General features: G+C 34.3%; 2 protein-coding genes across 2 annotated transcripts; one reads left to right on the forward strand and one right to left on the reverse strand.

Annotated features, from left to right (window-relative positions):
- Positions 1–20586: 20586 nt before the first annotated feature.
- LOC132033060 (protein FAR1-RELATED SEQUENCE 7-like) lies at positions 20587–21465 on the reverse strand. The gene is made up of 2 exons (XM_059422915.1): positions 21087–21465; positions 20587–20993 (listed from the first exon to the last, which is right to left on the reverse strand). Exons 1-2 carry the CDS (start codon positions 21247–21249, stop codon positions 20587–20589), a joined length of 570 nt encoding a protein of 189 aa, XP_059278898.1. The 5' UTR covers positions 21250–21465.
- An 8258-nt stretch (positions 21466–29723) lies between these two features.
- LOC132034255 (protein PELPK1-like) lies at positions 29724–55755 on the forward strand. Its single transcript, XM_059424543.1, has 3 exons — positions 29724–30316; positions 38967–39332; positions 55052–55755. Exons 1-3 carry the CDS (start codon positions 29819–29821, stop codon positions 55442–55444), a joined length of 1257 nt encoding a protein of 418 aa, XP_059280526.1. The 5' UTR covers positions 29724–29818; the 3' UTR covers positions 55445–55755.
- Positions 55756–72089: the final 16334 nt, after the last annotated feature.

Genomic DNA, 72089 nt, shown 5'->3' on the forward strand with positions numbered 1-72089 from the left:
AAGAACTCATAAATAAAAGTGTATTTTTACTACATTACCCTTATCTCTCTCCAATTAATTGCACTCTAATCAATATTGGTTACTTTAAAAAACAATTAATGTTAAGGGCAAAGTAGGAAAAACTTAATTAATTCTATCTTGATTTTGTAAATGGACAAGTATTTTGGGACGGATACTTATAGTAACGTGGCCAACTAATATGGGACGTTTTAGTACTTTTTGTAACTTTATATGTTCTCTTGATGGACTTTCCTTGTCTTCCGGTTCATTCATTGCTATAAATATATATACTGCAAATAATTCTGTTTCGGCTGTTGAAAAAACAAAATATGTAAATCTTATCTTTTTTTTTCCCCCTTTCTTTTAAGTGTGAACTTTGCCAATTTTCTTAATATATGAATGTTACAATCCAATACTCCATAATATTTTGCTTCAACCATCTTCATTTCTAGAGTTGGTGTATTTGGCATTTTAATATTAAAATAATACTCCCTCCGTCCCAAAATAAGTATCATCTTAGCTAAAAAAATTTGTCCCAAAATAAGTGTAATCTTAGGAATTCAACACACAAATTGACATGTGTTTCCAACTATGCCTTAGCCCTTAAGCATTAAAGAAGTAGTCCTCTTTAATATTGCTCAATTCTCAAAAAACATCTAATAAATATGGATGGTTTAGTACTCCACAATGTATTTATTGATATTTTTTAATGGACATGAGTAGAGCCGTCAAAATGGGCTTGGCCCTTGAAACATCAACCCAACCCGCTTACCAGTGTGGGGTAGTTGAGGTGAGATTTTTAAGCCCATTTAAACTAAGGCTTATAAGCCTAGCCCAAGTCAACTACGCCGACCTCGAGGCTCCCACGAGGTCGTCCGTGGGCCAAAAGGCTACTTAGATTAATTAAAACCTTAAAAGAAGATTGTGAAAAATGAAGTAAAATCTAGAAATAGTGATTACCAAATAAGCCTCGATGCTCTCTTACATTACTTTACTCATGTAACGTTAAATCCTAATCACCAAGTATAGAAGTTGTATTCATGATTGAAATTTAAAAGAAAATTGTGAAAAAAGAAGTAAAAAAATAAGAATAGTTATTATCGAATTAGTCTTAGTATCTTATATATTTTTCTTATTTAGCGTTAAATCCCTAATACTAAATTCCTAATTGCCAAGTACGCCTACTAAAATTTCTAATCACCAAGCATAAAAGTTTCATCATGAAATTGTCAAAAACTTGTTGTTACTCGAAATTAGTTGCAGAGCTTTTACTAATTTCAAAATAGTAATATTTTAAGCGAATTTAACTATTAAGTATTAGTTTCTAAAATCTAGTTATTTGATAATGCTTAACTAATTAAATTTGCATATGAATGTAGACTAAGATGGAGATGTTAATTAAGGCACCTTTATCACAAACGGATTCAAATGTGCTCGACGATGTATAGTGTGTTTATTTTATATAAGTTGTCGTAAAATTATGTACTTCCATATAATTGTGTGTTAGAAATATAACAAATTGGTATACATAGAGGTTCAAATTTAGATTGAAAACAAATTTTCTTATTAAAAAGATTAGAAAAAAATGAAGGTACCCGCCGCCCAAAATTTCACGGTACTTAAGTAGCGGCCATTTTAAGGCTTACAAGTAAGACCGGCCCGCCCATTATTAAATTCCTTTCCGCGAGGCTTGGGCTGGGCTGGGTTGGGCTTGCCCATTTTGACAGCTCTAGACATGACTTTTGCTAAGATATCACTTATTTTGGAACAGAGAGAGTAATATATCATGATCGTTTATTAATACTAGTTTTCGGGAGCGTGCCTTGCACATTTGTCCCCTACCAATTTTATAATTATAAAATTTATATATACATTAAAAATTTTGAGTTATAAAACAGGAATATTACCGACATGTAAAGTTTTAACTGCTAACAAAAAATTTCTCTATAACGCATCGTTATATTCGTATCTAAGTTCAATTATATGTTTTTATCTTTAAGATTGTTATTCCCTTCTCGTTCACGAAAGACAAATTTAATGTTGTTCATATTTAAGTATTAGATTCTATATCATTTATATTAGAGATAAAGGTCAAAAACACACCCTAACTATCACTTGTTTTTGAGTTTCATACCTAAACTATCATAAGGTTGAGAAAACTACTTAAATTATCACTATCTAGTTTGTAAAACACACCTGAAATAAATGTGTGAACTCACTCTTTAAAAGGCAAGTGAAGCTGAAATTTTCTCAAAAAAATTGTGCACATGACATAAGTAATGCTATGGTGGCACCTACATGAAAATTAAGAAAAAAAAAAAACTGTATTATTTTTTTAAAAAAAATGAAAATAATAATAATTTTTGTAAAAAATATCAAAAAATTTAGAAAATCAAAAAAAAAAATGATTTAAAAAATGGAGAAGTTGATTTTTTTTTTTTTAAAATGCGAAAACTAAATAATCAGTTTTCTTATGTTTTTTTTTTTTTTAAAAAAATAAGTTTTCCAATTTTTAAACTATTTTTTTATTTTCTATAATTTTTGATATTTTTTCACAAATATTATTTTTCAGTTTATTTTTTAAAACAAATAGTTTTTTTTTTTTCAATTTCCATGTAGGTGCCATTATGACATTATTTATCCACGTGGACAACACTTGACAACATTTTTATATAAAATGGTGAGTGTAGATCACATGCCATTCAAGAATAATTTGAGGTGTGTTTTGCAAACTAGATAGTGATAGTTTAGGTATTTTTCTCAATCTTCTAATAGTTTAGGTAAACTTAAAAAAAAGTGATAGTCGGGCGTGTTTTTGACCCTTCTCTTTATATTACTTTCAAGCATCTTATTTTCAGTGATAAACAAATTTACTTTCAATTTGAGAAATATTCTTCAATTTTAGATGCTTAAAGTATACATCCGCCATTGACCATTCAATTTAATTAGTATTCTAATGAATGCCTACTTTTACAATGGTACTTTGAAATTTATCTCTTGATATATTTGTGGAGAAGATGATCTTGTAAGTTGCTAGGCACACGCAACATTGCATGTGTATCCCATGCTAATTTGAATAGACGTTAATAAGTGTGCTTGCATAAAAATCGAAGGAAAAAAATGCAGATTCAAACTGGTAAATCTATTTGATTGATATTTATTGTCAATGCGAAGCATAATTATAATGGAAATTTGCTATCAAACGAATCTGAAAAGTACTGTCCGAACAACTTCAATTATGAAAGTGACAATTCGGATGTGTTTTTTACCATTAACTCAAAATAATGTTACTCTCCCCTTTCTTTTTACTGGCACTCTTTCTTTTTAATTTATTTCAAAAACAGAATACTATTACCCTTGATGATCATATTTTATAGTAACAAAATATCATGATATACTTATGACCATAAATTTTAAAATTTCTATTCTTTAAAACGAAAATTATGTCTAGTCATATACTCATATACATTCACAACATGACACAGTATAATAGTTTTTTTTTTTCGCTTACAGATAATATAATAGTTGAATGCAAAGGCATTAGGGAAAATGTTGGTTTTCTTTTATTTATTTACTTTTTGATTTGATGTCATACTTGAAAATGTGCTCAAGAGTATCCAATCCACGATCAAGGAAACAAAATCTTTTCTAGCTAATCTAGACTATCGAAAGGAGCTCAAAAATTCACCAAAATCAGAAAGCCAGAATCATTCAAATTTGTGTAAAAAATATATTTTACATGTAAAATATTTTATTTTGATCAATCATCTGAATCATTTTATAGTGCTGGGATTGTTCACAGAAAAAGCATATCATCTTTAGTAATATAAATCATTATATTAATGCTAATTTGCACTCTAATTTTGTGGTATTCAGTCATAATAAAACTCATAAACTAAAGATCTACTAAACCTAAATAAAAATGAAGAGGATTGAAATTTTACAACATAGCTAAATAGAAGCAGGTGTACTCAACTTGAAAGTAATTCCATTGTTATATGTCAACAACACATAATTAATATAAAAACTGAAGCCACCTTTTTATAATTGCATACATATCAAGAATTTGTTGTTGAATGAAAGTAGGATTTATAGAAGTTGTACAAAAATTCGATCAATTTATCCCTTTCTTAGAGTGTAATGTATAGTAGATTCAATTTCATTGTGTGCACCTACATATAAATTTTAGTTATTTGTGATGGAGATAATAATTGCTGAAATTGATATATATATATATATATATATACGGTCAAACCTCTCTATAGTGGCGTTTGTCCTGAAATTTCATTCTTGCTATAGATGAGGTGTTGTTATGCATGTATACTAGCATTCAATATTTAGATCTCATTTAGGCGTTATAAATAAAAATGTCAAATAATTAACTTTTTGTACTTTTTATATTATAAACGAAAACAATATACTTGTAAATTTAAAATCTCACCGATTTTCATATCTCATAAATTAAAAATTGAAAAGACTAATAAATTACTACTAAATTCATAACTAGTTGTACCACACAGATGAATTAAAATATATGGAACATATGCATTTTAAATTAATTGAGAATTTAAATATTTCAAGTTTTACGCAAGAAACTACTGCAAGTGCCGTTTTTTAAATTAAAATGATACTAACTTAGCGATAATATAGCAGCGACGCGTTAATTTTTTCTCTAAACTTTCGACAAAGAAATTCAATAGCTTTCCCTTCAAGATTGTCAGGTGCTTAACGGTTACCTCTCTTTCTATCTCCAAGTAGCGAGGGTTGAAACTCTTCATCGACACTTTTGTTGTCACATATTTCTTATAAAATATTATTACACGCCATTTGAGTATGGCTGTTATAGAGAGGTAATTTTACAAAGAGTGCACCGCTATAATGGATGTCATTGCTATTATAGAGAAGTACGTGCATATAGTAAAAATATAACATGAAAAATCGGTTCCGAGAAAAAAAATCAAAATTATATAAATAAAATGTCATTATAACGAATGACAATTATAGAGAGGTTTGACTGTATATATAAATCACACTTACATGTTAATGTACCCTTTGTCTGATTTGAGATTATGAATACTTGCATCTGTGAATTTGGCCAAAAAAAAAAATAGTTAAATAATATAAATAAAAGTGTTTTATAAAAAATAGCACTTGCTGGTTATGGCCATAAGAGAATTTAAAATGGTGATACAGACCCTTCAAAGAGTTTAAAGACAATCACAAAACATAAGATAAAATTGACACAAAAAATACTCAAAAAAAAAAAAAAAAAGGATTAACCCACGTAAAATTTCAGAAACTATAAATATACCTCTAACCAACTATGAACAGAGAAAAGGAAGGCAAGTATATTTGCCTCATCTATGGTAATCTGAATTATGGAGTTAAAACCCCACAATTACTTCATTCAACTTTAACCTTAATCCTTTGTTGTGGATCTCTGGTTCATCGAAGCCTTATAATACAACGAATTAGGGAGTGGAAATAAACAATTTCACATTAATTAGGGAGTGAAAAAGTCACCAAAGTGACTATTAGATTTCTTCACTATTAAATGCCAAATGGTATATACATTTTAGAAGCTAACAGATACATTGTACATTAATATAATGATAATAAACTCTGCGGTCAAGAAAAGTTAATCAAAGGACTGTAACTAACAAAAACAAATGCCTAAATTTAATGCATACCATGATTCTATGAACGTGATGTAGCCCTGTAATGGTAACTTTAAAGTGTATATTTAAAGCTGGTGTTTCGTCTTTGAAGTGTATATTCACATTTTTGTACAAAATATTAAAAGAGTAGTTTTTGATTGAAGGACAAAAATGTCATTCAATTTTTATGAACATTTTTGTAATCTAACTTTTCATTTAAGTTCTTCCCACTTTTATAATAATATGATATGATATGATGATCTATTATCCCATGATCTAAAGTGGTCGTCATAATTTCATTTAACCATTCTCCTATGTTCTACCACTTTTTATTTTAAACACTAAATTTTCCACCAACCCATGTTCTCACGTATCGTTAATCAACTTTATTACCTTACTAACTCCTAATTTATTCCAGGGGAGGTTCCTCACGCCTGTTAATATGTGTCAGTGTACCTTGTAAGTTGTAATGATGAGTGAAAATATGGTCGAGTGCATGAAAAATTGAGGTTAGTTTTGCGGAAAGGGAGAATTTTATTTTGTTGAAGATGTTTTTTTGTGGTGGAGCTTTGTACCAAAAACTAGTCCAGAGTTGATATGGTAGGGACGTTGAATTTAAAAGCGAATGTGTTTAAGAAAGTATTATCATTTTGATGAAGATTAAACATGAGTTCTTGAATCTACTGTAAAGTAATGGTATATCCACTTCTCACTTTAAAAGTTATTTATTTTCCGAACACAACCGTCTTTGTTTTACGTGGCTCTGTATCAATATCAAAGCTATATGCAATGCAACTGTCCTTTTATCTTTATTTCTTGGAAAATTGTATAAACCGTAAAAGTGTGTCACTTGCAATATTCCACCATTTTATGTGGAATAGCAGAGGATAATGTATTCCAAGTTAAAGCCATCATCGTTAGTTTATGCTTCTGTAAACTCGGGCAAGTCAATTGTCTGTTTTTGATTCGCCAGACTTGAAGTGTCACTCTCTTGCACACCTCTGATTTTATATGTAAAGAAAATAACGGGGATAAACAATTAAGGCGATGAAACAACACCTTAAGAAATGGTGAAACCAGTAAAACGTTACTCCTATAAAAACGAAAATTCTATAAATAACCTTTGTTTAGACATTTTCGGTAAAATGTGAATCCAGGACTTTTCTCTTTTCAAGCAGGTTGCCAGCATAACCTATATGTTTGTGACAGATTTAGAATATTATGTAATTAGGTCATCCAGATTGACTTTTGTGCAATGAACGTGTAAGCTAAGTGGCTGAGAAGTTCAACTACACAGGTCCTTACTTAACAAACAAAATCCTGAAGTCCTTGTTGCATGCGGTCGTAAAACATATATATATATATATAGACTTAAAGACAATCCCTCATCCGAATCACATAGACAATCCCTCATCCGAATCACATTGACCTCTTTATATATTTTCTTTAATCTTCTAAGATCTGGAGAAAAATGGCTCAGCGTTACCACTTATCCTCCCTCTTAGTACTTGCATTTCTCAATTTATTTGCCATTCATGGAAGCATAACTGGTGCCACTGCACGCCACCTTCTAGAGACTCCCCTCCCTGAGATTCCTAAACCAGAACTTCCGAAAGTTCCAACCTTGCCAAAGCCCGAGCTACCAATTGTCCCAAAACCCGAGTTACCAGCTTTGCCAAAGCCTGAGCTACCAGCTGCCCCAAAGCCCAAGTTACCGACATTGCCAAAGCCTGAAATGCCAACTGTACCAAAACCCGAGCTTCCTGCTATGCCGAAGCCTGAGATTCCAAAGAATGCCGAAACCCGAGTTTCCTCCCTTGAAAAAGCCGAAGATTCCAGCATACGAAGACCGAGGTTCCACCAACTATGAAAAAAAGCTCGAAGTTCCGGGCTCGTGCCAAAGCCCGAGATTCGACTATACCAAAGCAAGAAATTCAGAACTACCAAAGCCAAAAGTCCCGCAGCTTCCAAAGGTAGAAGCCCGGTTGTCCCAAAGCTCGAGATCCCGCCGTGCCAAAGCCGAGATTCCAGAACTACCAAAGCCAAAAGTCCCAGAGCCAAAAGAAGTCCCACTCGTGCAAAGCTTGAGATCCCGGCTATGCCAAAGCCGGAAATTCTAGAATTACCAAAGCCAAAAGTCCCAGAGCTTCCAAAGCTAGAAGTCCCAGTTGTGCCAAAGCCTAAGATCCCAGCTATGCCAAAGCCAGAAATTCCAGAATTATCAAAGCCAAAAGTGCCAGAGCTTCCAAAGCCAGAAGTCCCCACTATGCCAAAGCCTGAAATCCCGGAACTACCCAAACCAACTTTTCCTTCATTTTCTCCACCACACAAACCCTCTACTCCTTGAGTAAATTATATGCTACTGTCTCTCCATTACAAAGTACCCAACTGATGTTTTGGAATTTCCATCTCAGTCTATGAAGTTTGCAGCATATGGGCCATGACATGGAGATGTTTGGCAGAACACATTGGATACTTTCTTGTAGGAGTAGAAATTGTAATTCTTTTATAGTATTTGAATTGGATGTACCATGTTTGACTTTTTATTATGGTATGTGAGTGTTTTATATGCTTTCTATATATACAGTGTAATAAAGCTAATGATCTATACTACTTTGCTTTAGTTTCTATCATTAGCCATCTCTGTTTGTCCACTCTTTTCCTCTCCGTTTTTCTTTCCTAATTTATAGTAACCAATTTCACATCACATTTGTCCACTCATGTTGTTATCTCTCTACAGAATTACTGATTATTTAAGCTTTGGCAATAATAATAGCTTTATTTCTGATTATTTGGGAAGAATAATACTTTGTCCACTGGTATTGCTGATCTTGCTCTAGGCGTGGAAACAGAGCTGGGGCTTCGGTATTTTTCTATATGGTTGAATGGCTGAAAGCAAGTAACTGGAGCAATTTCTTACATCACATTCCTACATAGAGCTCACTCATGTTGACCTTATCTCAGTTCAGGACATTAGTATCCAGTCACAAGTTTTGATAAGTGTGAAAGGTCCATGCAATAAATAATTATCTGTTCTTTATTGTTCAAAGATTTTAAGTTCAAAGAAACCTTTGATTTGGGAAGAACAATACATTGAGTCAGGATCAAAGATAAGAAAATCTAATGGTATTGCTGATCTTGCTCTAGAAAGTGGAAACAAAAAAAAGGCTTCGAAAATTTTTCTATATGATGAATTGAATGGAATTAATAACAATTGTAGAACTGAGCACTAATTTCTCTTTCTTTTATTTGATTCTCTTGAGAGATAATCTTACATAGAGCTCAAGGAAAAAGACCCTAATGTCAGTTCAGGACATTAGTATCCAGTCACAAGTTTTGATAAGTGTGAAAGGTCCATCTGTATTTCAGGAAATAATATATTTGGGTTATCTGTTCCTTTTTATCCAATGAAGCTATCATGGAATGCAATAGAGAGAGAGAGAGCGAGAGAGAGTGAAAGAGTAGTTATTCAAAGATTTTAAGTTCAAAGAGCTATCAATTGGGAAGGAACTAATGAAGTTCTTGATATAGTCGCGACATAGTTTGTCTTGAGCAACTCGGTGACTCTTTCAACTCCAAGCCTGCTTTAAGCACATATTTGTACTAAAAATCAGTATAAATTTTAAAAACGCACCCCCATAGGGAGCAGTAGCACGTACAAGGTGAAATAGATCTGGATTCGCAATCCACCAACTTCATCTTTTTTTTTTTTTTTAGTTCCTTTCTTGCCACCGTCATCAAAAATAAAAAAGGGAAAAAAAAAAAAAGGGGGGAAATAAAAAAACGAAAGAGAAATTTATAAGATTTCCCTAGTGTTGAACTGGTAGATGAATTTCTTATTCCTATCAATAAAAATTGTAGCGATAATTGTCAAAAAGCACGTTTATTGATCAAACAAAAACATCCTACTGATGTTTAATGGCCTCAAAGTGACCTGAAAAGACTTTCCAAGAAGTTAGGATTCAAATTTGGCTTCATCATTGCCAGACTTCAATAAACAAGCTTGATGCCGGAGCTTGGTGCTCCGCCCCTTGTATCATATATGTACTCTTTGTCTCTTTCTCCTCTCTTCCTCCTTTTTTTTTATTTGTTTGCCTATGATGTGATAATTTATTCAGATCCCTCTTGACTATTAGAAGTCTTAATTACAACCCCCACCCCCAAAATCTCCGAAAAAGCCGACAGATATTGGCTATTTTTAATGATATATATTTTTTCTTCTTAAAATATGATACCATACAAACTAAGGATAGTTTTTTAAAATATTCTGCCTATTATTAAAAGATGACAACTGGCATTGTTGATAATGCTTGGTTTATCATCAACAACCTTCCTTTTCCACATTGCAGGTGCTTCCATCAATTGGGAAGGAACTAATTGAAGTTCTTGATATAGTCGCGACATAGTTTGTCTTGAGGTTCTGCAAATCAAACACTAATGCCTGTTAATGGTTTATTTTTATATATGCCTATTCTTTTTTAACAGTTCATTTTCTTAATGAGATCATGTTAGGTTTTATGTTCGTTTGATTCTCTTACTGAACCTCATTTCAGTACTTCACTGCCATTTTCCAGCATAATTGCTTGGTCAAGAAGGTACATGTCCAATGAGTTGCTTTACTTAAAATCATGATGATGTTCTTTATGCTTGTTATTTGATGTTCATAGATCTGTATTAACTTTCCTTTCCTAACTCCAAAATATTGCTCTTCCTTTTCTGATTTCTCGCGACATATGTAATTCTGGTTCTTGTTATTATAGTACTTATCTTTTAGAAGAAATGTGCATATTATGTTCATATTTGCCTGTGAATAGGGGAAACTGCCTTTTCCTGATATGCTTTTGCCTTTAGATATGGCTGAACCTTGGATTTGTTAAAAGAAACTATGCACTAGGCAAGTGGTTTTTATGGTAGTCTTGGTATGTTTAACTGTTACTGATACAATATTCACACACAGACGTGGACTCTCCCCACACCTCCAACAACCCCCCCCCCCCCCCCCAACACACACACAAAACCAAACTTTATTACTCCCTCCCAATATATGCGGGATCTTTCGGAAATCGAGTCAAATCTGTTAATTTTGCCATATAATTTTTAACTTTGTGAAAATAAAATTTACATATTTGGAAACTACGTCAAAAATACTCTAAGTCACAATGATTGAAAACTCAAAATATTTAAAGGCATAAAAAATTATGGTCAAAGAAAAGTTAGTTTGAATATTGATTTCCGAAATGTGCCACATAAATTGGGATAAATTAGGACATAGGGAGTACCTTTTTCTTCACCTAGGACTTTTCATTTATTATGTCTTCCATTTACTTTATTAAGGGCCTGTTTGGAAAGCCACCTGTAAGACTGAATTGTGTAATTATGGTTTAATTACACAAAGCATTTGTTTGCGTAATTGTTACGACTAGCAGAATGGGGTGGGTGTAATTGAGAGGTGTAATTACACTCTCCATTCTCGGGGGGGGGGGGGGGGGGGCATGTAATTACGGTTACTTTTTAGTTTTATTTCTTTTTAATTTATTTTAATTTCTTTTTTTTTTAATTTATTTTTTATTTCTCATATTTAATTTCTTATTTTGTTTTATTTTAATTTCTTTTCTTTTCTAATTTATTTTTATTTCTATTATTTAATTTTTTTATTTTTACTTTTTAATTATTTGTATTTTTTAATATTTTTTTTTTATAGAATTTATATTTCATTTCCTTCTTCTCATTCCCAACCTTTACTTCTTCGTGGTTCCATGTAATCGCGCGTATTTTTTTAGTTTTTTTATTTTATTCATTTAGCATAACCGTGTTAATATTTCAATTTTTGAAACTACATCTCTTAATATTAGAAAGAATGAGTCATTAACAAACTTGGCATATAATAAGTGACGTTATTAAAGTAGTATTTCGTTGTGAATGAGGTTATAGACTTATATTTTCCCTCTCTTTTGAATTATAGGAGTATTTGCTTATGTTACCTTGAAACGTACTTATGTAACGTTGGAATTTGACATAAGAGTATTATGTTAAAAAAAATTCTTTTGGATTTTTAATTTAGGTTATATTTTCAATTTAAAAATATTTGCTTTAGTACTATTGACTTGTTATTTCACTTTGCATGTTATTTATTTTTCACTTACAAATGATAGAATTATTGTCAAACATTTGAATAAATAAGTTATGGCATTATATTTATAAATATTCCCTTTTGTCAAACATCTAATCCTATGATGTTCTCACAAAAAAAGGTATGCTTTTAAGTTTTATAATCAATTAAAATTTAACTATTATTAATTTGAAATTATATATCAATTATTTTTACAATATTAGTTACAAATGTATGATTATTAATTAACATATTTTCAAGAAACAATGTATTATTAGATAACTAATTTAATATCATTTATAAAGGCACATATTTTTTAAATATTAATTTTAATTTTTTTATAATGAAATTTTATTTTTAAATTAAACTAATCGTGTAATTACACTTGTGCAACCAAATGAATGCTTGTAATTACACTGTAATTACATTATGTCAAACAAACAGGCCGTTATAATTACAATACTGTGTAATTACTAGGCTGTGTAATTACTAGGGTAGTAATTACACCAATTCCAATTACCAGGTGGCTTTCCAAACAGGCTCTAAATAAATGGGAAAGGGGTAAAAAATGCCCATAATGTATTAGATATGACTACAAAATGTCTTCCTTCCACTTATTCGATCAAATTTTCCCCTAATGTTATATTTAAGCTTAAAACTGCCCAATCATTAATGGAATAATTATATGGCATTTAGTAAAATATTAATTTAAATGACCTCAACGTATTGATCCACATAAATTTTTAAGGGAAATCTACATGGTGTAGATAACATTAGGCCTTATTTATATCTAGTAGCTATACTTTAAATTAATTACATCCCATAACTAAAAGGTGTATATCAATTACTGTACATAACTAAAACATTTAAACACGGTTAAAATAAAAAACCAACCGCAACATAAGGCTTGTATTCATATTTTTCCCCTCATCAACCCATTTTCTCTCTCATTGTCTCTCAATCTCTTCCGATTTTTTCTCCATTATATCTATACACGATCCTCCACCGATTCCATTACCTAAATTCTTGCTGCGCATTTCTAGGTAAGTTATTTAGGAGTTTTTTTACAAATTTTTGTTTATTTTGTTAAATATATTCTTCCAATTATTTGATTTTACGCCATTGTTAGGGTTTCCGCCATTGTTAGGGTTTCTACTACATGTTGCTTTGATTTTTTTGGTGTAATGGCGGAGAAAAGCACTCCATGCAGTTACTAGAGGTATACACAATTATGTGCACCATTATGATGATGGTCCATCTTTTGATTTGTGTATCACTCAAAATGATGAAGAAATTGCGGCTCGTTGCTAGAATGGATGCCGAGAGTAGTATTAAGAGGCGCCATGACCCGTAAGTATGGAAACAATGGTAGATGAAGGTTCAAAATCTACCAAACGAAAAGATGTCATTGATTCATCGATATCCAAGCATCCCTACCAAGTATTGAAAAGCGGAGAAAAGTTATCGATGGTTCTTCAAATAGTGAAAAAAATGTTGTTGAAGATGTTCCTTCAAAAAACGGGGAGGTATTGTATTTATTTCATATTTATGAATACAATGTTTATTTGTTATTAGTTTTTAATTTTGATACACTTTGTGATTGCACATTTTAGTGTTGAATACAATATATATTGTTGTATGTATTCTATATTTAATCTCGTATATCGGTCTACTTGTGTATACTGTATACATTTTTGTAGAATTGAATACAATTTGTCATTTGTCTTGGTAAGTATTGAATACAATTTGTAGAATTGAATACATTGTAGAATTGAATACTATGTATACACAAAATGCAATGTATACATAACTACCGTTCGAGATACATTGTTTCTTTGGATACATTTAGAATGAATTTGTATTTTGTTGACTGTAGTATAGTTAAATAGATACATTATTTTTCTTTCGGATACAATTAGTGTATTTAAATTTGTCATTGCTGCATAATGAGTTTTTGTCTGTTGTTGAACTGAATAATGCAAGTAAGTTTTTTACGAAAGATCCTCCTACTCATTCAAAGGCATGAGTTGTTACACCAATGTTGAAGTATTTAAAGATCTCAAGGACAAACTAACCGATAAGCGGACAAAATATTTGGGGAAACTTGCTTTGGTGTATTCGCAAAAAATGCAACACTGTGATGTTCAAGCACAAATGTTGAGGTGCTGCATGGTGAAAGAACTTATTGGAAGTACTCTTGATGCTTTTTTGATTGATATAAATGGTAATGAATTGCGGTTTTCTATTAGAGAATTTGCAATAATAACTGGTTTGAAGTGTGTTGGTGATGAAGATGCTTTTAAAGTTAACCGCAAGGGTAAAATCAGGATTTTGGACACATATTTTGGTGGTTCTAAGAAAATGCCTTCAAAGGCAGATTTGATTGAATGCTTCACAGATAAAAATTGGGGCCTCAATGATGTTGATGCCGTTAAGATTGCTGTCCTCTATTTCATTCATACCTATATCTTGTCCAATGAGAAGAATGCGTAAAAATACCAAGGCTACACTTTGATTTGGTAGAGTCCGGAAGATACGTGGATTACCCATGGGGGTAAGAAAGCATTCAATGAGTTGATTAAAAGTATGACTCACAAGATGACTTCCGAGAAAAAGTTTTATATAGGCTCCATGGAATGCCACTTGCTATGCAAGTTTGGCTTTATGATTGTTGTTCATTTGTTGACGCCACTCTTTGCAGTCAAGACGGGCAACAACATTCCCAGAATGCTGAATTGACGACCATTGAAAGTCAACCAAGCTTTAAGAACCGATGGACGGCATGTTTAAAGAAGATAACACCCCGTAAAATGCCGTACTCAACATTGTTATATAAGTTCCCTTCATGTATTTAAATTTTCGTTTCTTTATTTTATATTTTGATAAATGCATTATATTTTCTTCTTGTAATCATAAATATGGAACTACTGTTTTTAATATTTATTTTGATACAATGCGATCAAAGACACAAGTATCAACTTTATACTTCAATCGTAGTCTATGTTGCATTTTCTTGATGTATTCATAAATACGCGTACAATTCTTGGATACAATGTCATTTTGACTATAGTATATACTTGATACTGCTTGTTTTTTATATTTATTTTGATACAATGCGAATCAAAGACACAAAGTGTATCAACTTTATACTTCACCGTAGTCTATGTTGCATTTTCTTGATGTATTCATAAATGTTAAAGACAATTCTTGGATACAATGTCATTTTGACTATAGTATATACTTGATACATTGTTTCGATATTATTTTGATACAATGCGATCAAAGACACGAGTGTATCAACTTTATATTTCACCGTAGTATATGTTGCTTTTTCTTGTTGTATTCATAAATTTGCGGTACAAATTCTTGTATACACTGGCATTTTGACTGTAGCATATAATTCATACACTGTATACTTGACTACTTATATGTTGTATTTTGATACAAGTTCTGACAGTATTAAAATGTTGATTAGGAAATGCGTATTTTTGCCAACATAGTCCCGACGGTCAATGAGCTTGCTTGTCTTCAATTGCCCCCACTCTGTCAATGGTGTACCGTAAAGTACCCTTTGTCCCCGTCCTTGATGATGATGATTTTGCTTCTACACCACCCCGCAACGACACACAAAAGGAGTTGTTCAATCGAATCTCCACCGTCTAAGAAACGTAGGCAGATGTCTGTTGACTTCATCATCAAAGAAAGCGGATCCGCAACCCGAAACAATTCCAATTTCCAACATTGCTCCCCGTAGAAGACGCCTATTGTACAAACAACAAAGTCGGCTTCTCCGATTGGAATGAACAAGTGCATGTAAATACCCCATCTCATCCCGGTCCCGACATCTGCCAAACAAGACGAGTTGTGTCTCATGAGGCAAGAAATTGATGAATTTAAGAAGTCGGTGAGTGTAATTTATAGCTTTTAGTTGAAGGATGAGTTCAAGGATTAATGTGTCTCTCCTATATTTGATTTTCTTCAATATTTTTAGGTGAAGGATGAGTTCAATGTTCTCCACAAATTGATCAATGACAACTTGACAACGATTCTTCAAGCTATTGAAGCAATTAAAGGGAATAAGGATCCTGAAAAGGTAAAACAAAAACAATTTGAATATTTTCAATTGAAATAATCTTTACATAAATCATCTTTTTTTCTTTAAGGGAGCTGCTAGAGAATCTACATTTCAGCAACATGATAATGGAATACACAATAAATCACCGATACAAAACGAGAGTTATACGGCTCATTTTCCAACACGGGTATCGATGAGTTTTCGTATCAATCTATTTCGTATTCAAAATACTTGACCGTATCTTTTTTTCGTATCCAAAATACTTGACTATATCCAAAATACTTGATCGTATCCAAACATGTATGCATGTTTTCAATTATATTCGGACTTTCATTTTTATGATACTGATTAAGTGATTGCATTCATATTTTAACATATTGTATTCATAAACATAACATTGTATTTATGTTTAAACTTATCTTCATACTTCCATTTTTTATGATACGGTTAAGTGATTGTATTCATATTTATCGTTTTCGTATTCATAAATATAAACGATCGTATTCATATCTCGGTTCGGATACGGATACTTGAAAGTCTTATATACACATACGAGCGTGTTGTGTAATGCTTGTTCATTACTAAATTTATTGATTTTTGCCTTTCCATTTTAGGGCCTAGTGGGAGATGTTGGTGTGAACGAGGTTAATTCTCTTGGTGATACATTAAGGGATTCAACACAGAAATTCGGGGACCGGGTGACATTTTGGGAGATTATGTCGAACCGAGGTACTACATTTAATAGTTTATTCAACTCTTCGTTGAAATTTTGTTATATGATAAATACATTTTGATTACGATTAAAATTTGTCATATGTTTGTTTATAGCCTTTTGGATCACAAATCCCTATCAAGACAGCTGATGTTATCGTTGTTACTCCTGCTGCCATACCTATCAACGAAGGAAGCAACATATTAGTTCATAATAATATTGTGCAAGGTGTATCTTCTTCTTCATTTTGTGCCGGTACTGATGATTCTAATCAAGTGACGCCGCACAATGTCGTTGTTGAGTTTGAGGGTATTCATGTTGGTAAGGAAGGCGGAGCTCATCCCTCAGTATGAGCGGATGAATTCCTTCCAACACAGAATACTATAACAAAAATTGTCATGACTTTGCGTAAAGAGAGGCGTCCTGGACCTTTGCAAATGTCTCCTTACATGACAAATTTTGGGTCGACTTTCGGTAAGCATTATGACTTTTTTTTTTTTTTTTTTTAGATTGTATTCCACTCTGCTTGTAGTTAATGTGATTAAAGATTGTATTCAACTCTGTTCGTATTCAACCAGGTAGTTCAGTTAAGTTGACAGAGATATTTGACAAAAAACACCCATTTGATAATAATTGCATCACGGGGCGACATGATGCCAAGCTGTTCGGTGAATTCTCAAAATGGGTAAAAGAGGGGCTGCTTGTTAGGCATAATAGCAGGTAAGTTAGTTGATCTATCGTATGTACTTGTTGTATAGACATAGTTTCAATAATGTTTTGATATATATTTTGTGTGTATTTTATAGAAAGAACAAAGAGGACCACTACAAAAAAGGGTAAGGCAACACCGCCAACATCCATGGATTGTGTATTAAGAAAATCGGCGACAAAAATTGGTTCTACCTTTTATCAATGAAGGGTCATATGTGGAATGACGAGGTGTGATTTACCTTCTTTTTTTCACATACATTATATTGCTTTGTGATTTAAATATTAAATGTTTTTGTTCGTTTTTATTGCAGCATCTTGATGTCATGTTTTACTACTTCCGGAAAAAAGCCAAATATGATACAAATAGCACATACAAGTTTACCACTGTAGACTGTGTTTTCAATACCAAAATTGATGCTATTCACAAAGGCTATGCTGACCCGGATGGTGCCATAAGTGTTGGAAAACAAGAAGATGTTTTATGTGACTACGTTAAAGGCCACCTAAGCATACATTGCAGACTCGTCCCGTGGCATTTGGTTGACTATGTATTCATCCCAGTCAACATTAAAGAAAAAAACCATTGGCTGTTGGCAGTCCTTTCATTCCTTGACAGACGTCTATATATATATGACTCGTACCGAGCGGCTGGTCATGATGCAACTGTTAGATCTGAAATAGACAAACTCGCCAATCTATTGCCCTTGTATTTACATTTAACAGACTTCTACCAGTCCAAGCGAGGGAGTTGATTGGAATTATAACCACGCGTACAAAGACAAAGCACCGCCGACAAATTTGACGTCGTGTTTGTTGACAATTTGCCACACGAGTCCCGGAAGCATGTACGTCAAATTTTGGATTTTTAAAACTGACATATATGAGGATAATACATCATTTAAATACAATTTTTGTTTCTTTCTTTCGTGCGGGGATTGTGGAATGTATGTTGCCGCATATGCGGAGTATTTGAGTCAAGGAGAAGGTATTCCACATGGAGACCTTGATGCGAATTACTTCGTACGAGATATGGTGCTCTTTTGTGGGATTACGCTAAAAGGAAGATGGAAGCAAATGCGAAAGCGATAATGAGGCACCTCCGAAGCCAGTTAGACCAAAGATAGATTTTGATCAAGTTGAAAAAATCACAGTTAATTAGTTTGTAGTTGTGTGGTTCAAAATGAGATTATGATGTTTCTAGGGAAAACATTATCTTTATGTTTTTGTAAGGAGTTTTTGCTGTCAAAATGGCAGTTGTTAGTATGAATTCACAATATACGCTTTATTTTTTTGATGAATACAATTAAATGTTCTTACATTGTTGAGTTAATCATTATGGGATGCCATTGTTTTACATTTGTCGATTCAATCATTGGCCATTTGCCGTATATAGAGATGTTAAAATAATAATCAAAGATAATACGAGTTGTACTTAGAATTGTTACGGATGGAATTAGTTTTTTTACATTGTTGAGTTATTCACTTATGGGATGCCATCATTTACGGTTTTTGTTAAAATTTGGCCATTGCTGTATCCAGATATTTGAATGTATACAGAATTAACTTTTTTAAACTTGAATACATATCTGTATTCAGAAATATAACACTAATGTATACATAATTAAAACATAACTGTATATCAGCCAGCAATGCATACAGTTATTCTCTATCTCTGATTACTTGTCTCTGAATTCTGAATTTGATGAACTGAACATGATGCAATTGGTTTCTGATTTTGGAAACAGACACATACATAAAATACAAAGTATACCGGTCACGTATACATCCAATATAATACAGCGGAAATATTGCAAGTTATTCATAGAGAGTTCCTTTATTTTCAATGGGCAATTCGCAGAATTGCCCTTCGTTTGGGGTGGTCTTTAAATTTTGCCCCTCATATTTGAAATCTTTAAATTTTGCCCTTCGCATAAACCCATAGGTTCCAGGTTCGAACCCACGCGCAGTCAAAATTTTAAAAAAAATTCGCAAGGCAAGTTTAAATTTCGCTATGCCCCCAACGGCATACACTTGTGAAGGAATTACCAAAGTTATGCGGACCGGCATACTTATGCCTTATGGGTAGACTTGGCATAAGTATGCCGGGTCCGGCATAACTTTGATAATTCATTCAAAAGTTTATGCTTAGGATCCGCATAAAAGTTTGCCCATTAAAAGTATGCCCCCACCGGCATAACTTTGTGAAGGAATTACCAAAGTTATGCCGGACCCGACATACTTATGCCTTATGGGCAGACTTGGCATAAGTATGCCGGGTCCGGCATAACTTTGATAATTCCTTCACAAAGTTATGCCGGATCCGGCATAAAAGTTTGCCCACCCCAAAAGAAGGGCACTCCGCGCAAAAAAATGATTTTCAATCATCCAATATCAACAAAAAAGAACAGAATCATTCATCAAAAACCAGCTAATAAGAACAGCAAATATCATGACGCTTTAAAGTCGACGTGGTTCAATATAGAAACCGGAAAAACGAACAAATTACTAAGCAAACAACAACTACTTTCTTTTAGGCTCATTCCCGCAAGAGCGCCTATTGTGTCCCGTATGTCCACATCTATCGCACGAGTTTGTACGTGTATTTGAAAACCATTCGATAAAGACTTATCACGCTTCTTTTTTGGCCTTCCAGCGGTCTTTTGTACCTCGGTGGCAACACTACTTCTTCGAAATGTATACAGATATTCCACTCACTCGATCCGGTAACGGATAAATTGGGACATCATAAGTCTTCATCACATTTTCTCGGTTTGTACAAGTTTGAGCGAGGTCGTCGACGGAGATTTTTCATCTTAAGAACAAAATTTCAAGCATGGGGCGGGGCATCTCATCGACTTGGAACATTTTGCAACCGCAAGTTTTCTTTTCAATACACACAATGAAACTCCTCCCTTCATCAATTACGGTGTGTAAGTATTCGTTGATGGAATTACCTATGCAACAATATACAAACAGATTCACATCAAGTTTTTATTACAAACATAATACGCCATGTCAATATATAATTTTTTTGTAAGAAATATACTTATGTATAAGAATCGTAAAGATGAAATATAAGCAATTGAAAAAAATACGTATACAGATGCACGAAAACAAACCTTCATGCGCGTAGATTTATGCTCATTAATGGTCGCAATTCTTGAAATTTTTTCCCAAGCGTTGTGAATGTATACGAACCATTTTGTCGGTTTGTGCAATTCCATCGTCCATACATCAACCTAACTTCCTCCTTAAAATCATATATTGGTAATTCTCTAGCAGATACGAGTGCCGCATTAATGGACTCAAAGAATATTTGATGTTAATGTCCATGCTCGGTTAATGGACAATAAAGCCTAGCCCACTTTGCCCTTCCCACTGAATCCAAGTACTCCTTCACCCGAATATCCTCTTTCTCAACTTTTCCCATTAGCATATCAAAGTCATTCTGTGTGTATGCTTTTGCCATTTTATAGTATACACCACTCAACACTTCATGACTCTTCCTATAGTTATTATAAACATTTTTCCAAAGATGCCATATGCATGCTAAATGCGGAATAGTAGGATAAATTCTAGCAACAGCCTTGATGATGCTTTCATGTCTATCAGATACAATACACATGTTATCCCTTACCCCATATGCTTCCTTGAACCGTTGAAAGAACCATGACCAAGACTTATCGTTCTCAGAATCGATCACGCCATATGCTAGAGGCAGTATATTACCTACAAATTCAATTGAGAAAAGCAAAAGGTTACTGATTTTTACTCCACTGTATTCATTGTATGCAAAAAATAGTACATTTGTATACGAATTACCTGCACCATCCAAAGTGCTCGCTGAAACAAAGGTGCCATTGTATTCTTGTTTTAGGTGGCTCCCGTCTACAACCACTATTGGTCGACAATAGTCGAACCCTTTTATAAAGGCATATAATGCTATAAACAGATATAAGAACTCATTTTCAGGGGATTTTTGCATTCTTATATGAGAACCTGGATACGTTTTATCCAAGATGTATACATATCCAGGTAACTTCTTGTAAGAATCTCTGCTGGCTCTCCCCTCAACTCGATCATAGCCTTTTCTTTAGCACGATAAGCCTTCATGTAATTCACATCCACACCAATTTCATTTTTCACATCATCTACTATATCCTTTGGCGTATACTTCCTCTTGTGATTTGTTAACTTTGGTTTAATAATGCCTCGCTATAAAACCACTACTTGCTTGAATACAAGAATACACCTTATCCTTTAATGGACATGTATGTTTGTCCACAAACTCTCTAACTTTGAACATTGCAGATTTGTTAATGCTTGAAGCTTTCATTTTCCAATCACATTGTTCTGATATACATACAATGGTGTAGCCGCAAATCCGCAATTGTATACTTATACATTCGATTGCCGACACATATCAAATCATTAAGCAAAAAATTGAATACAATTTCATATACCAATTTAAACTAGATAGTCGATATATGTAAGAAATATCAACTTGTTAAATACACATCACTTAATGAAAAAATATACAATTTTATTGTTATATACAAATAAATAATAAACAGTTTAACAAGCATACCTTATAGAATTTGATCTCTCTGTACGGAACTGAAACCTATTGTCAATTGCATATTTTTTCATCACAAACCTTCAAAGTATCCTTGTCATTGTATACCGATTTACCATGATCTCCTTGTGATTATGATTTGAAATGATCAAATCATTATACACAACTATTTGCTGACCGAAGTTGACGATGCCATTTCGTCGCATCATCCGTATTCATAACTTGTAATTGGCGATTGTATTCTAATTGCGGTATGTCACCTTCAACTACACTTTCACTAGACACATTGTATTCACTCAACTTATCGTTGTGGTAATACACAAAGGATACATCCCAAATCGCCTACTATCTTTCTTCGGTTCAACATACACCCCTGACACTCATGTCGTTGTGTATTTCAAGCGGCATAGAATCACCTTCGATCATGTATTTGATATTAATTGTTTTGTTACTTGTATCTATTCCTACCTGTTTCGCTATTACATCAACTACATTCTCATACGAGGCATAATCTTTGAAAACTATTGCATCGATTGTGTAATTCACAAAACGATTCTCATCGTTCCAAATCCCGGAATGTCGAATTACTGCCGGTATGGTAGACATTTTTTTTTTAATTCAGTAATGCTAATGATTATCAACAACTTCAATGCAAAACTACTCGTTGTATCATGAACATCAACTGAACTATTATTTACCTTCGAAATTCAGAATTAGTCCAAAGCAATTTACGATAGAACAACTCCAAAAAAGCCGTAGAAACTCATACGAACAACGACGATTCGATTGCGACAATCTAAATTAAAATCGCAATTGATTTTTGAGATTGTATTCTGAACGTATTCTAGATGTTTGAATTGAATTTCTTGTTAGGAGGTTAAGCTCGTTTTTTTTCCGTTTTTGAATATTATTTTTTGAATTTGAATTTGAGTAATTGTAATCGAAAAGAATCGTGTGATATTTTGGAAGCCGAGGTCATTGAGAGTGATTCTAGGAAGATTTTACTTAGTTTGCCTTGTTTAGGAGATTTCATCCCACGATTTTAGCAAAATTTAATAACTGTATTCATGAATACAGTGACACTTAATAACGAATACAACATGAAACAAGCGCTTAGTTTAGCTATATGTTTGCCACGAAAAGTAAATAGCTAAACTGTAGCTATGCGGAAAAAAAAACCCCCAAATAGTAGTCATTTATGAAATTTTCCCAATTTTTAACCCAGTCCAAAAGGATCCAACCCATCCATAAGGTCTAATCCGAACCCAAAATAAGATGGTCCTTCTTACACTCCTTATAACAAGCCGAACACTTGTGTCGGACATCACATACAGAACATAAGTAAACGAAGCTTGGCAAATGAAATCAAATTCTACACCCCCACGTAGAACATATTAGTTTAGTTGTTGCAAGATTATGTTTTTACTCCTTAAAAAGAACCTTGAATTATTTTATCATTTAACTATTTTACCTTTTTTAAAGTTTAAGGTATGATTTAATTATTGCTACCTACTTACGATTTTCGAAGGTCAGACATTTTCTCTATTTTGTCAACTAATTTATTTCAAAAAGTAGTTACCAAAAAAGTGGTAGTCAAGTAATTTATATAAGTAGAACTCATGGCATTGAAATTATGCGGCTCTTATTACATAATCCTAGACAGAAAAAATTGATGAGATTATATACTGACCCTGTTTTGGGAGAAGTAAGAAAAAAAGCTCTTAAAATGTCAATACTAATCCAAACTCCTTAGAGTTGATATTCAAAGAACCGACCGTTTGTAATTGGGATCACATTGCGAATCATTGTTTCAAACACACATTGATGAAGTGCGTGCCTTCACATGTGAAGCAATAATCCATTGCTTCAAATAGCTTCATCCCTTTAAGTGATGCAGTGATATCTTTTAATACACTGGATGACCAAATGCTCCTTTAGCAGAAATACTATGTTAATCCTTGGATATTATAGATGTTACTACTTTCTTACTATATTTATCTGAGTTCATACATGCGATATTCGAGCTAATGAAAATTTTACTTTGTCATGATTTACAATCCAACAGAACATTCTAACAACTATTAAGACATTTTATTATGGTTACTCTTAATAACAGCATGATAAAAGCTTTAATAGGCAACTCAGTGCCTTCTTTTTGTTATAACCATCTAGTATTCAGAACCTTTTAGCTCGATTAGTTTAGATTCATGCTGCATAGGTCCATTTAAGGGGAAACTCTCTTTATCAAGAATTTCTCCACTCCCAAGGCGTGAAGCCGAGATCTCTGAGGAGCTCATCCATCCCATTACACCAGTGGTGACATCCAATTAATTATCTATAGAAAAATAATATCTATTTAATAATAATACAAAAAAACATAAGCTTTATAATCTTATCATTTCTTCTGTCTAGGATTATGTAATAAGGGTCACATAAATAAGGGTCACATAATCTCAATGCCATGAGTTTTATTGGTATAAATTACTTGACTACCACTTTTTGGTGACTGCTTTTTAAAATTAATTAGTTGATAAAATAGAAAAAATATTTGACCTTTGAAAATCGTAAGTAGGTAGCGATCAATAAATCATATCCAAATTAGATCATACCTTCTAAACTTAAAAAAAGGTAAAATAGTTTAAAGATTAAAAGAAATCACGGTTCTTTATTCTCTCTTGTACCATTGTTATTTTTACCTATATAATTGGGACCACCATTTCATTTTGCTCTCTTCTCTATTTAAATCCAACGTTTTGCTCTTTTTTTTTTTTTTCGCTCCAATGTTTTGCTCTTTTTTTTTTTCGCACACTTTTGCATGATACGTTCATTTGCTACTTCTCTTCAAACTACTTAGAAACCACTTACAGAGTTTTCAACTTTTATTTTCACCACCTTCCATCAATTCAATTCCGTCATTCTCTTACTTCAACTCTCTTTTTCATTTCTCTTTCTCTACATTCTTATCCATGTCTAATACAAGGATTTGGTTCTTGAGACTCTTTCTTCATTTTTCCTTGTTGATCTTGGTCAAATCTTCTTCTCTACACTTTTATGTACACTTTATTTTTTGTGAGTATGGTCAGTTCAGAGGCTAGATACTCGTTGATGTTGATGTGCTCATCAGTTATGTTATTGAAAAACTACTACACTTCAGTTATTTTATAGCTCTATTTTTAATGATTGATACTCTTGAGAAATTGTGCTTGTCCACTATTCTTTTGATATGGGTGTATATGATTATTTGCTTTGGTTGACTATTTTTAGTCATGGTTTTTTTTTATTTGTTTGTGTTTTTCAGACTTGAATTTTTCATTCTTGATTACATGGCTAAAAGAGATTTCTATCGAACAGTCGAGGTATTCGCCGGTGAAATTATTGCTAATCAAAATCATGTTGGTAAGTATCTGCTTTTAGTCACAGTGACTGAGCTTCAGGCACATATTCTGAACTTCAACCACTGTGTATAAAAAGAGATCTTACCAACAGGATTTAGATTAGCAATAGTTTCTCCGGCGAATACCTTGACTGTTCGATGGAAATCTCTTTTAGCCATGTAATCAAGAATGAAAAATTCAAGTCTGAAAACCACAAACAAATAAATAAATAAAAAAGAAAACCATGACTAAAAACAGTTAACCAAATGAAAAAATCATATACACCTATATCAAAAGTGGACAAGCACAATTTATCAGGAGTAACGTTAAAAATAAAAGTATAAAATAATTGAAGCGCAGTAGTTTCTCAATAAAATAACCGGTGACACATCAAAATCTACGAGTATCTAGCCTCCAAGCTAACCATACTCATAAAAATTAAGTGTTTCGTAACCACAAAAAAGAGAAGAGAAGAAGATTTGACCAAGAATGACGAGGAAAAATGAAGAAAGAATATCAAGAACGAGATTCCACTTGGATTACAAACAGAAGAATGTAGAAAGAGAGATTAAGTGAGTGAGAGAATTAAATTGATGTAAGGCAGTGGAAATGAAAGCAGAAAACTTTGTAAGGGGTTCCTAAGTTAGCTTGAAGAGAAGTTGCAAGTGATAGTAACATACAAAAAGTGTATGCAAGTGAGAGTAACATACGAAAGTGTAAGGGAAAAAAAATGAGCTAAACATTAAATTTAAATAGAGAAGAGAAATGGTGGTCCCTAGTGTACCTATAAAAATGATACAGTCAGAGAAAACAGGACCTTGAATTTTTTATTTTTTTATTTTTTTTATCATTTAACTATTTTACCTTTTTAAAGTTTAAAAGGTATGATCTAATTTAGATTTTAGATATGACTTAATTGTTGCTACCTACTTATGATTTTTGAAGGTCAAACATTTTTTCTATTTTGACTAATTAATTTTAAAAAGTAGTTATCAAAAAATGGTAGTCAAGTAACTTTTATCAATAGAACTCATGGCATTGAGATCATGAGATCCTTGTTATGTTATCCAAGACAGAAAAAATTGATAACATTATATAACTTAAGTAAGACTGTAAATTCTTATTGAATAGATACTATTTTTTCAGTAATTGGATGACACCACCTGTGTAATGAGATGGATGAGATCATTCTACAATTAAATAGATATCTCGGATTCGCGTTTTGGGAACAGAGAAATTCTTGGTAAAGAGAGCTTCTCCCTAAAGTGGACCCGGGACGTGAATCTAGATTAGTCAAACTAATAGGTTTCGTATACCAGATGGTTATACTAAAAAGAAAGCATTGGATTAATTGCCTATTAAAATTTATCATGTGGTATTAAGAGTAACCATAATGAAATGTCTTAATAGTTGTTAGAATGTTCTGTTGGATTGCAAATTACAATAAAGGAAGATTTTCCTTAGCTCCAATGTTGCATGTATGAACTCAGATGAATATTGTCAGTTGGTAGTAACATCTATATATTATGTAAGGACTAACATAGCATTTTTGTTAAAGGAGCATTCAATCATCCAGTGTATTAAAAGATATCACTTCATCTCTTAAAAGGGATGAAACTATGTGAAGCAATGGTTTATTGCTTCATATGTGAAGCCACGCACTTTATACAATGTGCGCTTGAAAAAATGATTTGCAAAGTCGTCCCAATAATAAACGGTTGATTCTTTGAATCTCAATTATAAGGAGTTTGGATTAGTATTGACATTGAAGAGCCTTTTTTTTTTCTTACTTCTCTCAAACCAGGGTCTCAGAGAGTATATGACCTTATCAATTTTTTCTATCTAGGATTACGTAATAAGGATTGGATAGTCCCAATGCCATGAGTTCTATTGATATAAATTACTTAACTATCACGTTTTGGCAACTATCTTTTTAAATCAATTAGTTGACAAAATAGAAAAAAATTGTTTAACCTTCGAAAAAGATAAATAAATAGCAATAGTTAAATCATATCTAAATTAGATCATACATTTTAAACTTCAAAAAGGTAATACAGTAAAATGATAAAAAAAAAAAACCCAAAGTTCTTTTTAAGGAGTAAAACTTAATCTTGTAATACTAATTAAGGTGTTTGAGGTGTGTTATTTTGATTTCATTTGCCATATTTCACTTGCTTATGTGATGTCAGGCAAAAGTGTTCAGCTTGTTATAAGCAGTATAAGAAGGAGCGTCTTATTTTGGGTTCGGATTAGACCATGGATGAGTAGAGTACTTTTGATTGGGTCAAAATTCTATGTGGACCAATACGTTGAGGACATGTGTTTAATTAGAATTTAATTAAATGTCATATGATCAAGCCATTAATGGAGGGGCAATTTTAAACTCAAAAATAACCATCTTAAGGGAGAATTTGATTCAATAGATGGAAGGATGATATTTTTAAGTCATTTCTAATACATCATACATTAAAGATATTTTTTACCTTTTCGGTTTATTTAACAATGTACATAGAAGACATAATAAATGAAAAGTATAAGGTGAAGAAAAAGGTAATAGATCTTGTGGGGGTGGGCGAATGAAGGAAAACGGTGAAAACAGTATGCTGTTTTATGTTTTTACTATTTTAAGTGTTATTTATTTAATGAAGTAAATAGAAAACATATAAGAAATATTAATAAAAACTAAATCTAGGCCTTTGAAATATTAACTACACACTTGACATTCATCCAAGTAATCATTGAGAATTACTAGATATTGCCTTACTGGAGTGGGCCTCTCATCGTGTTGAATGCTCTCCACATTTTGGGCATTTTGAGGGACATAAAAAAAAACTGAAATATAATACTAGAGGAACATAAAATGCAATTGAGGGGTGGAAAATAAAGGGGAATAAAAGAAGGATTTTTATAGTTGGTGTGAGGTATTTTTGCAAGATAAAATTTGGTAATCTCGTAAATAGTCTTCTATATATATTGACTTATATTAGATTTGATCAGAAGACAAAATTAGACCAAAATCTATCGAGCTTAAAAACTTTCAAAAAATATTAACTTAGTAAGAAAATCAATATGATAGAATGGGTAACTAAATTATTATTATTATTATTATTATTATTATTATTATTATTATTATTATTATTATTATTATTATTATTATTATTATTATTATCTCTCCATTTTTACGTATTGAATTGGTGGTTTGTGAAGGGCATAAATGTCCATGAACATTATAAGGACATTTTGGTAATTTTAACATTTCAACTTGAAGCTTTTAACTTTTATAATAAATATAAAATATTATTCTGATGAATGTTACAATTCAATTATAATTTGCTTCAGCCATCTTCGTTTCTAGTGTTGGTGTATTTGGAATTTTAAAATAATAATATATCATGATCGTTTATTAATATCCCTTATCCCATGATCTAACTTGGTCGTCACATTCATTTAACCATTCTCCCATTCAACCACTTTCTTCCCAACAACTCAAACACTAAATTATCCACCAACCCATGTTCGCACATATTGTTCATCAATTTTATTCCCTTACTAACACCTGATTTATTCTATGGGAGGTTCTTCACGCCTGTAAATATGTGTCATTCTACCTTGTAATGATGTGTGAAAAATATAGTGGAGTGCATGATTTAGTGAGGTTAGTTAAAAGGGAGAATTTTATTTTGTTGAGGTGGAGCTTTGTACCAAAAATTAGTTCAGAGTTGATATGGTAGGGACGTTGTGTCCTAAAGGGAACAAGTCAAGAGTATTACTGCTGGATCGGTGAAGATTCGACACATTAAGCTTGAATCTACTTAAAGAAAGCGAGATATCCACTTCTCAGCTTAAAAAAGTTATTTATTTTCCGAACACAACCGTCTTATTGTGTTATTTTACGTGGCTCTGTATCAATATCAAAGCTATATGCAATGTAACTGTCCTTTTATCTTAGATTCGATATGCTATTCTTTCAGCTATTGAATTGTTTTATTTCTTGGAAAATTGTATAAACCGTAAAAGTGTGTCACTTGCAATATTCCACCATTTTATGTGGAATAGCAGAGGATAATGTATTCCAAGTTAAAGCCATCATCGTTAGTTTATGCTTCTGTAAACTCGGGCACGTCAATTGTCTGTTTTTGATTCGCCAGACTTGAAGTGTCACTCTCTTGCACACCTCTGTTTTTATATGTAAAGAAAATAACAGGGATGAAACAATTAAGAGAAAATAATTCATGCGAAAATAATCTTTTTGTTTAGACATTTTCTGTAAAATGTGAATCCAGGACTTTTCTCTTTTCAAGAAAATGAAATCAGCCAAGTAAAGGATTATTAGCAGGTTGCCAGCATAACCTATATGTTTGTGACAGATTTAGAATATTATGTAATTAGGTCATCCAGATTGACTTTTGTGCAATGAAAGTGTAAGCTAAGTGGATGAGAAGTTCAACTACACAGGTCCTTACTTAACAAACAAAATCCTGAAGTCCTTGTCGCATGCGGTCGTAAAACATATATATATAGCAATAGACTTAAAGACAATCCCTCATCCGAATCACATTGAACTCTTTATATATTTTCTTTAATCTTCTAAGATCTGGAGAAAAATGGCTCAGCGTTACCACTTATCCTCCCTCTTAGTACTTGCATTTCTCAATTTATTTGCCATTCATGGAAGCATAACTGGTGCCACTGCACGCCACCTTCTAGAGACTCCCCTCCCTGAGATTCCTAAACGACTTCCGAAAGTTCCAACCTTGCCAAAGCCCGAGCTACCAATTGTCCCAAAACCCGAGTTACCAGCTTTGCCAAAGCCTGAGCTACCAGCTGCCCCAAAGCCCAAGTTACCGACATTGCCAAAGCCTGAAATGCCAACTGTACCAAAACCCGAGCTTCCTGCTATGCCGAAGCCTGAGATTCCAGCAATGCCGAAACCCGAGTTTCCTCCCTTGAAAAAGCCAGAAATTCCAGCAGTGCCGAAGACTGAGGTTCCACCAACTATGAAAAAGCCTGAAGTTCCAGCTGTGCCAAAGCCTGAGATTCCGACTATACCAAAGCCAGAAATTCCAGAACTACCAAAGCCAAAAGTCCCAGAGCTTCCAAAGGTAGAAGCCCCGTTGTCCCAAAGCTTCGAGATCCCGCCGTGCCAAAGCCGAGATTCCGAACTACCAAAGCCAAAAGTCCCGCAGCTTCCAAAGCTAGAAGTCCCAGTGTGCCAAAAGCTCGGGATCCCGGCTATGCCAAAGCGGAAATTCCAGACTACCAAAGCCGAAAGTCCCGCAGCTTCCGAAGCTAGAAGTCCCGGGCCAAAGCACGAGATCCCGGCTATACCAAAGCCGTAAATTCCAGACCACTAAAGCCAAAAGTCCCAGCTTCCAAAGCCGAAGTCCCCTCGTGTACAAAGCCCGAAATCCCGAACTACCCAAACCAACTTTTCCTTCATTTTCTCCACCACACAAACCCTCTACTCCTTGAGTAAAGTATATGCTACTGTCTCTCCATTACAAAGTACCCAACTGATGTTTTGGAATTTCCGTCTCAGTCTATGAAGTTTGCAGCATATGGGCCATGACATGGAGATGTTTGGCAGAACACATTGGATACTCTCTTCTAGGAGTAGAAATTGTAATTCTTTTATAGTATTTGAATTGGATGTACCATGTTTGACTTTTTATTATGGTATATGAGTGTTTTATATGCTTTCTATAGATACAGTGTAATAAAGCTAATGATCTATACTACTTTGCTTTAGTTTCTATCATTAGCCATCTCTGTTATTCCACTCTTTTCCTCTCCGTTTTTCTTTCCTAATTTATAGTAACCAATTTCTTACATCACATTTGTCCACTCATGTTGTTATCTCTCTACAGAATTACTGATTATTTAAGCTTTGGTTTACGTGATTGCAATAATAATTAGCTTTATTTCTGATCAGAAACCTTTGATTTGGGAAGAACAATACATTGAGTCAGGATCAAAGATAAGAAAATCTAATGGTATTGCTGATCTTGCTCTAGGCGTGGAAACAGAACTGGGGCTTCGTATTTTTCTATATGGTTGAATGGCTGAAAGCAAGAAAGAACTGGAGCACTAATTTCTCTTTCTTTTATTTGATTCTCTTGAGAGATAATCTTACATAGAGCTCAAGGTCAAACATTTTCTCTATTTTGTCAACTAATTTATTTCAAAAAGTAGTTACCAAAAAAGTGGTAGTCAAGTAATTTATATCAGTAGAACTCATGGCATTGAAATTATGCGGCTCTTATTACATAATCCTAGACAGAAAAAATTGATGAGATTATATACTGACGCTGTTTTGGGAGAAGTAAGAAAAAAAAGCTCTTAAAATGTCAATACTAATCCAAGCTCCTTAAAGTTGATATTCAAAGAACCGACTGTTTGTAATTGGTATCACATTGCGATCATTGTTTGAAGCACACATTGTATGAAGTGTGTGCCTTCACATGTGAAGCAATAATCCATTGCTTCCAATAGCTTCATCCCTTTAAGTAATGAAGTGATATCTTTTAATAAACTCGATGAGCGAATGCGCCTTTAGCAGAAATACTATGTTAATCCTTGGATAATATATAGATGTTACTACTTTCTTCTATTTTATTTGAGTTCATACATGCGATATTCGAGCTAGTGAAAATTTTACTTTGTCGTGATTTGCAATCCAACAGAACATTCTAACAACTATTAAGACATTTTATTATGGTTAACTCTTATAAACCACATGATAAAAGCTTTAATAGGCAACTCAGTGCCTTCTTTTTATTATAACCATCTAGTATTCAGAACTTTTTAGCTCGATTAATTTAGATTCATGCTGCATAGGTCCATTTAAGGGGGAAGCTCTCTTCATCAAGAATTTCTCCACTCCCAAGGCGCAAACTTGAGATCTCTGAGGATCTCATCCTTCCTATTACACCGTGGTGTCATCCAATTATCTATAGAAAAATAATATCTATTTAACAATAATACAAAATATCTTACATAAGCTTTATGATCTTATCATTTTTTCTGTCTAGGATTATGTAATAAGGGTCACATAATCTAAATGCCATGAGTTTTATTGATACAAATTACTTGACTACCACTTTTTGGTGACTGCTTTTTAAAATTAATTAGTTGATAAAATAGAAAAAATATTTCACCTTTGAAAATCGTAAGGAGGTAGCGATCATTAAATCATACCTTCTAAACTTAAAAAAAGGTAAAATAGTTTAAAGATTAAAAAAAATCATGGTTCTTTATTCTCTCTTGTATCATTGTCATTTTTACCTATATAATAGGGACCACCATTTCATTTTGCTCTCTTCTCTATTTAAATCCAAAGTTTTGCTCATTTTTTTCGCACACTTTTGCATGATACGTTCATTTGCTACTTCTCTTCAAACTACTTAGAAACCACTTACAGAGTTTTCAACTTTTATTTTCACCACCTTCCATCAATTCAATTCCCTCATTCTCTTACTTCAACTCTCTTTTTCATCTCTCTTTCTCTACATTCTTCTGTCTTTAATACAAGTGGGATTTGGTTCTTGAGACTCTTTCTTCATTTTTCCTCGTTGATCTTGGTCAAATCTTCTTCTCTACTCTTTTCTGTGGTTATGAAACACTTTATTTTTTGTGAGTATGGTCAGTTCAGAGGCTAGATACTCGTAGATGTTGATGTGCTCACCAGTTATGTTATTGAAAAACTACTACGCTTCAACTATTTTATACTTCTATTTTTAATGATTGATACTCTTTGAGAAATTGTGCTTGTCCACTATTCTTTTGATATGGGTGTATATGATTTTTTGCTTTGGTTGACTATTTTTAGTCATGGTTTTCTTTTATTTTTTTGTGTTTTTCAGATTTGAATTTGTCATTCTTAATTACATGGTTAAAAGAGGTTTCCATCGAACATGTGAGGTATTTCCCGAAGAAATTATTGCTAATCAAAATCATGTTGGTAAGTATCTGCTTTTAGTCACAGTGACTGAACTTCAGGCACATATTCTGAACTTCAACCACTGTGTCTAAAAAGAGATCTTACCAACAAGATTTAGATTAGCAATAATTTCTTCGGCGAATACCTCGACGATTCGATGGAAATCTCTTTTAGCCATGTTATCAAGAATGACAAATTCAAGTCTGAAAAACACAAACAAATAAATAAATAAAAAAACCATGACTAAAAACAGTTAACCAAATGAAAAAATCATATACACCTAGATCAAAAAGTGGACAAGCACAATTTATTTATAATTTCTTTTGTTTATTACTCCCTCTAGTCTATGTTTACTTGTCTAGTAACGTTAAAAAAAATAAAAGTATAAAATAATTGAAAATATGCGAAATTTGTAATTTCTCAATAAAATAACCAAAATGACACATCAAAATCTATGAGTAACTAGCCTCCTATGATTTATTTTTGAGAACCTTGTAACTAATTCATACTCACAAAAAATAAAGTGTTTCATGTTATTTTGTTATGCAACCATAAAAAAAAATGAGAAGAGAAGAAGATTTGACCAAGAATGAAGAGGAAAAATGAAGAAAGAGTCTCAAGAACTAGATGTATATTGAAGAAAATTATAAATAGCCTCCACTTAGATTACAAACAGAAGAATGTAGAAAGAGAGATTAAGTGAGTGAGAGAATTAAATTGATGTAAGGCTGTGGAAATGAAAGCAGAAAACTTTGTAAGGGGTTCCTAAGTTAGCTTGAAGAGAAGTTGCAAGTGATAGTAACATACAAAAGTGTAAGGAAAAAAAAAAAAAAAAAAAAAAAGGGCAAAACATTAAATTTAAATAGAGAAGAGAAATGGTGGTCTCTAGTGTACCTACAAAAATGATACAGTCAGAGAAAACAGGACCTTGATTTTTTTTTTTTTAAATTTTATTATTTAACTATTTACTTTTTTAAAGTTTAAAAGGTATTATCTAATTTAGATATGATTTAATTGTGTCTACCTACTTATGATTTTCGAAGGTCAAACATTTTTTCTATTATGACTAATTAATTTTAAAAAGTAGTTATCAAAAAATAGTAGTCAAGTAACTTTTATCAATAGAACTCATGGCATTGAGATTATGAGATCCTTGTTATGTTATCCAAGACAGAAAAAATTGATAACATTATATAACTTAAGTAAGACTGTAAATTCTTGTTAAATAGATACTATTTTTTAAGTAATTGGATGACACCACCTGTGTAATGGGATGGATGAGATCATTCTACAATTAAATAGAGACCTCGGATTCGCGTTTTGGGAACAAAGAAATTCTTGGTAAAGAGAGCTTCTCCCTAAAATGGACCCATGGGACGTGAATCTAGATTAGTCGAACTAATAGGTTTCGTATACTAGATGGTTATACTAAAAAGAAAGCATTGGATTAATTGCCTATTAAAATTTATCATGTGGTATTAAGAGTAACCATAATGAAATGTCTTAATAGTCATTAGAATGTTCTGTTGGATTGCAGATTACAATAAAGGAAGGTTTTCATTAGCTCCAATATTGCATGTATGAACTCAGATAAATATTGTCAGTTGGTAGTAACATCTATATATTATGTAAGGACTAACATAGCATTTTTGTTAGAGGAGCATTCAATCATCCAGTGTATTAAAAGATATCACTTCATCTCTTAAAAGGGATGAAACTATGTGAAGCAATGGTTTATTGCTTCATATGTGAAGCCATGCACTTTATACAATGTGCGCTTGAAAAAATGATTTGCAAAGTGGTCCCAATAATAAACGGTTGATTCTTTGAATCTCAATTATAAGGAGTTTGGATTAGTATTGACATTGAAGAGCCTTTTTTTTTCTTTTTTCTTTCTTACTTCTCTCAAACCAGGTTCTCAGAGAGTATATGACCTTATCAATTTTTTCAATCCAGGATTACATGATAAGGATCGGATAGTCCCAATGCCATGAATTGTATTGATATAAATTACTTAACTATCACTTTTTGGCAACTATCTTTTTAAATCAATTAGTTGACAAAATAGAAAAAATTGTTTAACCTTCGAAAAAGATAAATAAATAGCAATAGTTAAATCATATCTAAATTAGATCATACATTTTAAACTTCAAAAAGGTAATACAGTAAAATGATTAAAAAAAATAAATCCCAAAGTTCTTTTTAAGGAGCAAAACTTAATCTTGTAACTCTAATTAAGGTGTTTGAGGTGTGTAATTTTGATTTCATTTGCCATATTTCACTTGCTTGTGTGATGTCGGGCAAAGTATTATGTATAGCGACTTGTTATAAGCAGTATAAGAAGGAGCGCCTTATTTTGAGTTCGGATTAGACCATGGATGAGTAGAGTACTTTTGATTGGGTCAAAATTCTATGTGGACCAATACGTTGAGGTCATGTGTTTAATTAGAATTTAATTAAATGTCATATGATTAAGCCATTAATGGAGGGGCAATTTTAAACTAAAAAATAACCATCTTAAAATCAGAATTTGATTCAATAGGTGGAAGGATGATATTTTTAAGTCATTTCTAATACATCATACATTAAAGATATTTTTTACCTTTTCGGTTTATTTAATAATGTACATAGAATATAATAAATGAAAAGTATAGGTATTTATAGGTGAAGAAAAAGGTAATAGATCTTGTGTGTGTGAGTGTGTTGCGGGGGGGGGGGGGGGGATGAAGGAAAACGGTGAAAATAGTATGCTGTTTTATGTTTTTACTATTTTAAGTGTTATTTATTTAATGAAGTAAATGGAAAATATACAAGAAATATTAATAAAAAACTAAATCTAGGCTCTTTGAAATATTAACTACACACTTGACATTCATCCAAGTAATCATTGAGAATTACTAGATATTGCCTTACTGGAGTGGGGCTCTCAGCGTGTTGAATGCTCTCCACATTTTGGGCATTTTGAGGGACATAAAAAAAAAAACTGAAATATAATACTAGAGGAACATAAAATGCAATTGAGGGGTGGAAAATAAACGGGAATAAAAGAAGGATTTTTATAGTTGGTGTGAGGTATTTTTGCAAGATAAAATTTGGTAATCTTGTAAATAGTCTTCTATATATATTGACTTATATTAGATTTGATCAGAAGACAAAATTAGACCAAAATCTATCGAGCTTAAAAACTTTCAAAAAATATTAACTTAGTAAGAAAATCAATATGATAGAATGGGTAACTAAATTATTATTATTATTATTATTATTATTATTATTATTATTATTATTATTATTATTATTATTATTATTATTATTATCTCTCCATTTTTACGTATTGAATTGGTGGTTTGTGAAGGGCATAAATGTCCATGAACATTATAAGGACATTTTGGTAATTTAACATTTCAACTTGAAGCTTTTAACTTTTATAATAAATATAAAATATTATTCTGATGAATGTTACAATTCAATTATAATTTGCTTCAGCCATCTTCGTTTCTAGTGTTGGTGTATTTGGAATTTTAAAATAATAATATATCATGATCTTTTATTAATATCCATTATCCCATTATCTAACTTGGTCGTCACATTCATTTAACCATTCTCCCATTCAACCACTTTCTTCCCAACAACTCAAACACTAAATTATCCACCAACCCATGTTCTCACATATTGTTCATCAATTTTATTCCCTTACTAACACCTGATTTATTCTATGGGAGGTTCTTCACGCCTGTAAATATGTGTCATTCTACCTTGTAACGATGTGTGAAAAATATAGTGGAGGGCATGAATTAGTGAGGTTAGTTAAAAGGGAGAATTTTATTTTGTTGAAGATGTTTTTTTGTGGTGGAGCTTTGTACCAAAAATTAGTCCAGAGTTGATATGGTAGGGACGTTGTGTCCTGATCGGGAACAAGTCAAAATTAGACCAAAATCTATCGAGCTTATTTCAAAAAATATTATCTTAGTAAGAAAATCAATATGAAGATAACTTATTATTATCATCTCTCCATTTTTACTTGAATTGGTGGTTTGTGAAGAAAGCATATCCAATGTCCATGAACATTAAAAAAGTTATTTATTTTAACATTTCAACCGTCTTATTGTGTTATTTTACGTGGCTCTGTATCAATATCAAAGCTATATGCAATGCAACTGTCCTTTTATCTTAGATTCGATATGCTATTCTTTCAGCTATTGAATTGTTTTATTTCTTGGAAAATTGTATAAACCGTAAAAGTGTGTCACTTGCAATATTCCACCATTTTATGTGGAATAGCAGAGGATAATGTATTCCAAGTTAAAGCCATCATCGTTAGTTTATGCTTCTGTAAACTCGGGCACGTCAATTGTCTGTTTTTGATTCGCCAGACTTGGAAGTGTCACTCTCTTGCACACCTCTGTTTTTATATGTAAAGAAAATAACAGGGATGAAAAAATTAAGAGAAAATAATTCATGCGAAAATAACCTTTTTGTTTAGACATGTATACGGGTAAAACCGAGGACACGGTCATGCTTGGTTTCCCGTTATTACGACTATGCTCGGGATTCGCCCGATGAATCTCACCGGATCGAGAGCTCGAGAACGGATTAGTGTGAGGCAATAATGGAAGGACACCGCCTTATTTGTCATTTTAATATCCGCCCTCACTCATATTCCGGCTAATCCTATGACAACTGTCCTTTTAACAAATTATTTGCTTTATTTAGAGTTGTACTAGGTCTATAACTCCTCTACTATATAAAGGGTGAGGCCCCATTCGGAAAGGGGGTTGGCAATTGAGAATAGAGAGAGGATTGAGATCAATAATCATAAAGAATATAGCTTAGTTTATGCTTTGTTCATAAGTTTTATTTCGATTCGCATTCCTTGAAAGCTCGTGATAAAGAGACACCGAACTCGGTTTCCCAACCCGAGGTCCCGTAACCCGCGAATTTGGTTAGATTTGATTTCTTTGACCATTCCATCGTATGTCATTCATCTTCAATTGATTTAACCAGTAAAACGTTACTATCTTTGGCACCGCATATAAATTTAACTGCTTACATATTTAGGGTTAAACAAGACATTTTCGGTAAAATGTGAATCCAGGACTTTTCTCTTTTCAAGAAAATGAAATCAGCCAAGTAAAGGATTATTAGCAGGTTGCCAGCATAACCTATATGTTTGTGACAGATTTAGAATATTATGTAATTAGGTCATCCAGATTGACTTTTGTGCAATGAAAGTGTAAGCTAAGTGGATGAGAAGTTCAACTACACAGGTCCTTACTTAACAAACAAAAAGCTGAAGTCCTTGTCGCATGCGCTCGTAAAACATATGTATATAGCAATAGACTTAAAGACAATCCCTCATCCGAATCACATTGAACTCTTTATATATTTTCTTTAATCTTCTAAGATCTGCAGAAAAATGGCTCAGAGTTACCACTTATCCTCCCTCTTAGTACTTGCATTTCTCAATATATTTGCCATTCATGGAAGCATAACTGGTGCCACTGCACGCCACCTTCTAGAGACTCCCCTCCCTGAGATTCCTAAACTAGAACTTCCGAAAGTTCCAACCTTGCCAAAGCCCGAGCTACCAATTGTCCCAAAACCCGAGTTACCAGCTTTGCCAAAGCCTGAGCTACCAGCTGCCCCAAAGCCCAAGTTACCGACATTGCCAAAGCCTGAAATGCCAACTGTACCAAAACCCGAGCTTCTGCTATGCGAAGCACGAGATTCCAAAATGCCGAAACCCGAGTTTCCTCCCTTGAAAAAAGCCGTAAATTCCAGCGTCGAAGACCGAGGTTCCACCAACTATGAAAAAGCCTGAAGTTCCAGCTGTGCCAAAGCCTGAGATTCCGACTATACCAAAGCCAGAAATTCCAGAACTACCAAAGCCAAAAGTCCCAGAGCTTCCAAAGGTAGAAGCCCCAGTTGTCCCAAAGCCTGAGATCCCGGCTGTGCCAAAGCCGGAGATTCCAGAACTACCAAAGCCAAAAGTCCCAGAGCTTCCAAAGCTAGAAGTCCCAGCTGTGCCAAAGCCTGGGATCCCGGCTACGCCAAAGCCGGAAATTCCAGAATTACCAAAGCCAAAAGTCCCAGAGCTTCCAAAGCTAGAAGTCCCAGTTGTGCCAAAGCCCGAGATCCCGGCTATGCCAAAGCCAAAAATTCCAGAATTACCAAAGCCAAAAGTCCCAGAGCTTCCAAAGCCAGAAGCCCCCGTTGTGCCAAAGCCAGAAGTCCCCGTTGTGCCAAAGCCTGAAATCCCGGAACTACCCAAACCAACTTTTCCTTCATTTTCTCCACCACACAAACCCTCTACTCCTTGAGTAAATTATATGCTACTGTCTCTCCATTACAAAGTACCCAACTGATGTTTTGGAATTTCCATCTCAGTCTATGAAGTTTGCAGCATATGGGCCATGACATGGAGATGTTTGGCAGAACACATTGGATACTTTCTTGTAGGAGTAGAAATTGTAATTCTTTTATAGTATTTGAATTGGATGTACCATGTTTGACTTTTTATTATGGTATGTGAATGTTTTATATGCTTTCTATATATACAGTGTAATAAAGCTAATGATCTATACTACTTTGCTTTAGTTTCTATCATTAGCCATCTCTGTTTGTCCACTCTTTTCCTCTCCGTTTTGCTTTCCTAATTTATAGTAACCAATTTCTTACATCACATTTGTCCACTCATGTTGTTATCTCTCTACAGAATTACTGATTATTTAAGCTTTGGTTTACGTGATTGCAATAATAATTAGCTTTATTTCTGATCAGAAACCTTTGATTTGGGAAGAACAATACATTGAGTCAGGATCAAAGATAAGAAAATCTAATGGTATTGCTGATCTTGCTCTAGGCGTGGAAACAGAACTGGGGCTTCGGTATTTTTCTATGTGGTTGAATGGCTGAAAGCAAGAAAGAACTGGAGCACTAATTTCTCTTTCTTTTATTTGATTCTCTTGAGAGATAATCTTACATAGAGCTCAAGGTCAGACATTTTCTCTATTTTGTCAACTAATTTATTTCAAAAAGTAGTTACCAAAAAAGTGGTAGTCAAGTAATTTATATCAGTAGAACTCATGGCATTGAAATTATGCGGCTCTTATTACATAATCCTAGACAGAAAAAATTGATGAGATTATATACTAACGCTGTTTTGGGAGAAGTAAGAAAAAAAAGCTCTTAAAATGTCAATACTAATCCAAGCTCCTTAAAGTTTATATTCAAAGAACCGACTGTTTGTAATTGGTATCACATTGCGATCATTGTTTGAAGCACCATTGTATGAAGTGTGTGCCTTCACATGTGAAGCAATAATCCATTGCTTCCAATAGCTTCATCCCTTTAAGTAATGAAGTGATATCTTTTAATAAACTCGATGACCGAATGCGCCTTTAGCAGAAATACTATGTTAATCCTTGGATAATATATAGATGTTACTACTTTCTTACTATATTTATTTGAGTTCATACATGCGATATTCGAGCTAGTGAAAATTTTACTTTGTCGTGATTTGCAATCCAACAGAACATTCTAACAACTATTAAGACATTTTATTATGGTTAACTCTTATAAACCACATGATAAAAGCTTTAATAGGCAACTCAGTGCCTTCTTTTTATTATAACCATCTAGTATTCAGAACTTTTTAGCTCGATTAATTTAGATTCATGCTGCATAGGTCCATTTAAGGGGGGAACTCTCTTCATCAAGAATTTCTCCACTCCCAAGGCGTGAACTTGAGATCTCTGAGGATCTCATCCATCCCATTACACCGTGGTGTCATCCAATTATCTATAGAAAAATAATATCTATTTAATAATAATACAAAATATCTTACATAAGCTTTATCATATCATTTTTTCTGTCTAGGATTATGTAATAAGGGTCACATAATCTCAATGCCATGAGTTTTATTGATACAAATTACTTGACTACCACCTTTTGGTGACTGCTTTTTAAAATTAATTAGTTGATAAAATAGAAAAAATATTTCACCTTTGAAAATCGTAAGGTGGTAGCGATCATTAAATCATATCCAAATTAGATCATACCTTCTAAACTTAAAAAAAGGTAAAATAGTTTAAAGATTAAAAAAATCATGGTTCTTTATTCTCTCTTGTATCATTGTCATTTTTACCTATATAATAGGGACCACCATTTCATTTTGCTCTCTTCTCTATTTAAATCCAATGTTTTGCTCATTTTTTTTCGCACACTTTTGCATGATACGTTCATTTGCTACTTCTCTTCAAACTACTTAGAAACCACTTACAGAGTTTTCAACTTTTATTTTCACCACCTTCCATCAATTCAATTCCCTCATTCTCTTACTTCAACTCTCTTTTTCATCTCTCTTTCTCTACATTCTTCTGTCTTTAATACAAGTGGGATTTGGTTCTTGAGACTCTTTCTTCATTTTTCCTCGTTGATCTTGGTCAAATCTTCTTATCTACTCTTTTTTTAGTTACGAAACACTTTATTTTTTGTGAGTATGGTCGGTTCGAGGCTAGATACTCGTAGATGTTGATGTGCTCACCAGTTATGTTATTGAAAAACTACTACGCTTCAACTATTTTATACTTCTATTTTTAATGATTGATACTCTTTGAGAAATTGTGCTTGTCCACTTTTCTTTTGATATGGGTCTATATGATTTTTTGCTTTGGTTGACTATTTTTAGTCATGGTTTTCTTTTATTTTTTTGTGTTTTTCAAATTTGAGTTTGTCATTCTTAATTACATGGTTAAAAGAGGTTTCCATCGAACATGTGAGGTATTTCCCGAAGAAATTATTGCTAATCAAAATCATGTTGGTAAGTATCTGCTTTTAGTCACGGTGGTCGAACTTCGAGCACATATTCTGAACTTCAACCACTGTGTCTAAAAAGAGATCTTACCAACAAGATTTAGATTAGCAATAATTTCTTCGGCGAATACCTCGACGATTCGATGGAAATCTCTTTTAGCCATGTTATCAAGAATGACAAATTCAAGTCTGAAAAACACAAACAAATAAATAAATAAAAAACCATGACTAAAAACAGTTAACCAAATGAAAAAAATCATATACACCTAGATCAAAAGTGGACAAGCACAATTTATCAGGAGTAACGTTAAAAAATAAAAGTATAAAATAATTGAAGCGCAGTAGTTTCTCAATAAAATAACCAGTGACACATCAAAATTTATGAATAACTAGCCTCCGAGCTAACCATACTCACAAAAAATAAAGTGTTTCGTAACCATAAAAAAGAGAAGAGAAGAAGATTTGACCAAGAATGAAGAGGAAAAATGAAGAAAGAGTCTCAAGAACTAGATTCCACTTAGATTACAAACAAAAGAATGTAGAAAGAGAGATGAAGTAAGCGAGAGAATTAAATTGATGTAAGGCGGTGGAAATGAAAGCAGAAAACTTTGTAAGGGGTTCCTAAGTTAGCTTGAAGAGAAGTTGCAAGTGATAGTAACATACAAAAGTGTAAGGAAAAAAAAAAAAGAAGAGCAAAACATTAAATTTAAATAGAGAAGAGAAATGGTGGTCCCTAGTGTACCTGCAAAAATGATACAGTCAGAGAAAACAGGACCTTGTTGTAAATATCTCAGAAGTGGATGTACATTAATTATCTTGTCATCATCTTGGAATTCATACGTGTAAGTTTTATGAGCTTCACTTGGTGACTAATCCTTTGTATGTTGCTCCTATAAATAGGAAGCACACATGCAATGTTGGAAGGAAAAAAAGGAAAAAGGAATATCAATACAAAGCAATAGTTACGTACTGCCTTACATATTTCATCATTTAGTACCTTTTGTACTTTATAAATTAAGTTAGTCTTTATTTTATATCACGTTATCAGCACGAGACTCTGTTATCTCAAGCAAATACTTTAAAAGCCTCGAAGGTATTGATTTTTTTTCTCTCCTTTACTAATGGCAAATCTTACTAAATGTGAATTTGTAGCCTTAGATATATCTGACAATAGCTATATGTCTTGGATTCTTGATGCCGAGATTCACCTTAATGCGATGGGTCGCGGAACACCATCAAAGATAAAAATACGGCATCAAACCAAGACCGTGCCAAGGCAATGATATTCCTCCGCCATCATCTTGATGAGAATTTGAAAATGGAATATCTCACGGTTAAAGATCCTCTTCTGTTGTGGAATGATCGAGAGATAGATATGATCACCTAAAGATGGTCATACTTCCACAAGCACGTTATGATTGGCTCCATTTAAAAATTTTGCAAGATTTTAAATCTGTTAAGGCATATAATTACGCAATGTTTAAAATTATTTCTCGGTTGAAATTATGTGGTGAAAATATCAACGATCATGATATCTTTGGAGAAAACATTCTCCACTTTTCCCGCCTCGAGTATGCTCACAAAATGAGCGATGAGAAATGAAGTTCAAGAAATATTGTGAACTCATTGCACATCTTTTAATTCTTAACAACATAACGAATTATTAATGAAAAATCATGAAAGCCGACCCACTGGTACTGCCCCATTCCCTGAAGTGAATGAGGCAAATTTTCGCCATTCTAGGCGTGGAAGTGGTCGTGGCTCCAGTCGTGGTCATGGTCGTGGTCGAGGAAGGAATTTTAATCATGATTCTCGCCTTGCACCAAATAATACCCTTCACCACCAGCAGTGTAAAAGGAAGGATGAAAAGCATGAAGCTGTGCAAAAGAAAAATTCAGAAAATAAATGCTTCCGATGTGGAGGAAAGGGAACATTTGGTCACGTACATGTCGTACGCCAAAGCACCTAGTTGAGCTTTATCGAGGCCTCCCTAAAAAAGGCCGAAAAGAATGCATTGAAGCAAATTTCATTTCGAAGATAATGTTGAACTCGTACATCTAGATGTGGCGATTTCTTTGAACGACTTTGAAGGAAAAATAGATCATCGATCGGCGATGGATCTGTAATAACTTAGATATTTCATAAATGTCGTTTATATTAGCTAATATGGTTATGTTTTCATAGTTATGTAAATAGAGTGTGTGTAATGCTTTGTTTAATAGTAATGTATGTTATAAAGTGTATGTAATGCTTTGTCTAATCATAATATCTACTTCGATGTTTACTTTGTCTATTCTTTCGTTTTGAAGAATATATGGAAAATCCTCGAACATTATTTGGATCAATGACCAGTCATGAAGATATTTGTGTGATTGATAGTGGAACAACGCATGCTATATTCAAAGATGAGAAATATTTTTCTCACTTGCGTAGAAAAAGGGGAAATATTAATACAATTTCCGGCAATTCGAAATTAATTGAAGGCTCCTAGGAAGAGCTACTATATTTCTACCTAAGGGGACGAAACTTATTATAGAAGATGCATTATTCTCTTCTAGATCCCCAAGAAACTTGTTGAGTTTCAAAGATATCCGCCGTAATGGGTATCACGTCGAGACATTAAGTGTAAAAAATGATGAATATCTTATTATTACAAAGAATGTCTCCGGCCAGAAATATGTTTTGGAGAAATTACCAACTTTGTCTTACGGCACATACTATGCGAAATTAGTACAATTGAAACGCACTCAATCGTAAACCGGAAGTTTAACGATTCGGGAACTTTATGCTTTGGCATGGCCCGGATGGGTCATCCTGGATTGATAATGATGAGACGAATTATTGAAAATTCAAAAGGGCATCCACTTAAGAACACGAAGATTCTTGAAAGCGGTGAATTTTCATGTGTCGCTTGTCATCGGGGCAAATTGATAACCAGCCATCACCAATGAAAGTTGACGTTGAATCTCCTTCTTTTCTAGAGCGTATACATGGGGATATATGTGGACCTATTCACCCATCTTGTGGGTCATTCGGATATTTTATGGTTCTAATAGATGCGTCTTCGAGGTAGTCTCATGTATGCCTCATATCGTCTCGCAACCTGGCGTTTGCGAAGTTATTGGCACAAATAATACGCTTAAGGGCACAATTCCCAGATTATCCTATTAAGGCTATACGTCTTGATAATCCTGGAGAATTTACATCCCAAGCTTTTGATGATTATTGTTTATCAGTTGGGATAAAAGTTGAACATCCCGTAGCTCATGTTCATACCCAAAATGGCCTTTTGAGTCATTTATTAAGCGTTTGCAATTGATAGCAAGACCATTACTTATGAAAACACGGTTGCCTACCACCGTTTGGGGTCACGCTATCTTACACGCGATATCCCTTATTCGCCTCGAACCGAGTCATTATAATAAATACTCCCATCACAATTAGTATTTGGTCATGAACCAAATATTGCTCATCTCCGAATCTTTGGTTGTCTTTTGTGTATGTGCCGATAGCACCACCACAACGCACTAAGATGGGCCCCCAAAGAAGGTTAGGAATATATGTTGGGTTTGAATCACCCTCTATTATTCGCTACCTTGAACCATTAACGGGAGATTTATTCATTGCACGATTTGCAGATTGTCGATTTGATGAAACAAATTTCCCACAATTAGGGGGAGAGAGAGAAAGAAGAAACCAAAAGAGAAATTGCGTGGAAAGTTTCATCACTATCTCATTTTGATCCACGTGCCCCTATATGTGAGCGGGAGATCCAAAAGATCATCCACTTGCGAGAAAATAGCAAATCAAATGCTAGACGGATTCTTCGATTTGAAAAGAATAACTAAGTCGCATATCCTATTTTATAGAATGTGCCTATTCGAATTGACGTTCCAAAGGGACAATATACTAGTGTCATAGCCTCTGAATCTCATCCACGCCCGAAGCGTGGTAGGCCATTGGGCTCCAAGGATAAAAATCCTAGAAAAAAAGAAATACAAACAATGATCGAATGACACTATGAAAGGATCTCATGAAGAGGTCCAAGATCGATTAATCTGATATTCTGAAGAAATCGGCAAACCCGAGACTCCAGGTGAGTAAAGAACTATCATTGAGTTTCTTGGTGATGAGGTCAATTTGAATCATTCGAAAATTGTGGTGAATAGTGTTTTTGCATATAATGTTGCACTAAATATTATGAAAGGCAGTGAGGATCAGGAACCTCAATCCGTCGAAGAATGTCGACGAAGATATGATTGGCCAAAATGGCAAGAAGCAATTCAATCAGAATTGAACTCACTTGCTAAATGTGAGGTTTTTGGACCTGTAGTCCAAACGCCTAATGGTGTAAAACCAGTTGGCCACAAATGGGTCTTTGTACGGAAAAGAAATGAGAGAAATGAAATTGTACGATACAAAGCACGCTTTGTTGCACAAGGATTCTCTCAAAGACCCGGCATTGACTATGAAGAAACATATTCACCGATTATGGATGCTATAACATTTCGATACCTTATCGGTTTAAGGCGTATATGAAACCCTTGAAATACATCGATGGATGTGGTTACGACTTATCTTTATGGCTCACTTGATAATGAAATTTATATGAAAATCCCCGAAGGATATAAAATGCACAAGCATTTGGTTTAAAGTCTCGGGAAATGTATTCAATTAGATTACAAAGATCATTATATGGTTTAAAACAATCAGGGCGCATGTGGTATAATCGCTTAAGTGAGTACTTGATAAATGAAGGATATACAAATGATGCCATTTGTCCATGTGTTTTATTAAGAAAACAAAATCGGGGTTCATTATACTTGTTGTTTATGTTGATGACATAAATCTCATTGGAACTCCAGAAGAGCTCCAAAAGGCGATTGAATATTTGAAGGAAGCATTTGAGATGAAAGATCTCGGAAAGACAAAACTCTATCTTGGTCTGCAAATTGAACATTTCACAAAAGGGATCTTTATCCATCAATCTGCCTATATAGAGAAAGTTTTAAAACGGTTTTACATGGACAATGCGCATCCTTTAAGTACTCCTATGGTTGTTCGCTCACTTGAAGTGAGCAAAGATCCATTCCGACCTCAGGAAGAAAACGAAGAGCTACTTGGGCCTGAAGTACCATATCTTAGTGCAATAGGTGCACTTATGTATCTTGCTAATGCTACAAGACCTGACATAGCATTTTCAGTTAATTTACTAGCAAGATATAGCTCTTCTCCTACACGGAGGCATTGGAACGAGATTAAGCATATATTGCGATATCTGAAGGGAACTAGCGATATGGGTCTGTTTTATACTAACAAAGATAGTACAGATCTTGTTGGTTATGCGGATAAAGTTATTTATCGATCCACATAAAGCTCGATCTCAAACGGGCTATCTGTTTACATGCGGAGGTCTTGCTATATCATGGCGATCGACAAAACGATCTATTGTTGCTACTTCTTCAAATCATCTTTGAGATAATCGCTATTCATGAAGCAAGTAGAGAATGTGTGTGGTTGAGATCAGTGATACATTTCATCCGAGAAAGATGTGGCTTGAAGTGTGATACAAAAATACCCACAATATTATATGAAGATAATGCTGCATGCATAGCTCAATTAAAAGGAGGTTTCATAAAAGGGGATAGAACGAAGCACATTTCACCAAAGTTATTCTTCACACATGATCTTCAGAAAAATGGTGATATTGATGTACAACAAATCCGTTCAAGTGACAATCCTGCAGATTTGTTCACCAAAGCTTTAAACTTCAACTCTTGAGAAGATGATATTCAAGATTGGAATGCGAAGACTCCAACATCGAATCGTGGTCTTGATCGGGGGAGTAGAATACGCTTCTTTGTACTCTTTTCCCTATGCTAAGGTTTTGTCCCATTGGGTTTTCTTGGCAAGGTTTTTAATGAGGCAGCCCTCAAAGCGTATTACTAGATATGTGTACTCTTTTTCCTTCATTGAGGCTTTTTCCCATAGGGTTTTTCCAAATAAGGTTTTAACGAGGCACATCATCTATTAATGGACATCCAAGGGGGAGTGTTGTAAATATCTCGAAAGATGTACATTAATTATCTTGTCATCATCTTGGAATTCATACGTGTAAGTTTTATGAGCTTCACTTGGTGACTAATCCTTTGTATGTTGCTCCTATAAATAGGAAGCACACATGCAATGTTGGAAGGAAAAAAAAAGGAAAAAGGAATATCAATGCAAAGCAATAGTTACGTACTGCCTTACATATTTCATCATTTAGTACCTTTTGTACTTTATAAATTAAGTTAGTCTTTATTTTATATCAGACCTTGAATTTTTATTTTTATTTTAAATTTTATCATTTAACTATTTACTTTTTTAAAGTTTAAAAGGTATGATCTAATTTAGATATAATTTAATTGTTACTACCTACTTATGATTTTCGAAGGTCAAACATTTTTTCTATTATGACTAATTAGTTTTAAAAAGTAGTTATCAAAAAATGGTAGTCAAGTAACTTATATCAATAGAACTCATGGCATTGAGATCATGAGATCCTTGTTATGTTATCCTAGACAGAAAAAATTGATAACATTATATAACTTAAGTAAGATCAGAAATTCTTGTTAAATAGATACTATTTTTTAAGTAATTGGATGACACCACCTGTGTAATGGGATGGATGAGATTATTCTACAATTAAATAGAGACCTCGGATTCGCGTTTTGAGAACAGAGAAATTCTTGGTAAAGAGAGCTTCTCCCTAAAATGGACTCATGGGACGTGAATCTAGATTAGTCGAACTAATAGGTTTCGTATACCAGATGGTTATACTAAAAAGAAAGCATTGGATTAATTGCCTATTAAAATTTATCATGTGGTATTAAGAGTAACCATAATGAAAGGTCTTAATAGTCATTAGAATGTTCTGTTGGATTGCAGATTACAATAAAGGAAGATTTTCATTAGCTCCAATATTGCATGTATGAACTCAGATAAATATTGTCAGTTGGTAGTAACATCTATCTATTATGTAAGGACTAACATAGCATTTTTGTTAGAGGAGCATTCAATCATCCAGTGTATTAAAAGATATCACTTCATCTCTTAAAGGGATGAAACTATGTGAAGCAATGGTTTATTGCTTCATATGTGAAGCCATGCACTTTATACAATGTGCGCTTGAAAAAATGATTTGCAAAGTGGTCCCAATAATAAACGATCGATTCTTTGAATCTCAATTATAAGGAGTTTGGATTAATATTGACATTTGAAGAGCCTTTTTTTTCTTACTTCTCTCAAACCAGGGTCTCAGAGAGTATATGACCTTATCAATTTTTTCTATCTAGGATTACGTAATAAGGATCGGATAGTCTCAATGCCATGAGTTCTATTGATATAAATTACTTGACTATCACTTTTTGGTAACTATCTTTTTAAATCAATTAGTTGACAACATAGAAAAAAATTGTTTAACCTTCGAAAATGGTAAATAAATAGCAACAGTTAAATCATATCTAAATTAGATCATAAATTTTAAACTTCAAAAAGGTAATACAGTAAAATGATTAAAAAAAAAATCCCAAAGTTCTTTTTAAGGAGTAAAAACTTAATCTTGTAACACTAATTAAGGTGTTTGAGGTGTGTAATTTTGATTTCATTTGCCATATTTCACTTGCTTATGTGATGTTAGGCACAAGTGTTCAGCTTGTTATAAGCAGTATAAGAAGGAGCGTCCTATTTTGGGTTCGGATTAGACCATGGATGAGTAGAGTACTTTTGATTGGGTCAAAATTCTATGTGGATTGTGGACCAATACGTTGAGGTCATGTGTTTAATTAGAATTTAATTAAATGTCATATAATTAAGTCATTAATGGAGGGGCAATTTTAAGGGTGAAAATTGTTTACACCCCCCAACTTTGCTCTGAAAATCAAACTCCTCCATCAACTTTGAATAATAGACATTCTCCCCTCCTTTATCCAATGCAATGACTATTTCACCCTTATTTTTTTCAATCCTCCATTTATGTAATACATTCTATATTATATATAATATTTATTTATTTAATCTAGGTATTTATAGGTTCTTATTTAAAGTTTATTAACATTATAAGTAGAATAATACTTTTATGAATTTATAACAAAAATATAATGCTATTTTTTATGATTGTTAGTTTAATATTATATACAGTAAGTTTGTATATATGTATGTATATGCATGTGTGTATATTTAAGTTCCACTTCTCTCTTATTTATATAAATAAACAAGTTTTGGTTGTCTCTAATGGAATATTTCTTAAATTATAACAAAATTCATTTACAGTATAAATAAATAAATTTTAAAAAAATTTCCCTCTATTTTTTTAAATTGTTTTTGCATTACCTACATAGAAATATATTTATAAAGTTATTATGACCAATTATTTTTCACTTGTATAAATAAATATTAAAGTTTTTATTATTTTTAATAAAATTAATTTTTTGTTTATTCTGCTAATTTGTTCTATTATAGAACATCATTAACTTACATATGCAATTAGTATTTCTCACTTTTTACTTCGCCTAGAAGATAATATTAATTTTTTATAAGAAATTTGTTACATGAATTTTAAAAAATGAAAAATAACATGATTTTAAAGAAGTAAAAAAAAAAAAGTTAATAATGCAAGGATAAAGTAGGCATTTTAAAAAGTCAATTAGGATATAGGGGGGAGAATGTCTATTGTTCAAAATTGAAGGGGGAGTTTGATTTTTAAAGCAATGTTAGGGGATATAAATGATTTTCACTCCAATTTTAAACTCAAAAATAACAATCTTAAGGGAGAATTTGATTCAATAGGTGGAAGGATGATATTTTTAAGTCATTTCTAATACATCATACATTAAAGATTTTTTTTTTTTTTTTACCTTTTCCGTTTATTTAATAAAATGTACATAGAAGACATAATAAATGAAAAGTATAAGGTGAAGAAAAAGGTAATAGAGCTTGTGGGGGTGGGCGGATGAAGGAAAACGGTAAAAACAGTATGCCGTTTTGTGTTTTTACTATTTTAAGTGTTATTTATTTAATGAAGTAAATAGAAAACATATAAGAAACATTAGCACAAACTAAATCTAGGCCTTTGAAATATTAACTACACACTTGACATTCATCCAAGTAATCATTGAGAATTACTAGATATTACCTTACTGGAGTGGGGTTCTCATCGTGTTGAATGCTCTCCACATTTTGGGCATTTCGAGGGACATAAAAAAATTTAAAAAAAAACTGAAATATAATACTAGAAGAACATAAAATGCATTTGAGGGGTGGAAAATAAAGGGGAATAAAAGAAGGATTTTTATAGTTGGTGTGAGGTATTTTTGCAAGATAAAATTTGGTAATCTTGTAAATAGTCTTCTATATATATTGATTTACATTAGATTTGATCATAAGTCAAAATTAGACCAAAATCTATTGAGCTTAAAAACTTTCAAAAAATATTATCTTAGTAAGAAAATCAATATGATAGAGTGGGTAACTAACTTATTAATATTATCATCTCTCCATTTTTACGCATTGAATTGGTGGTTTGTGAAGGGCATAAATGTCCATGAACATTATAAGGACATTTTGGTAATTTTAACATTTCAACTTGAAGCTTTCCACTTTTATAATAAATATAAAATATTATTATGATGAATGTTACAATTCAAAATCTATCGAGCTTAAAAACTTTCAAAAAATATTATCTTAGTAAGAAAATCAATATGATAGAGTGGGTAACTAACTCATTATTATTATCATCTCTCCATTTTTACGCATTGAATTGGTGGTTTGTGAAGGGCATAAATGTCCATGAACATTATAAGGACATTTTGGTAATTTTAACATTTCAACTTGAAGCTTTCCACTTTTATAATAAATATAAAATATTATTATGATGAATGTTACAATTCAATTATATTTTGCTTCAGCCATCTTCGTTTCTAGTGTTGGTGTATTTGGAATTTTAAAATAATAATATATCATGATCGTTTATTAATATCCATTAACCCATGATCTAAAGTGGTCGTCATATCCATTTAACCATTCTCCCATGTTCAACCACTTTCTCCCCAACTACTTAACACTAAATTATCCACCAATCCATGTTCTCACATATGACTCTTTGACCAAAATAAGCTATTATTTCAGCCAATTCATCAAAATAATATATTTTTTTGAAAATTTACAGAATTAGAATAAACGTATTTCACAGTAACGTATTAGACATTATTTTATTCAAAAACTTTAACGGCAAAAAGTTAAAGGTTAACGGTGTTAAAGGGTAATTCTAGTAACGTTTATGGTTAATACGTTCACGTGAGTAACGACTCTAAAGAATACAAAATCGACATTGATTGATCTTAAAGTCGTAACTAAATATGTGCATTCTACCTTGTAACCTTTCTACGAATCCGGCACGACCGGTTAAATCCGTTCTTCAAATTACGAACCCTTCTGATTGATTTAATTATAAAACTTCACCGACAATATTGATTACCCTTAAAAAAAAAAGTATCGATTAGCCTTACAAAAAGATACTGATTAACCTTAAAAAATTGATTAGGATTAAAAAAATATTGATTAACCTTATAAAAAAAAAGTATTGATTAGCTAAATAAAGTAGTTTTCAATTTCAAAACAACACCAAAGAAATTATATGAGCAGAAGTTGGTTAATTCTCCCTTTCAACATTTTCTTATACATTTTAAAGTGCAAGATGGTTAAGACCCAAAAGAAATTAAAGATACAATGTCTTAAGTTTACAACAATAACTACTAGTAATTAGTGCTTATATATCACAAAATCTTTTCATATATGAAAATTAAGAAGACTCTCAACGAAAAATACTCCATCTTCTAGAAGCAAAACAATAGCTAAATTTGGTCTCTTAATTCACTTACTTGGAACTAAATTTGTATAAAGTAAAATGGCAGCTAAGAATGCTTTCCATCAAGTTGTAGACTAAGAGACCTTAGTGAATCATATATATGCCATAAAATAAAGCACTCAAATCAGCTAGGATAAAATAAAGAACTCAAATCAATGGAACATTGAAACCATTAATTAACCATAAAACGTTACTCACAGTAACGTATTAATCATAAAACGTTACTCACAGTAACGAATTACCCTTTAACACCGTTAACTTTTAACTTTTTTGCCCGTTGAATTTTTTGAATAAAATAATGCATAATACGTTCTATATGAGAATACGTTTATTCTACTTCTGTAAATTTTCAAAAGAATATATTATTTTGGTGAATTGGTCAATAATGGCTTACTTTGGTAAAAAATTCTCTCACATATTGTTCATCAATTTCATTCCCTTACTAACGCCTGATTTATTCTATGGGAGGTTCTTCACGCCTGTAAATATGTGTCATTCTACCTTGTAATGATGTGTGAAAAATATAGTGGAGTGCATGAATTAGTGAGGTTAGTTAAAAGGGAAAATTTTATTTTGTTAAAGGCGTTTTTCGTGGTGGAGCTTTGGACTCAAAGATTAGTCCAGAGTTAACGTAGTAGGGCTGTTGTATTTAAGAGCGAACAAGTCAAGAGTATTACTGCTGGAGTGATGAAGATTCGACACAGTGAGCTTGAATATCTTTAAAGTAAGCGAGATACCCACGTCTCAACCTGAAAAAGTTATTCTATTTTCCGGACAAAACCGCCTTATTGTGTCATTTTACGTGGCTCTGTATCAAGATCAAAGCTATATGCTATGCAACTGTCCTTTTATCTTGGATTTAATATGCTATCCTTTCAGCTATTGAATTGTTTTTTATTTCTTGGAAAATTGTATAAGGTGTGAAAAGTGTTTCACTTGCAATATTCCACCATTTTATGTGGAATAGCAGAGTAATGTATTCCAAGTTAAAGCCATCATCGTTAGTTTATGCTTCTGTAAACTCGGGCAAGTCAATTGTCTATTTTTGATTCGCTAGACTTGAAGTGTCACTTTTGCGCATCGCTGTTTTTATATGTAAAGAAAATAACGGGGATGAAACAATTAAGAGAAAATAATTCATGCGAATAATGAGGTAAATATGTATTACACCTACTTCTTGTCACCCATTTCCTCATGTTTCATCCTCTAATGGTGATGTTAACCAGTAAAACGTTACTCCTAAAGCTAGAAACGTACAAATTCTATAAATAGCCTTTTTGTTTAGACATTTTCGGTAAAATGTGAATCTAGGACTCTTTTCAAGAAAATGAAATCAGCCAAGTAAAAGGATTATTGTCAGGTTGCCAGCATAACCTATATGTTTGTGACAGATTTAGAATATTATGTATTTGGTCATCCAGATTGACTTTTGTGCAATGAACGTGTAAGCTAAGTGGCTGAGAAGTTCAACTACACAGGTCCTTACTTAACAAACAAACATGCATTCGTAAAACATATATATATATATATAGCAACAAACTTAAAGACAATGCCTCATCTGAATCACATTGAACTCTTTACATATTTTCTTTAATCTTCTAAGATCTGGAGAGAAATGGCTCAGCATTACCACTTATCCTCCCTCTTAGTACTTGTATTTCTCAATTTATTTGCCATTCATGGAAGCATAACTGGTGCCACTGCACGCCACCTTCTAGAGAGTCCCCTCCCTGAGATTCCTAAACCAGAACTTCCGAAAGTTCCAACCTTGCCAAAGCCCGAGCTACCAATTGTCCCAAAACCCGAGTTACCAGCTTTGCCAAAGCCTAAGCTACCAGTTGCCCCAAAGCCTAAGTTACCGACTTTGCCAAAGCCTAAAATCCCAACTGTAGCAAAACCCGAGCTTCCTGCTATGCCAAAGCCTCAGATTCCAGCAATGCCGAAACCCGAATTTCCTCCCTTGAAAAAGTCGGAAATTCCAGCAGTGCCAAAGACTGAGGTTCCACCAACTATGAAAAAGCCTGAAGTTCCAGCTGTGCCAAAGCCTGAGATTCCGACTATACCAAAGCCGGAAATTCCAGAACTACCAAAGCCAAAAGTCCCAGAGCTTCCAAAGCTAGAAGTCCCAGTTGTCGCAAAGCACGAGATTCCCAAAAGCTTGAAATTCCAAAAGTCCCGCAGCTTCCAAAGCTAGAAGTCCCAGCTGTGCCAAAGCCTGAGATCCCGGCTATGCCAAAGCCGAAAATTCCAGAATTACCAAAGCCAAAAGTCCCAGAGCTTCCAAAGCTAGAAGTCCCAGTTGTGCCAAAGCCTGAGATCCCGGCTATGCCAAAGCCGGAAATTCCAGAATTACCAAAGCCAAAAGTCCCAGAGCTTCCAAAGCTAGAAGTCCCAGCTGTGCCAAAGCCTGAGATCCCGGTTATGCCAAAGCCAGAAATTCCTGAACTACCAAAGCCAAAAGTCCCAGAGGTTCTAAAGCCAGAAGTCCCTATTGTGCCAAAGCCTGGAATCCCGGAACTACCTAAACCAAATTTTCCTTCCCTTTCTCCACCACACAAACCCTCTGCTCCTTGAGTAAATTATATGCTACTGTCTCTCCATTACAAAGTACCCAACTGATGTTTTGGAATTTCCATCTCAGTCTATGAAGTTTGCAGCATATGGGCCATGACATGGAGATGTTTGGCATAACACATTGGATACTTTCTTGTAGGAGTAGAAATTGTAATTCTTTTATAGTATTTGAATTGGATGTACCATGTTTGACTTTTTATTATGCTATATGAGTGTTTTATATGCTTTTTACATATACCGTGTAATAAAGCTAATGATCTATGCTACTTTTCTTTAGTTTCTATCATTAACCATCCCTGTTTATCCAACAATTCTTGAACTGTACCAAATACATCAGGCTTTCTAAAGGGTTTTCCTTTAAGTACTCTTTGAATATTCTAATGGGGTTTTTCTAATAAATTACCGAAATCTGAAAGTGAAAAAAGAAATGGGTATTTAACACCTTCAACTATACTAGCTATAACAGGATAAGCTTGAGGTGAATTGTAACAATTAAAGGGCTTTATTGGAAGACTAAAAATGGGATTTTTAAGGGATTTAATGGGTTGTGAGTAGGGGTGCTTATCGGGCGGTTCGGTTGGATAATTGTGCTTAACGGTTCGGCTTATCGGATATCGATTTTTAAATGTCTCAATCCGCTGACCAACCAATAAGTTATCGGTTGGTTCGGTGTGGATTTAGCGGTTAACGGTCGGTTTATCGGTTCATCAATAAAAGTATATGAGATTTTTTTCCTTCTATTGCTCGGACTATTGCATCAATACAAAATTAACAAAACACAAAAGGCTCAATATTGATAGTGTATAGGTTTAATTTCAAACTTACATTTGACCCTATTTGCTTCACATTGCTAGATTTAAATGGATGTATTACTCACGGTGGGGTATTCTTGGACACATGATTTTAAATTATTGAAAATACGAATTAAATTTTCACTAAAGTATCATTATTAAATAAACTGTGCAGATTAAGTATGAGATTTTCATACTAAAGTATGTCAATGTCCATAAGAAAAATTATTTCTTTCAAACGACCGCTAGTAATTCTGTCTCATTCTCATCTTCACCATAAAAAAGGGAAGAAACATGCAAGGAAAGTAAAAATGTTTTGAATGATGATCTAGTTGGTAACATGAGATAATAAGAAACAAACACCAGGCAGAAACAATAAGGAAAATGAGAAACTGCTACCATGTTGCGGGAAGAAAAATGAGTTTTAGGCTCAAAGATTGGTATTTCTAATCTTTAGTACTTTATATACATAGGGATATATTTATAATTTAACTATTCTTAACGGGTTAACGGCTAAACCGATATGGAAAATGAGGAAACCGTCCCCCGCACCGTTAAGCCGTTAACTATAAAATTCCAAACCATTCCCCATCCGCTAATCCAATTACCCGATACCAATAAACCTATTTTGCGGTTGGGTTATCGATTGCGGTTCGATTTTGAACAGCCCTAGTTGTGAGATAGACGAATATGAGAAGGAGAAGAGAAGTGAATAAGAAAAGAAGGAGATTTTTTGGAGTGAAGATCTTGATTTGTTGATTTCTTCTCCAAGAATTTGTCATTGAAAATTTTCTGAAGAAATTTCAAGAAATGGGAATTGTGAAAGATTGGAAACTAATGATGTAATTGTATTGGGTAAAAGATGACACCGGAGGAGTTGGCATATCCGGAGACCACAGCGACTCGGGGACATATTACAGTTGTCTTCCATTTCTATGAAATCCCATCTCATCCACCCACTCCAATCAGAGCGCCATAACGCACGTGGGCATGGTGACGTCCGCATAGTCTTGTCATCATGACTTGTAGGGTAGGATAGCTTAGTTCGCGTCTATATAAACAAAAGACTGAGGAAGAAAGAGGAGGCAAGACCTGGGACTTCCCCCACCACTTTGTAATACCGTCACTAGATTATTAATGGAGAGATTCATGGAAGTTAGTCCAGGGGCATTCTTGAGGTCATTTTCTATTATTCTTATTCATTATTCGCCACTTTTATATTTGCCAATACTCCGAAACGGACTCACAGATAAGAGTTCTCGGCATCGGATACGACCCAATTGTCTTCAAATCCTTAGAAAATAAATCTCTAACTGATTTTTTGGTCAAACCCGATTTCACTGGAAAACAGTTTGGCGCCGTCTATAGGGATAGACAACTATGGTGTCGTCCTGATTCATAGCAAAAATTCTTAAAAGTACATTTGGAGCTGTCCTGGTGAAACATGCTTGACCGTGCCTAAATCAGCTAAATAGCACGTCCGAAAACAACACTCCCGATGAAACAAGAAATTTATAGGGCTCGCAGTCGAAGGACCGACAAAACCCTGAAAAAAAAAAAAAGATAGTACCTTCCATGAAGGAGGTTCACGCTAAGATGTCTACTAGGACATACCATCTTAACCAGTCAGTAGAAAGAAAGGAAGCGCCTGCCGGAGGACATTACTTCGAAATGGGGAGAAGACGCCCCCACCCTAAGGTAGAGGGAATGTGCAGAGCGGAGGACCCTTCGTCGGGAATGACGTTAGCAGCGGTCCTAATGTCAAAAGGCACAGTGATGGAGTGTGGGCGAAAGTCATTAGTTTCCCTAGCTAAGAAAGGACTGGTCACGTCGCCCGTTGAAGTAGCTCGAAAAATACTGGGACTCTCGGGATAAAGCGCAGGGTTAACGGAGTCAGAACTAAAATGGAACAGCAGATCTGGAGGAGCACATAGCGATCTTCGAAGTGGTCATCACTAGACACGACCTCAAGCAGCATGAGATCGAATTAGTCATGCTGAAAAAATTCCAACAAACACTCATCAATATCTTGCCTAAAAATTTTATTGACTCTTTTTGTTGCTCTTATAGATAAGTTTGTGAAAGCTCATGCCGGGGGTCAGAGAATCGAGATACACAAAGAAGACGTCTTTTCTATAAAGAAAAGGAATGTTGAAATGCCCCGCAACTATGTGGAAAGGTTCCAATGGGAAAGGATGTCATTGCCCGTCCTACCGAAATATTGGGTTGTCGCGGGTTCACAAATGGATTGGATATCAATAGTTCAGAAGCATCGAGAAAATCAAAGGAAAGTAGGCAGGAGTTCTTAAGTAATCGGTCCGAACAGACGCGGAGGAAAAAGACCGAGACTCCGCACGAACAGCAGACGCACCCAAAGCACGACCAACGTATTTTCAAAAGAAAGGCCGTCAAGACAATGATCCAAGAACCTCATGGCAAGAAACCCTTTCTCTTCAGAAAAAGAGAGAGGAACCACCCAAAGACCGCGTTACGTTCAAGGTTGCGAATAGAGAAGTGTCGGTGATCCACATACCGATGTACCGGTAATAACCCCTCAAATTTCTAATTTCCAACATTAAGCGTGTGCTTGTAAATTCAGGCAATGTTGTGGATGTGGCGCAATTCCGAACTCTCAAAGAGAAAGTAACTTCTCCGGATAGGTCCATATCAGGGTCATTCGGACATTGCCAGAAAGCATTTTTTGCATATTAAAAAAGAACAACCCCGGATAAAACCCAGAATTTCTAGAGGTCTCAAAAAACCTGAAGAAGTACCCCTCGAATCCGCCGGCGTTCATCAGGCTAGAAAATCCCAGTTAACCTATTTGGTCATTTTAGAGGTCTCGGTAAGTGTTGAGGTGGTGCATCAAGAAAGAGGCATACAATTATCTTCCTATTTAGCTAAAAGGCCTCATCCAAGGCCGAGACGCGCTACCAATGAATCAAGAAGGTGGCCCTGGCTCTAGCGGCTCGAAGACTAAGACCATATTTTCGGTGATGACCTGATTTGTGAGGTGAATGGTCCCTTTTGTGAGGTGGACGGTCCCTTCATAGATCACCCAGCAAGAACCCGGGACCCTCGTGGAGGCAAGCTCAGAACTAGCTGGGAAGGTCCGTGTCAAGTCATAGAAACCACTGAAGAGTGATCTCACCAGTTCAGGAACAAATTCGAAAGGGAGTTGAAGAATAATTAAAACGCCACTCGCCTGGAAAAATTCTATATTTGAAAACGTGTTTCTACCCGAGATATGTCCCTGAGCTTAGGTAATCTTCATCGTTGGTTAACTTGCTTTCTCTCCTATACGGAGACTGGCCTCAAGGTCGAGATCATCGTCACCCGGAGGGCGGATATATATATAAGATGCTACCTTTCCCCGCAAGGTGGTTTACAAGGCCATAAATCAAGAGCTTACTGAGAGGACAGGCCCCAGTGTTCAAAACATACGGTCTCCCAAAGGACGAGTCCAAATAGATTGGGACTGCTGGCAATCATTGCACCTGCCCGGTCCCTATTTTGCTGTCATTTTTGGGAAAACCCTGCGAGGGGATTATGTACCAATAGGACTAGTCGTCCCTCATAATCTCAGAAACGAAATAAAAATCTTCACTTATTTTCGATAATTATTAACAAGGCCTTTCTTACTTAAATTTATGAAAATGTTCGGGGCAAAACCAAACTCGGAAGAAACACGGCGCTGCAAACCGCTTCTAACATTCAACACATCCATAGAATCTCCGAGCGTGCAAGTTCTATGAACCTTTGTGCCATTAAATGGGGTCGAGACGTCCTCCCTATCAACATCGAAAATTGAGGGCCCTCCTTCATTGCGAATTGGATGATGAGATCCCCAATATCGCGAAAGTGTTTTCGAAAGTGACATTCCTAGATTGGGTTATAAATAATAACCTTGAACAGAAAACGCAAAAAATATAGGGGTACACCGATCATCATGCCTTAACTTAAACAGCAAACACTCGAATATTAGCATAATTTCGAGATACGGGCATAGCGGTCACGCCTCGATGGTTAAGTGCAAAATAAAAAGCCAACAGGTCATTTTATGATCACAATTGTTGAAAAAAAAGCGCATGTAAAAGCGTGAAAGTTAAGACTGAAAAGAACTTATGATCGTTATTAAACGGGGAGCAAAAAGAGCTTATAAGATCATACAAAAATGCTTAAGGGCACGCAGGCATCAAAAATTCCAAAAGAACGAAGCACGAGAGTTCAAAACTAAATATTAAAAGAGGCACATAGGCTCTGAAGTATCTACTAAGAAACAACCTGAAGTATCCACTACGAAACAACTTGAAAATCTGCAATGCCGAAAGCTAGTTATCTTTCCAAGGTACGCCATATAAAGCCTCTGAACCAACGTCCAGATACTTAAGACTTACGAAGCTAAGCTCGGGGAGGGGTGGGGGGAGGGGGGGACCATCTACACCATCAAAATAACCAGCGGAGGCATTAAAGAAAAGAGGCGTTTCATCATGAAAATAGTTCATATCCGCCTCAGCCCAAATCCACCTCCGCATCTATTAGAGCTTAGGAAACATCAATATGTCTCTCCTTGATGCCTTGCAAAATGTCATGTCAGGTCTGGAGGATAGCGTGATCCCGAAACAGGGAGGCCTTCAGTCGCTCGGCCTCTCAGCGAAGCACTATACGCTGGTTTCGGGCTCTGAGCAGGGAACGGGAAGTTTCAAGGGCTTGCATCCACTCTCGAGCAGCTTCGCGCTCAGCCTCCACCCGATCTTACTTATCCCGAAGCAACTGATGAGTCGTAGTAATAATAAGGAAGGCATTCTCCCGAGTTGCCAGAGCTTGCTTGGCTTCGTCCCACTGAAGCTCCAAAGTGGTCTTCATAGCCAGAAGACCTCTATTCTCTGTCCGAAGCTGGGCGAGATCATCCTGAAGTTGCTGGTTCTCCTCCGTTGGCCTTTTCACATCATGAGAAGGAAAACAACGGGCACTCTTAAAGAACTCGAGGGCAGAAAAGATGGTGGCTTGGCCCTGGAAAAGGACAAGCAGACAAAACATAATGCATGCATTTATTCTAAACATAACTGATAAGGTGTAGAGGGTTCATGGTATCTAAAGTAAAATACCCTCCAAGTGAGTCAAGAAAGCTTCTAAACTAAGGCCTAAACTAGCAGTGGGAGGAGGTGGAACGAAAGGGTCGGCGCCTGCATCCTCACTATGGGGGACGCCACCCCCCACGCTCCCGGGTTGGCCTTCACTGGCTCCCATCCCCACAACAGCATCGACTAAAAGGACCCTCATGCCCCCGACCTTGATAGCCTCTCCATCACCGTCCTCAACATGGACCATCCTCTGCATCTCTTCCCTCAGGCATTCGTTGAGTCGGCGACACGTTTTTACTCGAGAGCTGAATCCCATGGAGGAAGATGCCCTACCTTATCTGGAAGCGCTCGCTTCCTGCTACTTTTTACCTTTGTAGCCGCTTCGGCAATACGAGCCCGGGCCTTCTCCCGGGAAGGCACCTTCCTGATAGAAGTCCCTCAAGCAGGAAGATCTAGCAAGTAGGAAAGAAGTTAAACAAGTATCACTGGATTCAAGCAGCAAGAGAATAAGGGTAAAAGAAAAGTACTTATCATGACTTTTGCCTTTCTACCTATTGGCAGAAATATCTCTCCAGGTTCGATGGGTACCCCTGGAGGCATCGAGCACGCTTATCACCCAGTCAAAAATATAGGGAAAAGGTTCAGGTACGACCGGGCCCGCTGAAAGAACATGAAAAATTGAGTTAAAAAAGGGGACACCCGAGGGGAAAGAAGAGAGATCACAAATAATAAGAGAGCAAATACTCATAGGCATTGTTCCATTTCTCCGGAAAAAGGCCGCAGACGGGGTCTTGAAGGTAGTCGGTACATATCATCACAAACCAGTTACACCATCCCCGATTGTGATCATCCTCGGCATTTGTAATGAGGCCCCGGGAGCCTCAAAAAGCAAGATTTATTATCCCTCCACGAAGTACTCTAAGGGAATAGAGGTGGATCAGATGATCCAGAGTGAAAGAGAGGTTAGCCCGATTCGCCAGATACTGCAGGCAGCGGATTACTCTCCAAGTTTGGGGGGCCAGTTACCCAAGACAAGTGTCTTACCGGTGATAAAAAGCCTCGATAACCTCGTGGACTGGGAGGCTGAACCCAATGGTAAATGGATAAGTATAGATGAAAGACATACCCAGGCTATGATGGTAATGCTTGCACTAGCAGGGGTGGAAATATGTCAACTTCAAGCCCCCATTGGAATTCAATGCGAACTTGGGGGATGGTGGAGTCATTAATCAAAGAAATAATACCTTCCACAGTCTCAAATTAAAGGTTGGTACGAAAATCCCTCTCAAAGTTAAAACTGGAGGGAATAATATTAGATGCAAGGGAACCTAAGTCTATCATTCGAGTGGTAGAAGAAAACAAAGGTCAGTGACGGACAGAGACCGTCGAAGTGGCCCCTATCTACTCTCGCATGATTGCAAGAGTAGGTCAAAAGATGAAGATGAAGATATGGATAATGAAGACATTGCGAAAGAGGAGGTTTAGAAGGTAACAATGATGGGGTTGCACAAAGGTGATGAGTGAGAATAATGATGGGATTGCAATAATAATTAGCTTTATTTTTCATCAGAAACCTTTAATTTGGGAAGAACAATACATTGAGTGGTATTTTTTTTTTAATTTGATTCTCGTGAGAGATAATCTTACAAAGAGATAAAGGCAAGAGACCCACATGTTGTTCAGGACATTGGTATCCGCTCACCAGCTTTGATAAGTGTCAAGGAGTAATCAAATAAGTTCCATTTGTGTTTTAGGAAATAATCTTTTCTTTGAATTATTTATTCTTTATCAGTGAAGCTATCATGAGATGCAATAGAGAGGGGGAAAGAGAGAGAGTGAGAGAGTAGTTGTTCAAAGATTTTAAGTTTGAAGAGCTATGGTTGGAAGAGAATCATGAGGTGTCAGGTTCAATCAAAGTGAAGAAAAACAAAATACTAGGTGACTCCTTCAATCTGCGGAAGCGTTGATAGGGCAGAGTTACCCGGTACATGTACTGGTAGGAGGTACTAGGTAAAAGGTGAAATAGTCGAGGTGCGCACAAGATTGCTCGCACACGACCGTCATCAAAATAGAAAAGAAAAAAAAGAGAAATTTATAAGATCTTGAGGGTTGAGGTAGATAAATTTCATGGAATTAATAATCAATCATAGCAGTAGTTTTTCTATTGATCAATGAATCTCATTAATGTTTAATGGCTCAAAATGAGCTAATGATGTACTTCAGAAAGGATTTTCAAATCAAACACTCCTGCCTGTTAATCGTATATTTTTATATATCCCTGTTATTTTTTATCTGTTCATTTTCTTAATGAGATCATGTTAGGTTTTATGTTCGTTTGATTCTCTTACTGCACCTCATTTCAATACTTCACTGCCATTTTCCAAAGATAATTGCTTGGTCAAGAAGGTACATGTCCAATGAGCTGTTTTACTTAAAATCATGATTATGTTCTTTATGCTTGTTATTTGAGGTTCATAGATTGTATTAAATTTCCTTTCCTTTCTTATCTCCAGAATATTGTCTCATACCCCGAACCATAGCATGAGCGTAAAACAGCACTAGGTGCCTGACTGCCTGTGATCGAGCAAACCACATGGCTGGCTGAATCAATATGGGACATATACTGAATGCGGAATATAATATATAACATGCTGAGCTACTGAAATGTCTAATTGAATAATCATAAATGCGGAATAAGTTTGAAGTCTAGAAATGTATCCAACATGGCTAACATAAAAGTTTGCTAAACTGTAACCGATTGCAATATGAATCCTCTATAAAATACTGAAGTACTGACTGATTACCGGGACAAGGCTCCCATCATACCTGACTGTCTTAAATTAATAAATGACTGAAAGATAGATAATGGCCCGAATGAAACTAGGGCTCACCAAGCAGCCGATACGAGAATCCTAATGAGTAGATCTGTCGTCCTACAAATTTGTACCTGCATCATGAAGTTCAGGCCCCTGGAAAAAGGGACGTAAGTACATTTGAATTGTATTTGTATGTAAAACCAACTTAAAGAAATAGTAGTTGTGGGGTGCTCCGGAAAAAGGGCATCTCAAATCAATAACTGAAAGTGAAACTGAAACATACTGATAACTGAATGTGAAATCACCTGTCTTAACTGAATTTATATTATGTGGCCTCAGGCCCAAAGTAAGTGCACAAATTTTTGGCCTCGGGCCCAAGCAGAGGCGGATCCAGGATGTGAAGGTTTCGGGTGCCACATTTCGTTGAATCCAAATAAAGTAAGTTTTTGATCGGTTCGATCGACTTTAGGCTTCGGATCAAATAATTCGCCTTTTAAGTTCATATAAACAAATTGATTGAACGAAAAAACATAATTATTACCACTCGGCATAAAAGAAATTTTGTTCTGATGGGAGAGAGAAGATTTTTGGATTAAGAAACTTCTGATAATTTAACTTTCTATATTTTAGCACATATTAATAAGGGCAAAAAAAAAAAGTCAAGATTAATATAATAAATGAAGATAGTCACTAATACTAATAACTAAAAGCAAATTAAGAGGAGGAACTAAGGAAAATAAAAGAAAAGAAAACAGATAAAAAGCTTACTCATCTGGTTTCTCTTCATTACATATTTTCTTCATTTCCTCAAGTATACTTAGATGATTGATTACTTATCTTGTTTTGGATTTTAAGGATTAAGATTAAATTAACTTAATAAACATCTTGGTCATAGTTAATGAGATAATTTTAGAAACACATTCACTGACATTGATAAGAAAAATCCCAATTTCCACAAATATTTGCGACTATTAATGGCATTACTTTCATTTCATATCTTTTACATTCATATATAAATTTATTTCATCGAAATGAAACTATTTAAAATTTCAAATAATTATCTTTTCTTCTCTCACCCAACCCTTTGATTACTTAACTTCTTTTATTTTGCAATATAACAAATAATTTTAAAATAAAACAAAAATATGTCATATTATGGTTCAAATGGGGCTGACTCTTACCGTCTTAAGATGTAAAATATATTGGAGCAGCCAGCCAAAAAATAAATAAACGTGTCTTGAGTGGGTTTCGAACCCTCATCTCTTGGGTGGCAACCCCTGCTCCTTGCCACGGGCACTGTAGCATAATTTATTAATCAGGGTGCCAATTTAATTAATCGTAGACTTTCACATGGATATATACAGGATATATACATATATACATGTATATACATAGCGTTTTCGCCGAAACTTGCGAGTGGCGTGGCACTCCCTAGGCCCTTAGTAGATCTGCCTCTGCGCCCAAGTATACGTATACATAAACTGTGGCGTCAGTCTAGATACATCTGTAGCCTCGAGCCCAATTACAAGTGTTCAACATTCAACAATTTATATTAAGGAACTGAGAATCATACTGTAATGCATAACACTAGAATACTGAACATTACTATGCTGATACATGTATTCATAAACTGATTATGGAGTTTAAAGCATTAATTGTTCTTAAGAAGACGGAGCTTTCATGACTGAGACTCATGGGAAATCAAACACAAGTCTATACTGATTATGTACTGAGTTCACGACATTCGAAATGACAATCATGAAGGAATTATGAAACTATATTGTTTAGAGAATAGAAGTTCTGAGCTTTTCATGAAACTAAGGCTTAACTCTATTTCTGAGGCAATTCATAATAGTCATAAAAGAACGAGGCATGGGGAGAATCATTAACATTCCCACATGTAGAGAGTTAGCCTTACATACCTCAATTCCGGCCTTTTAGCTTACTATGACATTCGTCACCCCTTTCGACTTTAATCTAGAGTAATATACGTCAAAAGGAATCAATATTAGTAAGAATACTCATGTTTTGGTCACTTAAGCATTTTATGAAACACTTGGTGGTCATGACACTCCACGACTCTCATCAATGGTGTTTCTACACCCAACAACCCATTTCTTGCTCCTAGATGATTCTATAATCTCTTATTACTATAATCAATATCATTATTCATTACCCATAAGATAAACAACACCCTTAATCCACAATCAACAACCCAAATATATAATCGTTTATGCTTTTCTATCAAACCCATCAACTCATATCTCATTAACTTATAGTCTATAGTCATCAATACAAAGCTATAGGCAATTAAAGGATGAAGGTATTACCTTTTTAACGTTCAATTCCCCTGAATTCAGATTCTAGGGTTCTTTCGTCCAAAACCAAGTCTCAATAGATTATCTATGGATTTGAAGGATTTGATCATGTTAATAAGATATTGGGGAATTTAAATCAACTCAGTATCATCATTAAAACTTACCTTGAAGGGTTTTTAAGGCTTGGAACTAGTTCTATCTCCTTCTAGGTCGTTTTTCGTGTTCGGGAAAGTTGGGGAAGCAAAACCAGACCTTAAATACTTAAAAAAATATGAAGTCTGAAAAATCCCGACTCGTACGCCACCCGTGCGTCGAATAGGTGTCGCACAAGGCTAAAAAAATTCAAAAAGAGTGTCTGTGGGTGCCACCTGTGAGATGCGGGGTTGCTATGCACTATCTTTAGTAAAATGAGCATAACTTTTTGCACATAGCTCCTCTTGGGATCCACCATATATTGTTCGAAATTTAGCTCAAAGGGATACAACTTTAATGTTTTAAGTTTTCTGAAATTCTCAACGGATTTTCACGAAATCGGCCTGGAATACAGACCCAGCGAAAACTTAGTCAATTCTATCAAATTTTATGCACCTCACTATCCGTCTTGATTTTAAAGCAACTGTTTTCACCTAAAATCATCCCAATGAGACTTCATATTGCTAAAATGTCATATTAATACTCATTTAACATATTCACACCTAACCCAAATTTACGGAGGTGTTACATTATAGACTCCTTAGGATCATTCGTCCTTGAATGATTGTCCTGATTGTAACTATGGCTAACTCAGGATCATAAACATGACTGATAAAAACATATGGATGTTGAACTGACATGAATACAAAACTGAATGAATACTGAACTGAATAGCTATTGAACTGAATGACTGCTGAATGGAATGAATACTGAACTGAATGACTATTGAACTGAATGAATACTGAACTGAATGAATTTTGAGCTGAATGAATTATGAACTGACTGAATACTAAAAGCGTAAATGCTATAATAAGAGATTTGAATATAAATGTTAGTTACCTTCCACACCTTCTGCTTGATCTTCGAATAGGTGCGAATATTTGGACTTCATGTCCTCTTCGACTTTTTGATTTCTCCGTAGCACCTTTACTGAGGAAGATTCCTTAGTTCTCAACTTGCGAACATGACAATCAAGAATAGCCACAGGAATCTCCTCATAGGCTAGGTTATATTTAACTATGATCGCATCAACAAGGACAATCAACGATGAGCCTCCCACACACTTCTTCAGCATGGACACATGGAAAACTGGGTGCACGAAAACCAAATCCTGCGGTAAATCGAGCTCATAAGCCACTTGACCAATCCTTAGTAGGATTCTATATGGCCCAATATATCTGGGACTAATCTTTCCTTTCTTCCCGAATCTCAAAACGCCTTTCATAGGTGAAATTTTTAGGAACACCCAATCATCAATCTGAAACTCTAAGTCTCTATGCAACACATCCAAAAAGGACTTTTGGTGACTGTGGACCATTTTCAAATACTCCTGATTTAACTTGACATTCTCCATAGCCTGGTGGACCAAGTACGTCCTAACACTCTTCTTCGCCAACTTCGAACCAATCAATTGGTGACCTACATCTTCGCCCATCTGAGCTTCATACGGTGACATCTTGATACTTGCGTGATAGCTGTTATTAATTATGAGAGGAAAATAATCATCCTAATTACCTTTGAAATCTAGGACAGATGTCCTCAACATGTCCACAAGAGTCTGAATAGTGCATTCCACCTGACCATCTATCTGAGGATGAAAAACGGTACTGAGATTTACCTTGGTACCCAATCCTTTATGAAAGGACTTCCAAAAATTTCCTATGAACTGGACACCTCGATCCGAAAAAATGGACACTTGAGTCCCAGCTAATCCGATAATTTCCTGAATATACTACTTGGCGTAGTCTTCTGCTGAATTTGTGATCTTCATTGGCAAAGGTGTGCTGACTTAGTATGTCGCTATATAATCACTCAAATCGAATCATGATTTCTAAATGAGCGACATAATCCTGTTATAAAGTCTATATTTATCATCTTCACTTAAAAATAGTTGTATTCTGTGCTAAACCACTGGGATTCTGATGCTCGACTTTCACTTACTTACAATTTGGACACTTAGTCACGTAATCTGCTATACGTTATTTGTTTCATGTCATCCCTTTAATAAATCTTCTCAAGATCATGATACATTTTCGCGGAGCTTGGGTAGGTAGATTATTTGAATCTGTGCGCCTCTGCCATAATCCTCTCTTTGCGTCTATCTACATCTGGGACACATAATTTTCCTTGGTAACTTAGAATACCATCATCTCCCTTTGTTCGAAAGACATGGATTTATGCTTGTGAGTCCTTTTTAGGGGAAATAGATAGGGACCATGAAACTGTTTTCCTCCTTTTTTTTTTTTTTTTTTTTTTTGGGTCATCTAAGAATTTTATCAAACACTTGGTGGATATGAAGCTCCATAACTCTCATCAATGGTGTTTCTACACCCAACAACCCATTCTCTTGCTCCTAGATGATTCTACAATCTCATATTGCTATAATCGTTCGTGATTTTCTATCCAACCCATCAACTCATATCTCATTAACTTATATTCTATAGTCATCAATACAAAGCTATAGTCAATTGAAGGGTGAAGGTATTACCTTTTTGACGTTCAATTGCCTTGAATATGGATTCTACGGTTCTTTCGTCCAAAACCAAGTCTCAATCGATTATCTATGGATTTGAAAGGTTTAATCATGTTAATAAGATATTGGGGAAATGCAATCAACTTTACCTAGAAGGGTTCTTGAGGCTTGGGACGAGTTCTATCTCCTTTCTAGGTCTTTTTTCGTGTTAGGGAAAGTTGGGGAAATAAACCCGACTCGTGCACCACCCGTGCGTGCCACAGAAGGCTAAAAAAAATTCAGAAAGGGTGTCTGCGCGTGCCACCTGTGTGACGCGGGGATGCCGCGTACTGCCTTTAGTAAAATGGGCATAACATTTTGTATAGAGACCCCCCTTGGCTCCACCGTATATAATTGGAAAGATATTTCAAAAGGATTCAACTTTCATGTTTTTAAGTTTTCTCAAATCCTCAACGGATTTTCACGAAATCAGCCTGGAAAACTGACCTATCGAAAACTTAGTTGATTCTATCAAATTTTATGCACCTCACTATCCTTCTTGATTTCAAAACAACTATTTCCACCCAAACTCATCCCGATAGGACTTCATATTGCCAAAATGTCATATTAATACTCTTTTAACATATTCACACCTAATCAGGATTTACGGAGGTGTTACATATTGCACTTCCTTTTCTGCTTTATCACTACATTTGTATTTCTGATTCTTGTTATTATAGTACTTATCTTTTAAAAGTGTGCATATTATGTTCATATTTGCCTGTGAATTGGGGAAACTGCCTTTTTTCTGATATGCTTTTACCATTTGATATGGTTGAACCTTGGATTTGTTACAAGAAATTATGCACCAGACATTTTGGTTTTTATGGTAGTCTTTGTATGTTTAACTCTTAGTGATACTATATTCTCACACACCCATCTTCTTATTATTTGGTTCATCTACTTCACGTTAATGTTAAGAAAAAAAGGGAATAGCTGGAGTATTAAGTATATTTTTATGTTATTATTTAGGATCATGTGCAAAATAGATGGTAGTTAACTATTGTTAATTACCAATAGTTGTAGTTAAATAAAGTGACACATGTTATTTGTTTATTGGTTTGCTGTAAACACCTGGTGCGGGTATGTTTTTATTTTCATTTATTGTGTCTTCTATTTACATTATTCGGAAAAGGTTAAAAAAAAAATACCCTTAAACTATGTGAAATTGAACAAAAATGCCTCGCGTTAATAGTTTAGTCTAAAAATGGCCCTGATATTAATAGTTTGATCCAAAATACACCTATTGTTACTTAATTGGGTCAAAAATGCCCTTTTCCTAAGAAATATATTGTTTCTTTTTCTTTTTAAACAGATTTTTTCCTAATAATATTATTTTTAAAGAACCATTTTCTTGTTTCTTTTCTTTTACAATCCATTTAACTAATAATAAATTGGGAAGTTATCTTTTTTTCTTCTAAATCTCATTTTATCAATTAAAATAGAATATCCCCATGTACTTTTAAACTGATTATATAGATCAGACATTTAAATCATAGTAACCTCATCATTAATTTTCATTTAGATAACATTAAAAAAAATCTAATAAAATAGAATATATTTTTATTTCTTAATCTTTTCCGAGTTTGAAGTGGGATAAGCATTTGCTAATGTAATCTTTGATTTTAAAGTATCTGGATACAAATAAAGTATTTTTGGACCAAACTATTAACGGTGGCCATTTTGTTCAATTTCTCATAGTTTAACGGCATTTTTGACCCTTTTTCTGTACTATATCAAATAAATGAAAAAGGGTTCAAATACCCTTGATGTGTTAGAAATTGCTTAAAAATGCTCTCCTTCTACCTATTGGATCAAATTTGCCCCTAATATTATTTTTAGGCTTAAAATTGCCTCTCCATTAATAACATAATTATTTGACATTTAATTGCCATTTTAATTAAACGTGACCTCTATGTATTGGTCCGCATAAAATGTTGACCCAATCTAAAGGACTTGACCCGTCCATAGGGTATAATCCGAACCCAGAAGAAGGAACTGCTTATAACAAGTTGAACACTTGTGCTTGCATCACATACAGAACATAAGCAAATGAAATCAAAATTCTACACCCCTACGTAGAATACCTTAGTTTAGTTTTTGCATCCCCATATAGAACATCTTAGTTCAGTTTTTGCAAGATTGGAGCTAATAAAAAGTTCAGGGATTTTACTTACCATACAAACTTACATGCAATATTGGAGCAATAAAGGTTGCTTACATGCAATATTGGAGCAATAAAGGTTGCTTACATGCAATATTGGAGCTAATAAAAATCTTTCTTTATTGTAATTTACGGTCGAACAAAACATTCTAACAACTATTATGATACTTCATTATGCTTACTCTTGATAACCACATGATAAATTTTTAATAGGCAATCCAATGCCTTCACTTTAGTATATCTATTAGCTCGATTAATCTAGATTTATGCCGCATAGATCAATTTAAGGGGAAAGCTATTTTACCAAAAATTTCAACATTCTCAAGGCGAGAACCCGAAATCTCCAGTTTATGTGGTGGGGTGAGGGAGAGATCTCATCCAGCCCATTATACCGGTGGTGCCATCCAATTACTTGAAGAAAAATAGTATAACTATTTTTTAACACCTAAGCTGCATTATGTTATTAATTCTTTTTGTTTAGGATTATGTAATAAAGGTTGCATAATTTCAATCCCATGAGTCTTATTGATATAAATAAATTATTTGACTACCACTTTTTGGTAATTACTTTTTAAAATTAATTAGTTGAAAAAATATAAAAAATGTTTTACCTTCGAAAATCGTAAGCAGCAGCAACAATTAAATAATATCTAACTCAGGTCATACCTTTTAAACATTAAAAAAGGTAAAATAGTTAAATAATTTTTTTAAAAAAAGATCAAGATATTTTTTCTCTGACTGTACAGGTGTACTAGGGCCACCATTTTC

This window comes from Lycium ferocissimum, chromosome 10 (assembly GCF_029784015.1).
Source record: "Lycium ferocissimum isolate CSIRO_LF1 chromosome 10, AGI_CSIRO_Lferr_CH_V1, whole genome shotgun sequence".
Lineage (NCBI taxonomy): Eukaryota > Viridiplantae > Streptophyta > Magnoliopsida > Solanales > Solanaceae > Lycium > Lycium ferocissimum.

Bases quoted from the DNA above. Each gene is read 5' to 3' on its own strand.
- LOC132033060 (XM_059422915.1), bottom strand. From the start codon at position 21,249: ATGCAAAAATCCCCTGAAAATGAGTTCTTATATCTGTTTATAGCATTA. The intron at 20,994-21,086 runs GTAATTCGTATA...TTGAATTTGTAG, and splicing joins GAGCACTTTGGATGGTGCAG to GTAATATACTGCCTCTAGCA.
- LOC132034255 (XM_059424543.1), top strand. From the start codon at position 29,819: ATGGCTCAGCGTTACCACTTATCCTCCCTCTTAGTACTTGCATTTCTC. The intron at 30,317-38,966 runs GTAGAAGCCCCG...ACTATGAAAAAG, and splicing joins AAGTCCCAGAGCTTCCAAAG to CCTGAAGTTCCAGCTGTGCC. The intron at 39,333-55,051 runs GTCCCAGAGCTT...AAAGTCCCGCAG, and splicing joins CAGAATTACCAAAGCCAAAA to CTTCCAAAGCTAGAAGTCCC.